The sequence below is a fragment of the Phragmites australis genome, chromosome 7 (genome assembly GCF_958298935.1).
Source record: "Phragmites australis chromosome 7, lpPhrAust1.1, whole genome shotgun sequence".
NCBI lineage: Eukaryota > Viridiplantae > Streptophyta > Magnoliopsida > Poales > Poaceae > Phragmites > Phragmites australis.
Window position 1 is genome coordinate 8,302,987 of NC_084927.1, and position 72,089 is coordinate 8,375,075.

At 41.2% G+C, this 72,089-nt stretch overlaps 2 protein-coding genes and 1 long non-coding RNA gene across 6 annotated transcripts; 1 reads left to right on the forward strand and 2 right to left on the reverse strand.

Annotated features, from left to right (window-relative positions):
• Positions 1–5,343: 5,343 nt before the first annotated feature.
• On the reverse strand, positions 5,344–5,896 carry LOC133923429 (uncharacterized). The gene is made up of 2 exons (XR_009910619.1): positions 5,721–5,896; positions 5,344–5,621 (listed from the first exon to the last, which is right to left on the reverse strand). It is a non-coding gene; the product is annotated as an uncharacterized LOC133923429 (long non-coding RNA).
• A 20,142-nt stretch (positions 5,897–26,038) lies between these two features.
• Positions 26,039–28,421, forward strand: LOC133923943 (electron transfer flavoprotein subunit beta, mitochondrial). Of its 2 annotated transcripts, XM_062369254.1 has the most exons (4): positions 26,041–26,582; positions 27,215–27,295; positions 27,828–27,922; positions 28,074–28,421. In XM_062369254.1, exons 1-4 carry the CDS (start codon positions 26,217–26,219, stop codon positions 28,297–28,299), a joined length of 768 nt encoding a protein of 255 aa, XP_062225238.1. In that variant the 5' UTR covers positions 26,041–26,216; the 3' UTR covers positions 28,300–28,421. The 2 variants fall into 2 exon arrangements, with proteins under 2 accessions (XP_062225239.1, XP_062225238.1); XM_062369255.1 differs by lacking the exon at positions 27,215–27,295 and having other exon boundaries at positions 26,039–26,582.
• A 1,614-nt stretch (positions 28,422–30,035) lies between these two features.
• LOC133923944 (uncharacterized) lies at positions 30,036–49,500 on the reverse strand. Of its 3 annotated transcripts, XM_062369258.1 has the most exons (23): positions 48,334–49,500; positions 45,461–45,576; positions 44,228–44,436; positions 43,467–43,586; positions 42,529–42,657; positions 42,327–42,452; positions 40,866–40,921; positions 40,685–40,784; positions 39,336–39,448; positions 39,020–39,252; positions 38,388–38,712; positions 37,770–37,863; positions 36,576–36,684; positions 36,202–36,470; positions 35,628–35,755; positions 34,390–34,449; positions 34,215–34,242; positions 33,520–33,708; positions 32,716–32,999; positions 32,421–32,628; positions 32,092–32,331; positions 31,751–31,836; positions 30,036–30,589 (listed from the first exon to the last, which is right to left on the reverse strand). In XM_062369258.1, exons 1-23 carry the CDS (start codon positions 49,176–49,178, stop codon positions 30,430–30,432), a joined length of 4,227 nt encoding a protein of 1,408 aa, XP_062225242.1. In that variant the 5' UTR covers positions 49,179–49,500; the 3' UTR covers positions 30,036–30,429. The 3 variants fall into 3 exon arrangements, with proteins under 3 accessions (XP_062225242.1, XP_062225240.1, XP_062225241.1); XM_062369256.1 differs by having other exon boundaries at positions 34,215–34,449; positions 48,334–49,499; XM_062369257.1 differs by having other exon boundaries at positions 34,215–34,449; positions 39,020–39,232; positions 39,331–39,448; positions 48,334–49,498.
• Positions 49,501–72,089: the final 22,589 nt, after the last annotated feature.

Here is a 72,089-nt window from a genome sequence, read left to right on the forward strand (position 1 = left end):
ATGTGGGAGATGGTTGAGGTGGTCTTTGTTACATGTATATTCATAATGGTTACAGTTATTTATGTTCAGTTGGTTATTGCAGGTAGAGTTATATTTTTGTTGGTTAAGTTAGTTTCTCACACATATGTGTTTGGGTTACTTACCGCTTATGTTTAACTTAACCATGTGGCTTTTCCTTGCTAATGGCTCGATGCATAATCCTTGGAGTCGAGCTATGTATATGTTCTCTATATGGTTTAAGTCTTGCGAGTACCTTCGTACTCATACCTGCGTTTTCAAGTGATGCTGGTGAGGAAGAGCCGGTGTTTGACTACTTCGTGCCTACCAATCAGGGTGGCGGGCAAGAGTAGTGCATCCTACTCTCGGAGGTCGTGCTTTTGGGGTGGAGCCTAAGGGCATGTGGCTCCACTCTCTTTTGTTTTATAGGTTTATGTTTCCGCTGCATAGATGTTGTTACCTTTTGATGTAAATTATTGGAACTAGTTGCATGCTAAAGACTTGTAATATAAATGTTAATTACTTGCTCTTTCTTAAGCTATGTTGTGATTCTAAATGTTGGAAGGCATGTGTTCTGATCTTGGGCAAAAAAACACGTACCGGGACTACCGGGATGATATTCTGTTTAATCATCGAGGTTGTGATTATGAATAATAATCCTCTTGGTGATTAATTAGAATATTATTTGGACGGTTCCTCACACATTGGTTATGGCATCAGTTGTGTAGAATGTGAAGAATTTTGTGTGGTACTTCGATCATGATGACAACATTACAGGCATAAACTGGGAAGACATAGTTGCATAGCCAGCTGCAGAGTTGCCAAAGGTTTTGAGTCTAAGGAAGGTGAACATTGTGGATAAGAAGTCAAATGAGAAGTTGCCATACTTCTATGCAAACCTCAAGATCCATGTGACCGAGGATGCAGAGCATTCTAGTGGTACTGCAACACAAGGTAGTGACAATGAAGGCAGTGATAGTGATGACCCAAAGTTTGTTGACAATGACTATGATTTGAAAGATGTAGATGATGATGTCTTTGTAAACTATGTGGATGCTGAAGTGGTTGATGAGGGAGTGGCTAAAGCACTACATAAGAAACCATCAAAGGAGACAAGTCATTAGTGACGGCTATGAAATCATTAGTGATGGATAGAGAGAGCACACTCATTAGTGATGGATGACCTCAAAGCTCATCACTAATGATGGAGTCATTAGTGACGAATAGAGAGAACACACTCATTAGTGACGGGTTACCTAAAGGTCCGTCACTAATGAGTCAGCCATTAGTGATCGGTAGAGAGGGCATGCTCATTAGTGATGGGTGATAAAGACACCTGTCACTAATGGCTGACTTATTAGTAACGGGCCTTTAGGTGACCCGTTACTAATGACTGGTCGGATCCCGAGTCATAGCTAGTCGAGTAAAAAAATCATAATTTTTTTATACTAACTCAGATGAGGAAAAACTTTATATGAAAATTGAAGCACTCGACGAGGTCTACAACTTTGTAGTTGATCACTTTTTATTTGAAGCCATATAGATGCACAAATAAATATATAAAGACTATCGAAGGAACCACACACAGGGCCATAAACTAAAGTGTTGAATCTAGTGTAAAACTAGTAGGAATCATTGAAAATTACAAATTCAAAGATTTTTATTATGAGTTTGGTAACTCAGATTGATGAAATGTCTATGTAGCACTAACTTTTAGATGTAGCACTATATCTCCAAAAATTTCCAAGCAAATTAGAGGATGTTAATTTTTGACAAAAAACTTCAGAGGTCCTGTCGAGGGTCTTTCAAGCCTTTTTTGAGGTCAAGGAAGGTACAGGTCTATAGTCCTCTATTTTTTTTATATGTACCTCCTCGTTAGCTTTGAAAGTAGAGGTCAAACGTTGAAATCGGACTCCATATGCAAAATTTATGGTTATTTTACTGAACACTACACGGGTTGGACACAAACTTTTTCATACAGAGTCAGATAGAGACAAACTTATTTGAACATTGTAGAACTCGGCGAGGTCTACAACTTTATAGTTGACAAAATTTTAATCTAAGATCATTTAGATGTTCAAAGAGTCATTCAAACGTTCAATCAGAAGATGTCAAAAGGATTGATTTTGCTATTATACTCAACAACGAATGAGAGGTGAGATGGTTAGAGGGATCACGCGCACGGAGCTCACTTCTGAGGTCGTGAGTTCGAGTCCTGGAATCGCGTGAATTGTGAATGGTCGGGTGCAGTCGGGTGAGTAGTTACTTGTCGGGTGCCTAGTCGGGTGTCAAATTTTTTCCAGACAAAAAATATTTCCCTTTTTTTGTTTTTAAAACACATATTAGTGACAGATCAGATCTAGACACATCACTAATATTTGTCATTAGTGACGGATCGGGTCTAGACCCGTTACTAACGTGTAGTTATTAGTGATGGATCTCGATCCGATCCGTCACTAATGTGTATCATTAGTGGCAGGAGCAGACCCGTCACTAATAACTCCACATTAGTGATGTGTTAAGAGTGATGGGTAAAATACCCGTCACTAATGAGGGTTATCACCCATCACTAATGTGGATTTCTCAGGTAGTGAAGGCAACAGGCAACAGGCTGAAGGGAAACTATGTAGAGCGGTGGGACAGGGATGGAGAGGAGTTGTCAACTGATGAGGAGGGATTGCAATTGTTAAGCTTTGATCAAGAGGGTAAAGTTAGCTTCCATTTCAAGTCATTCAGACCTGAGGACATCAACAATCCGGTCTTCAAAGTGGGCATGGTATTCCCTACTGTTGAGTTATTGAGGAAGGCAATCACTGAATACAGTTTGAAGCACAGGGCACAAATTAAGCTACCAAGGAATGATAAGAAAATGGTAGGTGCACACTGTGCAGATGGATGCCCCTGGAACTTATATGCTTCATATGATAAGAGAGCCAATGGGTTTCTAGTGAAGACATATTTAGGTGAACACAACTGTCAGAAGCAATGGGTTCTGAGGAGGTGCACATCAACATAGCTGGCTGAGAAGTACTTTGAGTCCTTCAGAACAGATGATAAGATGACTCTCACCAATTTTGCAAGGACTGTTCAGAAAGAGTGGAATCTCACACCTTCCAGGGGCAAGCTTGCTAGAGCTAGAAGGAAGACTATGAAAATAATCCATGGAGATGAAGTTTAGCAGTATAACATGCCATGGGATTATGGAAATGAGTTGAGAAGGTCCAATCTAGGCAGTTCTTTCTTCCTAAAACAAATAGGCAACAGGTTCACCACATTGTACATGTCTCTTGATGCTTGCAAAAGGGGTTTCCTATCTAGATGTAGACCCATCATCTACTTGGATGGTTGCCACATCAAAACTAAATTTGGTGTCCAAATTCTTACAGCAATTGGAATTGATCCCAATGACTGCATCTATCCCATTGCTCTAGTTGTTGTTGAGACTGAGTCCTTGAGCTCATGGAAACGGTTCTTGGAGACCTTGAAAAAAGATTTTGGGATTGACAATACTTATCAATGGACTGTCATGACAGACAAGCAAAAGGTTAGCTCATATCTATTTGCTTTTCTACATGCTTTTCTCTGTGGATTATATGTGTGTTTTTTGATATGTGGCAGGGTTTAATCCCATCTGTGCAGCAAACTTTCACTTAATCTGAACATAGATTCTGTGTGAGGCATCTATACTCAAATTTCCAGCAGCACTTCAAGTGTGAGAACCTCAAGAATCAACTATGGGCGTGTGTGAGGTCTAGTTCAGTGTTGGAGTGGAATAGGAACATGGACTTGATGAGAGTTATGAACTAGAAAGCATATGAGTGGCTGGAGAAGATGCCACCAAATACCTCGGTAAGAGCCTTCTTTAGTACTTTTCCCAAGTGTGACATCCTATTGAACAATATCGTGAATTGTTTAATAGATACATACTGGGGGCTAGAGAAATGCCAGTGCTTAGTATGTTGTAAAGGATAAAGTGCCAAATTATGACTAGGCATCAGAGTAAGGAGAAAGAGGTGGGAGACAAATGGATAGGGCATGTTTGTCCCAAGATCTAAAAGAAGTTGCACAAGAAAATAGAGATGGCAAACACATGTTATGCACTCCCTGCTGGAAAAGGTGTTTTTCAGGTGCATGAGAGAGAATTTTAGTACATAGTTGATATTACAGCCAAGACATTTGATTGCAGACGGTGGGATCTCACAGGAATTCCTTGCAACCAAGCCATATCATGTTTGAGACATGAAAGGATCCCTTCCGAGGTTGTCGTTCCTAGTTGCTACACCACTGATGCCTACATGAATGCATCGTGTCACAACATATGGCCATGCAGAGACCAAAGCACATGGGAGAAGGTTAATGGGCCAGAAATTCTTCCTCCTATGTTTGATAAGAAGGTTGGCCAGCCACCCAAGAACAGAAGGAAGTAGCCATATGAGATAGAAGGCCCAAATGGTCCAAAAATGACAAAGCATGAGACAATTATCACTTGCGGTTACTATAGGCACTGTGGCCACAACAGGAATAGTTGTAGGATCAGGAAGCAAGGCATACTGACTAAGTTACAACCCCATAGGAGGCATGCACCTACACCTGCACCTGTCCCTTTTCAAGTTGTACAATATGAGGAGGAAATGGTAGCCCTATAAGTTTATCATACTAATTTTGTGAATCACCTGATTCTTACTCTATATAATTCTAGGATGTGATGCAGTTTGATGCTGATAGTGCTCCAATGATGTCACAATTGCCTACCACCATGCTATCTCAGATGAAGTCAGAAGTAAGTGTCTGCCACCATGCAGTTTGTTACAAATTTTATCTAATTTGCCAAAGTTAACACATATGTCTTGCCAGTCATCTCAGAGGAGCTTCATGGAACAAGCATCTTAGCCTTGCCAGACTCGAGCTTCATCTTGTCCAACGGGACTGCACCAAGATCTGTGCCACCTACAACTGCAACAAAGGATGGAAGAGCAAGGGTGCCCAAGTTCAAGATCGGTGAGAGAGCAGATGCTAAGAAGAATACACCTGCCAAGAAGTCAAAAGCTGCAAAGAAGACTGCATGAATGCTTCTGTTATGTGACTTTTCTATTTTGTTAGCACCAGAACTGTAATTGATGCTTATTATGTAATGGTTGGAGTTAGCATGTTCAGGGCATATAGTTCAGGTCACCCGCTTTTGTGAAAAAAGATCTTTAGGTTTCTGTATGCAAAACCTCTAAAATTTCAGAGAATGCATGCTTGATGCTATGTCAGACTTAGTAAAGATGGAACAATTTGTCAAAATATGCTTCCATTCATTGAGATTCTAGTTTGCATCACACAGTGGTCACACAAGTTGATCAATTCCATTATAATTTCCCTGGAGATTTCACTTGCTGACCTGATATGACAGCAACATCCACAAAACACACAAGATACACACGCATACAACAAGGATAGCCTTTAACAATCTAGCTATTTCCTTTGAAACTATGATCAATTCTATCACTTTTGGCATTTGACCACATACTCCCTTCAATTCCTCACAGCTCCTCTTGGATTTAGTTCATCCTTTCTCAGAAATGTAGCCCTTCCTCATCAGATACTTGTCGTAGTCTTCCTCCCAGAACCAAAATCGATAGCTAGTTCCATCTCGTTGCAAAATGGACAATCACAGTTGCATCTCATCCGTATCGCATCATAGACAACAAAAATGCAAAAACATTAGAACCCTAGCTTACCTTGTGACTTCGGCATGTGTACAAGATGCAACCGGGGTTCGCTGGAGTGGATGATTCGTGCTCTACCACCTTCCTCCATCCTCAATTTGGGCAAAAAATGAGCGGAGACCCGCCACCCTCTGGCGCATTGATGTTGATGAGCTAGCCATGGGGTCGAATCGACCAGCGGCGAGCTCGGGCAGAAGAAGCAAGTGGGAACGATTGAATCTTGAAGATATCAAAGGAGTCCAAGGGCTAAAACGCGAAATAACATTAATTTGGGAAGCAGGTGCCGAAGTGTCCCACCACGCCAGTAGCCATTGTACCCAGTCAGCTAGATTTATTTTTAATTTGGGAAAATTAGCAATTTTACACTTAAGCCCCTAAACTTTTCTATATTTACCAAAAAGCCCCTATCTTTTTATATTTGGTCCCTAAACTTTTCTATATTTATAAAAAGGTTCCTCTATTTTTTAAAAAAGCCCTACCCTTTATATTTTATTCAAAATAGGTCATTTTCTTTTTTAGATTTAACTCTAAACTTGTTTTTAGCGTAACTTTCCCATTGTAGCTTCGATATAGATGATTTTTGCGCTCTCGTGTTCGTAGCTGCGTGTACTATCTTTGAGTACCTTTTTATAGATGTTAGCTATTGTTTGGTATACTATTCTTAGATAGTTTTGTTGTATATTTTTCGGTGTGTATTGAGAGCAGACGAGGAGCAATTCGTGAATCTCCAAGACCATATCTTTGAAGAGTCTAAGCAATATGTTGGAAGAGGCAAGTGTTCTTGAACATTTCGATCCTAATTTTCAAATGTGATCTTTATTTAAAATATGCATACTGTTAATTCTAAATCCCATTTACTTATAGTACCATATTCCATATATCCCTTGTCGCCCTAGTTGCTAGTGGTGGTTATGTTGGGTAGCTTATGCTTAGCCTTGCACAAGGATATGGTTGGGTTGTTGGTTAAACATGACTAATGATCTATGCAACTAAGAGTTGAGAATACTAGTAATTGTGTAGCAACTTGGAACATAGGGATGTTGAGCAGATGGTTAGATGATGATGCACAGGTGTGTGGAAGCACTATGGTTGGTAGTAGTATCTGCTTAGTATCCTAAGGACCGGTTTATGGAACGGGTAACCCCGATTAACAGTTCAACCATGATGCTTATATGGGTACGGCCTAACTAATTAATTAGCAGATCCTCAATGTAGTATAAGCCAAGGATAGTGTAGGAAGGAAAGAGTAATTCTTTCTGGATCTACAAGGCGCGAGAGAGAGTTTCTGGGTGGTGCGATGCCACTTTGATGGCAGTGGAACCTCAGCGGGCTTATTCTTGTTGGGAGGATGTTTTTTAATGACCTTTTAGTGAAATCTAGCCGCACACCTCAAAAGTGAGAAAGTGTTGTGATGGCACGGGCAACGGGAATCCTGACTTGTAGGTAAAGTTGGACAATCTCTGCAGAGTGTAAAACTAATATATCAGTCGTGCTCGCAGTTAAGAGCAGCATGGTCCTTTCACATGATTAGTTGGTTTGGTTGGTGGTTAGTCAACTGTGATGGGTAGCATTTGGATGGTTGGTTACCTATGATGGGTAATAGTGGATAATTCTTGGTTACCTGTGATGGGTATCAAGTTGGTTGGTTTGGGAGTCTAATGTGGATTTCAGGTGGTTAGGAAACATGCGTAGATGTTTCTAGAAGTGGAAGTTTAATGATGATTTACCAAATTAAATAAGATGCTTATATAACTCTTGATTTAGCATAATTGGCATTTGTGCAAATTATACCATGTTATAGCATATTCTTTTATTCAAGCTTGTATGTCATTTATTTCCCACACTTGCAGAATACGACATGTACTTACACTTGCTTTTTTCATATAAGTGTACTTCAAAACGCTGCTTAGACAATAGAGGAGAACCAGACTACTTCACAGAACAAGATGCAGACTACCAGGCTGGTGGACCCCAGTCGATTGCCTGTGGAAGATGGGAGCTTCGATGTGTTTTGCTAGTGTGCTTTTGTTAAGACTTTGAGGTCTTTTCTATTTATTTAAGTTAAATGTTGTTACAACGGTACTGTGTGATACACTGATGAAGTTGCTGCATGTATAAAACTTGATCCTGATATACATGTAGTTTACATCTAGTTTTTTTCCTTTATAAAACCAAGTGTGACATAAGAAGGGAGAAAAGATTTTGTCTCTAGAACTACGGTATTCGTTCTTAAAAATGACTTAATATAATCATAAGGATTTTAGGATCGAGGTCCTAGGTAGGATCATTTTTTGCCAAGCCGGATCGGATCATAGGATTGATTTTTAAAGTTTACTATATTGTTATATTAAAAATACATTTAACAAGCATGAAACATCGTTAAACAAAGGTTTTGAAGATACGAACTAATAAAACATATCAAATTAAACTAATAAAACTTAATTACGCATAGATCTTAGCGATTTCGTGGGATCCTATAGAACTCTCATCTAGGATCGAGGATTGGGATCCTATGTAGGATCTTAGCGATTCTGTGGGATAGTATAGAACTCTCATCTAGGATCATGATACTATGAATTTAGGATACATGGTGGGATCAGTATCGTTTTGACTTCGTAGTATCATAGGATCGTAAGATTGTAGGATCCATATCGGGATCCTGACAACCACATAGGAGATAGTATAAACATGCTAACTTAACAAGGATTATTACACTACCATAGAATGGATCTTTTGTGAGGGTGACAAATTTTCATGAGAGGAATTAAAAACCCCCCACAAAAAGAATTTATTTTCATGGCGGATAGCGTTAAAACCCCACAAAAATACTTTTTCACAGCGGGACATCAGTACACTCCTAGGAAAATTGGCTTCCCAAGCATAAGTTTCCGTTGGGTCCATGCATAGGCTTGAAAATGCTATTTTTTCAGCATCGCACGTCGAGCTCGTGCCACCCTAGTCATCTCTCTATTTTTTTACACCACACTGGTCCTCTATCTAAAAAAACCAGCCTTTGCCCCCCAAACGTGACCCACCATGAACCCTGTCGTCGCCTCTCCAGCCTTCGCCCGCAAAAGTGCGCTTCAACCCCACTCCGTCCACCTGCCGAATTCACGCTGCCCCTATCCAGTTCAAGCCTCTGGCGCCGCTGCCCATCTAGATCCATCCTCATGCCGCCCCTAATTCTGTTGAATCTCTTGAGTTGCGCCCCCAAATCCACCGCCTCCTCCTGATCTCCTTCAGCTCACCAGTGCATCAACAAATTCACACATCCCACCCACCTCGACCCCCCTGCCACCGCTTCTATCCTTCGTCCCCAAGCGCGCGCTTCAACTCGCCTCCTCCATCCACCTGCCGAATTCGCGTCACCCCTATTCAGTTCAAGCCCCTGGCGTCGCTGCCCTTCTAGATCCATCATCGTGGTGCCCCCATTTCCATCAAATCTGTTGAGCAACGCCCCTAAATCCATCGCCTCCTCTCAATCTCGTTCGTTCCATCACTGTACCAACCTTGGAGCCCAACATCGACCTTGGAGGAGGTAGCTGCATCGACCCAAGCTACTTCACCGGCGCCGGACAAGGACACATGAGGTGGCTGATGCACTGACGCTGGAGGAGGCCATGCGAGGAGCCCGCCGCACGAACGCCAGATGAGGCCACCGCAAGGAGCTCCCTGCACGAACGTCGGACGAGGCCAGGCAAGGAGGCCACTGCACCGCACCTCCAATCTGATTTAGGTAATGAATGAAAACAAGGTGTAGCTTTTTTATTGTAGCCACCCAAGATAGTTTGATAGAGTGCCAGGGCTATATCTTGGGGTGTGCGAGATGAGCCATGGCACAGGGCCCCAACTAGATCAGGGGCCCCTAATTTTGTGATTAGTGTGTGGATGAGTTGGTAAAAATTGAATTGAGAAGTATACAGTATTGAAGAAGAAAAAATTAGAAAGACTTCTGAGAGGAGAGAAACTCTTTGACACATCTCAAATTGTTTGCACTGATACATATATGTCCATATAAACAAGAGGACCAACTTAATATTTGTTTCCCATGCTATCTTTTATTAATATTTCCTAGCAGCAGCAAGCTTCTACAATAAATGCATTATTTTCTACTTTTTAAAACTTTTCTTTTGGTTTGATTATTAATGATACTAACCTAACAATTATCTATAGCAACATTATGCATGAATTTGCTTTTTTTGTTGTCAGGTTCTTGTATTACAAGTCATAACTTATTAATTGACGTAAGTAGTCTACACTCTAGCATTTTTGTTGCCATATTTTGCACATGATGGTCATTATGGCATTGCACACTGCACACGTAACAAAATGTTCATGGAAGAGAAAAAAAATGCAAGTGTATAAATTTTGTTTTAGAATAGGGCCCAAAAAACCACAGCACGGCTCTGTATAGTGCAACCCTTCGCTGACAAAATGTTAGAATAGCTAGAATCTCATATGAAAAATGGTAAAATTTAAAACTTCAAGTCTTGCTTAGATTTATTTCATTTGCTGATAAGTGATAATTAAAAGGTGGGCTATGTTCATGAGCATCTCGTGCACCCTTTACTCTGTCCCATGTTTCCCAGCCTTCAAATCCATGATGGCCTAGTGTTTACTGCTAATGCTATGGATTAGTTGTAGCATAGAATCCGTGCATTTTTTAATCCTCACATGTTTTGCTTGGAGGAGAAACCAAACAACAAGTACACTAAAGGTGTTGATTCTCGAGCATGTCCTATATGTGCAGTACAGAGCATATGCTTGTTCATATGAATTTTTTTCACACGTTTGTTCATATGTACAGAACACATACTTGTTCAATACTTGTGTTAGAGTAGCAATTTTTTCACAAGTTGATGCTTGTTCATATGAATTTTTTTCATACGTTTTCCATATGTACATAACATATACTTGTTCAGTACTTGTGTTAGATAGAAATTTTTTCACAAATTGATGCTTATTCATATGATTTTTTTCATGTGCCATGCCAATAGCTGTAATTATTTGAGCAATCAAACAACATGGGTGAATGATATTGCTCATCTTTTTTAAAAAACTGAATAAAGTAATGGCATACCGTGAGTGAATGTATGCTAGTTGGTCTTGTGGGTAGGCTCTGTCTAATGATTGGGTTGAAAACACCAACCGATTCTTAGATTGTGCATCTCTATGCCTAATCTGGTTGTAGGTGGAACCATTAAGTATCCATGCACTATGTGCCAGAACTTTATTATGCATAAAAGGTTTAAAATAGAGATGCACTCGTGTAAATTTGGGTTTAAGGATGACTATGCAACATGGACAGCACATGGTGAGAGACTTGTTGATAATCATTTTGAAGGTGGACATGATGAGAGATTTGGAGAAACTGATCGCATGGATGAAATGTTGGTTGAACTTGGCGGCAACCATTCACCGGCAATCGATGAGGAACCAACAGAGTCTGCTCGAGCCTTTTATAGGATGATTTCTAGTGCTGATCAATCGGTCCATGAGAACACAACACACTCATCTCTATCTACTGTAGCATGCTTGCTTGCATTTAAATCACAATACAAAATGTCAATTGCACACTTTGAAGCGAACTTGAATTTAATCCATGAACTTTTACCTCCGGAATCTAAGTTGCCCAAGGACTTCTACCAGTCAAAGAAACTCTTAGAGGTCTTGGTATGCCATATATCAAAATTGATGTCTGTTATAACAATTGCATGCTTTACTATAAAGATAACGAAAATAAAGACAAGTGTGATGTTTATGGTATCTCTCGTTATGAAGAAGGTCATAATCGAGTCCCACCTAAAGTGTTGCGGTACCTTCCCATCACAGATAGATGGCAATATGCTAACTTCCCATCAAAGTTGGTAGTATGCTAACTTACTTTGTTCCCTTAGAAACTTTGAGAAGGAACAATGGAAGAGCCGAATTAAAGCAAAACCTGAGCATCTCCGGAAGAAATACGGGCCTAATTTTTCCGATTGGTTCAAAGAACAAGTATGTTTCTGAAAATTTTCACATTAAAGTAAAGTAGCCATATGAATACTCCAAGAACTAACATATCATACTATTTTGAACTTGCGGTGCATGAAGTTGTGTAGTGTTGATAATGCCTTGCATGAAATATCTTATGATTTTCATAGAATAGTAACCAGCTATGGATGTTATGACGTGAATGGGTATATATTTCATTCAGAGGCATATGAGAGAACTAAATCAATGTTAACAATGGTTAATAGTGTTATTTGTGTATCTTGCCTTGATGATAACAACAATGATCTAGAGTATTATGGTGTTATTAAGGACATCATAAGAATAAAATGGGAAGGAGACTTGCAACTAGAGATGGTTTTATTTGATTGTTATTGGTTTGATCCAATACCAAATGGAACTAGGTGTACTGAAAAGTTATGGTTGGTGGAGATTAAGCATATTTCTCGGCTTTCATTGTTTGAACCATTTGTCATGGCAAGTCAAGTTAAACATGTTTATTATTTGCTTTACGCCTGTACAGACAAAACAGATCTAACAGAATGGTGGATTGCATATCATGTTTCTCCGCGCAGCTATATTCCTTCAAATGACATCATTGATGATTCAAATCCTCCTAATGGGCCAGCACATGCAATATCATTCTATTAAGAGGATGGGCTGCCATGAACGTTTTTCATTGACTTAGGGATGGATCTGGGTAATATAATTTCAATTGTCTTAGATGAGATAACGAATCCAGAGGATTTGAAATTTCTATCCAAACTAAATATTGAAGCTGCAAATGAACAAGATATGGATGATCAAGATACCGATGAAGATGATGAAGAGGATCAAGATGATCAGCCTGAACACCCACCTTATGACCCAAATGATTTTTTTACTTATATTGTGTTATATGGAAATAAAATTGTGTTGTGTGTATGTAATGCTCTAAATTTCCTCTAAACTTTATTTACATGTTCTAAATCTTTTCTTGTCATTTCTCTGGAACTAAATGTGTTGAATCTTTTCTTTGCAATGAACTTATAATTTTTTGGTAATGCAGGAGATGCAGGGCCTTCGACACAAAAAATTTGCGTGTAACCTGCTTGTGGCCATTGATGGGAGCTCCCAAAGGAGCGATGCTGACAATTTTGACTCCCAAAGAGTTGGTATTAATGATGTTAATTCCTAATTGAGCAGTGGTGCTAGTGGTGATGACTCAAATGATGGTGCTATTGGTACTACACGGGCCAGCGAGGATCCTCCAAAAAGTGGGAGAGGGAAGAGGTGTAGGACACAACTGAGATTACCTCCATGTGATAGGAAGGTTTAGCTAATTCCTAAGGGTTCTGGTTAAGTATATATATGTAGCTCAAAACTGTTGTTTCTTTAGTCATTTTTGTATACAAGGGTTACTTTATGTTATGTCTATTACAAAATTGATGTTTATTCAATCAGTTTTGTACACAGGTAGCAAGCTAAATTGCATAGATTATAAGTTACTCTGCACAGTATTACTTCTCTATCATTTTTGCATTGTACATCATTTTCTGGATAGCATTAACATCGCTGCCAAAATCTTGTGTTTTGCTATACCGGCGTTTTTCTATTGGTGCATTCCAAAGGCGCCCAGAGCTTTTATTTTATTTTATTTTAAGCCAAAAGGGTATAAGTGCTTGTGGACTTATGGGCTGAAATGGAAATTTGAAGCATCTTTGCTTAGCATCTTTCAAGCATGAATTTATCATGATGCCTTTATTTGAGCATCTGTATCTTTTATCAAGAACTTGCAAAAGACTTGTATGTCTTTCTATCAGAAGAAATAGACAGTAATTTCGCATAGAAGCAAACCAAGGGGCAACTTAAAAGATATTATGGGTTATGTAGAGATAAACTTAAGAGACAACTTACGAAGAGGTCATTAGGGTTGTTGCTAACTTAGATATAGGCTTATAGACAGCGCCGTTGTATATGCTCTAAGAAGCTAAGGAAACACCTAAAACTAAGCAAAATAGCCTATTCATGACAACCTTTTCTGCAATATAATTCCAGAGTGTATCTTATCAGAATTGATTTGGATGACTACTCCACTTTTCTTTATTGGCATGATGCTAAAATAACCCTACATGTTCATGTGTTGTGCTATCAATTTGGAGCTCTTTCCTTATGCTTCTATCAACTCTTTCTGCTACTAAAATTGCAAACTAACATTTCAAGTTTTTATGCTAACAGTTAGTTCACCTATGCCAATTACAACCCTAAAGACTACAAGTATGGCTTATAGCTTGGAGTAATCCTCAAACGGCTATACCTGGGTGTTATGTAGATCCATGATGAGGAAGGCAAAGTTGTTGATACACGTCTGGCATTTTCATGGAGCGCTTATTTTTTGGAAAAAGAATGAATGTGGGATATCACATGCCAGACTAGTTAAGCATGAATTCTGAGTAGGAAAACTAACTAGCTTGTACCTTTTGGGTTCTGAAATTTGAGTGGACATATCTGACCCAGGTGTTTTTCACATGTGCAGAGTTTGTTCTCGATTAGGCGACAAGATATGAGAAAAGTTAACCGTAATTTAGAGACCTATCTAGTTAAAAGAGTATCTGATATGATGTATCAAGCCCGTTTGGTTGCTGTCAAATTGTATTTCCAAAAAGAAAGAGACTATGATGGCCAATGAGCACAAACCATAGAACTTACAGAATAAAAATACTCAACTTGTAAGCTTGATTGGTGTAGTAAGGAAGTTTGGGCCAACTCTCCCACTAGTGGATCACTGATGAGTACACGGAAAAGAGAATGAAAGCCCAAGCATCAAGATTGAAATCTGAAGATGTTGCTCAAAACAGAGGAGGTTCAAGGCCATGGGGGGAGACACAATAATTGCTGGTATGAAATCCTTGTGCATTCCTTATCGGTGAATATATGTAGCTTTTGCTTCTCTGGTTGCCTCCAGCTCAACCTGACTTGGTCTTGTTTGTTGCATTAGTTTATTTCAAACATTTTTTTTATAGTCATAGACCACTTCATGTTGGCAAGTTCTATAAATTAGAGATGTACATGATCAAATAGATATTGTTCATATACTTTTGTAGCTAAAAAGTTGCCATGACTAAAATCCAAGCAGGTCATATGGTTGCTTATACATCATATTCCACTCCTTTGGTCATTTGCATGCTTTGAGCACCATTTCTTGTATATAACTGTATATGCTTCCATTGTTTTAGCTATTTTCATGCTTCAAAAACCATTGGTTTTAAATTCTAGAAGTCTCTTGTGTGTCACTTTGGTTACCTACATAACAAGCTAGGAGCAAACATTCCCTTCTTCTTATACTCACTGCCATGTGAATTTGCTAGAGTAAGTTTCAGAAGTATATGTTACTCGCATATGATCCTTGCTTCTTACATGTTATGGGTTCTGCCAAATTAAGTACCAAGAATACTTACATGCTAGCATCGTATGCTTGCTTCTTGCAAGGCATGGATCTCGCGTCTCTGTTTTTTAATATAAAATAGCTTAGTTAGTTTCAGGTTCTGCAACTTTGCTTTGTAATAGTGTTCATAAAAAAAATAACTTTACTTCGTAATATGATCCCCTCCTATTAAACTCTCCAAAGTAGCTTCATGCCATCTGGCATTGTGGAGAAAATTTTATATGGACTCCCTGAAGCCAGGAAGAGTATAACTCGATATAGGACATATTTATCTGTATTTATTTTGGATTCAAATTTTGCGGTCTCTAGCAGACTCTATGTACTATCTGTTATTAGCCAACTTTCTAGGACTCTAAAAATATATGATGAGTTTGTTCTCTCCTCTAAAAATATATGGTTGCCATGTCCAATATAATTTCTTTATTGTTTGATGGTCTTATAGGAACATAAATTTGGCTGTGAGAAGACTAGCACTAAACACATATGATGTAATGGAATCTGGGATGAAAAATGTGGACAATAGTGGAAAAAGTGCTCCAGTCTATAGCCAGATAGCACAAAAGCTATTGGTACATTCTTCATGCTTAGTATTCTTTTTAGATGAGTTTGTTCCATTCTTTGTAATTTCGATATTTTTTTTAGGATGAGTATAAAGTAGGGGCAAAAACATATGAGAATTCACAATAATTGGATGGAGGAGTGTTATACTCCATAGGACGTGGCATGCCTCATGGCCGTGTACCAATAGCCAATGGTGCTATAGAAAAGGCTGACATTCTAGCAGCTGTGAAATCCAATCATGTCTACCCAACCAAAATAGCTCATGGAAGTCTAGTCGAAGAAAATGACCAATTGAAGGAGACAAATGAGCAAATGAAGCAGACAAATGTGCTCCTCGTGGAGGAAAATAGTGTTAATCGTCAGCTGATCCTGGTAATATCTTTTCTTTGCTTGCAACGATCTTTTTAGTTCAATACAACTTTGGTTATTTGCCTACTTTTCAATTGCAAAGGTTTATGCGGACTTTGGAAAAGAATCACCTGCTGATCTGCTAAACCATCTAGTCAATATTGATGCTTGTCGTCATCAAGTCAGATCAAGAACCATCTTGTAGCTAGGCTTTTCAGTTGTTGTACTTATGTTTATTGGGTAAAATTGATCACCTAATAAATCAAGTTTAGGGGTACAAGACTTGCATGGGACTACTAATAATCATCAAATAGGGATCTTTCTCAAACAACATCATTTGTTTTTTGTTATGCTTCAATGCAATATGAACAACTGTTAGAATTTGCTTCAATGCAATATGAACAACTGTTAGAATTTGCAGTATGCTCCAAAAGGGGGGAAAGGTTGACATTGACCATTAGTACGTCATTTTTATTTATGGGATGTTAATCCATCTTTGCCCAGATCTGAATCTTGCTTTGTGTTCAATAGCAGAATCATCTATCTGCTAGTACAGATTTGCAAAAACTACAATTTGTCACATTCTGAATAATCCATCTTTGGCCAGATCTGAATCTTGCTTTGTGTTCAATAGCAGAATCGTGTATATCCTAGTAAAGATTTGCAATAACTCTAAACGAACAACCTCCCTTGAGGGTTGTGATGGCCTAGCAGGGGCATGTCCATGTGATAATTTTCTGCAAAAAGATGAATGCCTTAGGTACTTGTTTGTGTGTGTGTTTCTTTTGGTTATAGAAAGATTATCTAGTGTTGTGTCTCGGACTTGAAGCTAGCATGATAGTATCAAGTGGAGTTTCACATGAAGCTGTGCTTGATGCATCTTTATCATAAATTTGACATTGTGTTCCTTTTGTAGGGGACATGTTCATCACATGCAGCCTCTGACCCAAATGACTTGCGCAGCAATGGCAATGACCTGGACTCTGACTATGATGACGACGAGGGCAACAATAACATCTATGGTGATGATGGCTATGATGGCATGTACGGTTGCGATGAGATGGATGGTGGATGCAATGGTGATGAGGGTTGTGATGGCATATATAGTTGTTATGAGGAATGGTGACATCTTGAGAGATGATGAATTAGGACACTTAAAACCTAATTGGCTCCAAAAACTTCACAAGATAAATCTATCTCAATTTCTATCTAAATGTGCTCTAGGTTTATCTAGTGTGTCTACTCTGCCGCTCAAGAGTATTGTAACCTACTCTAGCAAGGTAAATTGTAAGAAAGTAAATGCGGAAACGTAAATAAGGTAGAGAGATAAATTCGACATAAGGGATTTTTGTCCCATGGTATCGATGGCATGAATGTCACCCCTAGTTCACATTGGAGCTCTACCAAGGATATGCTCCTAGTCGACACCTGGTCAAGACTCTTGAGCCACCAAGCCACCAAGGTAAGGCCTCAAGCCGGATGAGACACCAAGACAAGGTCTCACCAATAGGCTCTCTTCCTGTCACTTGCCGTCGCGATCACTTCGGAGCTTAAGCCACCAAAGCAAGGGTCTTCACGCCCTCGTACACATGTCTTGCCGCTGCTCCACACCAAGTCGGAATGTCAACAAGCTTGAGCCACCAAGACCCAAGATGCCGACGAGTCACCAAGACTCCAAGGCACCGGCGTACTACTTAGCACAAGCTAGGATCACTTATTGATCCCTTCTTCAAGCTGCGGCACCTAGCTACAACTCACTCTATACCTATAAGTACTAAACACTCTCTAATCTTTTGCTTAATCGCCTTGGATGATTACTTTAAATACTTTGGTGGCTTATATGTCTTCTCAAGTGTATATGAGTTTCTCTGGACTTCAGCAGCATGCCCCCCTTTAAATGACTGAGTGAAGGGGTATTTATAACCCGCGAACTAGCCATTTTCCTAATGGCTCAGGAAAGCAGTTAACACCGGATGATCTGATGAGAATGGTAGTACTAACACCGGATCATTCGGTGAGTACAACCTCAGAAACTAGCTATTGGAACTCCACTTAATGCCTCTATGAACACTGAAGACTCCATTGTACCTTCAAATCTATCACCAGATCTTCGGGTGAGTTATCTTGAGCCATCCGAGCCTTTGCAGCCTCTCTATGCAAAATGCTCCGGTGCATTCATCCGGTGTTCATTCCATTCACATTGGACCATCCGGTGAGTTGAACCTTCTCTTCTTTTCCCTGGAAATACTCTGGTGCAACTATCTCTATGATCACCGGATTATCCGATTAATTGATCTTTATTCTTCAACTAACTGCAACCTTCTCTGCAGGAAATACTCCGATGTTACCCAGTGCAGATCGCCAGATTATCTGGTGAGGTCCTCAGCCTTCTACCCTTTGTTAGAAATACTTCGGTGAGTTCAACATAGAGAGCACCAGACCATCCGGTGGGTTGATCTTTAGTCTTCTGCACTTGCATTCTTCTCTGCAGGAAATACTCCAGTATTATCCAGTGCAGATCACTGGACTATCCGGTGAGGTCCTCAACCTTCTCCTCCTTTGTCAGAAACACTCCGATGGTCTAATGCTTTGTTCACCAGACTATCCGGTGAGGCTATCAGCCTCTGGACATAATGCTCGGATGAGTGTAAACTCCTCTCCACCGGATCATCTAGTGAGGCAAATCTTCTTGAGACTTCTCTAATTCAATCAAACTTTATCTTGGCTATGGTGGCTTCTTGATATATTGCATCCATGAGACATACTAACATATATTCTTGACAAACATGTTATTCCTAATGACTATGTTGTCATTAATCACCAAAATCACAAACATGGCCTAATAGGACCATTTTTGCTATAATCTCCCCCTTTTTGGTGATTAATGACAACACAACCAAAGCAAGTGGCAAATAATAAATGATACCAATCGTAAAGAGTGCAAAGTCTTACCACATTGATTGGATGCATATTCTTACCATTTAGTTCCTCTTTGTTATGTTTCCCCCTTTCTCTATTGTCACTATCTCCCCTGATCGACCTATGCAAGAGCTTCTCCCCCTTTGTCAACCTAGGTGGCTCATGTTGCTTCTTTTATCTTCTTCTTCTCGCCCTTTGTCAACTTCGACATTCCTAGACATCTTGTATCTTGCTTCTTGCTTTGGTCATCAAACTTTTCCCCATTTGTCAACAATCTCAAAAAGGGCTACAAATATAGGTTGAACTCGAGGAAAAGCGTTAGAGCACATGGGAGAGAACTTTATAAATCATGATCCAAAGAAATGATACCAATTGAAAAGATATACCAATTGTAAGTATATGAGGCATTGATATCAATTGAAAAGGATAAACAAGGATCATAATTTATGAAACTCATATGAAATAATCTAAACTCTCAATTTATGTGTGCATACATATAATGAGACCCACTTATAAATATCACTTGTAGAGGTAGAAAGTTTAAGTCATATCATTCATGGAGGTAGCCTAATTGTAGAAACGAATTGATAATGGTACCAATTGAAGCTTTTAAGCATTGCATACTTTCGGGGACGTATTGATTTCTCCATAAGACTATAAAAGATACCTCTAGCAACACATGTTAGTCTCAAAATCACAACCCGATAGGATATAGTCCCCTTAAATGTGTATATACAAGTGTTGAATACTTGCGAGACATATGCACTTGTTATTAATAACAATGGGAAGGATACCCTATAGATTGGTTCATGGAATATAAAAGATACCGATTTGTGAAATTAGTGCCATGAAAGAAACTACAACTAATAAACCATATATGTTGCTCGTAAGAAAGAGAGAAACACAAGCAACTTTCTATATAAAAACCTATACTATGCATTGCAATAAATTGAAATATGCACATGCAATCTTAAACAAGGCAAATCTGTTACAACAATTGAAAGATTTTGCATCTAGTTCCATTATATTTTTTTACCTTTGGATAGGGATTTGGGTATATGATGATCTTGATCTTCATCAAAGTGTCCAACCTTATACACTTGGCTTCTTTGCTTCAACCTTGACTTAATTTTATGAGCCAAGTCTCCAAATCCTTATAGCCACATCGGGCTTCAAGTTTTCTTTAGAACTCAAACCGATTAGGGCCCCTTCATGTTGGTGATGACTTCCTTGGCACCCAAATAGGTTAGTTTCACCCCCAGTCTTTTCCCCCAACTATATGTGTAGCCACCTTGCCAATGTTCTTCTTCTTGAGCTTGTACTAGTTGATATTGGTCTTGATCTTATAGTTTGGCTTGATATAGATGTTGAAGGTCTTATTGGAGAGGTTCATGGTCTTCTTCTTATCCTTGATCTCCTTCTTGACTTGCTTGCATTGGAAGGATTTATGGCCATCTTGATGGCATTTGAAGCATATCACGATGGACCCCTCTGTAACTTCTTCACCATGGTAGCATGGTTATCTTGAGGAGGTTGGACATGGTTCTTGCCCTTTAACCTTGTCAAGTCCTTCTTGAGCTTCTCTAGTTCTTACTTGAGTTCATCATTTTCTTATGCAATGAGTTCATTAGATGGTTCTACAAGAATATTTTCAACATATATCTCATTACAAAGGGGTAAGCTAGATAGATCAATTAAATCATCACAAGAAGTGCAAACATCTATCTTAGAATTGAAATTAAATAGAGAGGTAGATTGCTCCAAAGGGGTCTTAGATTGAGATTCAATGCACTCAAATTTTACCTTAAGCTCTTCATGCTCCTTGTTTAGCAAGTTTAATTTACTTAATAATTATTCATAATTAGAAACAAAGGTAGCATGAATGTCATTGAAGACATTGAATTTCTTAAATTCTTTAGATTGTTTCTTAAGGGCTCTTTGTTGCTCATTGATCGGATGAAGAAATTCATCATAGGAGGGAGAATTCTCATCAAATTTATCATCACTTACATCGTTATCCGTACATTTGGCTATAAGATACTTGTGTGATGACTTGCGCGATGACGACTTATGTGATGATGGCATTGAGGAAGAGCTTCTCTTGGAAGAGTAGGTGTCGAAGCTATCGACACTTTGAGCTTGAATCTTCATCTTCACTAACTCATCTTCCCATGCTTGCAAATACTTTGGCTCTTCCCCTTATCTCTCTCTTGATCTTAGTCTTCTTCTCCTTCTTGATGTGATCAAGTCTTCCATGGAGATTCGATGATGAATCTTGGCATTGATCTTCTTGATATTTTTCTACTTGACAGATGAGCTTGGAGACTTTGGGGTCCATTTCTTCATAACTTGATGTGCTTTGCTCATCATCTTCATTACTCTCTTTATTTTTATCTTTATCTCTATCATCTTCGCTTGAGCTTGACTCTTGCTGTTGCCTCCTCATCTTAGCCTTCATATATGGGCATGATGCTTGCTTGCTTGTGAAAGCAAAGTTCTTGGCGTTGGATGAGGAACAAGCTTCCACCCCTATGTTCATGGTCATCTCATGGGCGGTAATCTTACCGAGCACTTGACTTAAGTCATCTTCTTGATATCGTTGTTGTCGTAGATGATGGAAACTATCAACTTGTACTTCGAAAGAAGAGCTTGAAGTATTCTTCTCATCACTTGATCATCATTAATTTGCATCAAACCTAACACATTGATCTCATTGACAAGAATATCCAAACGTGAGTATATATCATTAGCACTCTCATGGGCAAATTGTTTGATGCTATTGAGGTTAGTAACAAGCACATGATATATCTCATTACACACATCATTTGTGTCTTCATGTATTTTGGTAAGACTATTCTATATATCATGTGCATTGGTGAGAGAATAAACACGATTAAATGCATCAATATCTAAAGATGATAAAAGGATACTCTTCACCAATGCATCTAATTGCCTCTCCTTGTTGGTGATGCGAGGTCTCATCCCTTCCTTAGTGACCCTCCAAACATCTAAACTCTTAGCTTGCAAATAACAAGTTATTAAAATTTTCTAACAGGGGAAATTAGTGCTGTTGAAATACAGAGCGCTATGGGTATCCATCTCAACCTCGAACGTCACAACTCTAAGATGTTAGCCTATCAAGAGCACGAGGCTCTGATACCAATTGTGAGGAACGGTGACGTCCTAAGAGGGGGTGAATTAGAACACTTTAAAACTAATTGGCTCCAAAAACTTCACAAGATAAATATATCTCAATTTCTATCTAAATATGTTCTAGGTTTATCTAGTGTGTCTACTATATCGCTCAAGATAGTTACAACCTACTCTAGCAAGGTAAATTACAAGAAAGTAATGCGAAAACGTAAATAAGGTAGAGAGATAAACTTGGTACAACGAATTTTTATCCTGTGGTATCGATGGCATGAATGCCACCCGTAGTCCACATTGGAGCTCCACCAAGGGCATGCTCTCAGTCGGCACCCGGTCATGACTCTTGAGCCACCAAGCCACCAAGGTACGGTCTCAAGCCGGATGAGCCACCAAGCCACCAAGACAAGGCCTCACCACTAGCCTCTCTTCCCGTCACTTGCCACTGTGATCACTTCGGAGCTTGAGCCACCAAGGCAAGGGTCTTCATATCTCAGTACACATGTCTTGCCGCTACTCCACACTAAGTCAGAGGGTGAATAAGCTTGAGCCACCAAGGCCCAAGATGTCGGCGAATTACCAAGACTCCAAGACACGAGTGTACCACTTGGTACAAATTAGGATCACTCCTTGATCCCTTCTTCAAGCTACAACACCTAGCTACAACTCACTCTATGCCTATAAGCACTAAACACTCTCTAATCTTGTGCTTAATCGCCTTGGATGATCACTTTAAGTACTTTGGTGGCTTGGATATCTTCTCAAGTGTATATGGGTTTCTCTGGACTCTAGCAGCGTGCCCCCTTCAATTAACTGAGTGGAGGGGTATTTATAGCCTCAAACCAGCCAACTAGCTATTTTCCCAATAGCTCAGAAAAGCTGTTAATACTGGATCTGATCCGGTGAGAATAGTAGTACTAACACCGGATCATCCGATGAGTACAACCTCAGAAACTAGCCGTTGGAACTCCACTCAATGCCTTTGTGAACACCGGACACTCCGATGTACCTTCAAATCTATCACCGGACCTTCCGGTGAGTTGTCTTGAGCCATCTGAGCCTTTGCGGCCTCTCTGTGTAAAATGCTCCGGTGAATTCATCTATTGCTCATTCTATTCAAATTGGACCATCCGGTGAGTTGAACCTTCTCTTCTTTTCCCTAAATACTCTGGTGTAATTATCTCTGTGATCATCAGACTTTCCAATGAGTTGATCTTCATTCTTCACTGGCCGCGGCCTTCTCTGCATGAAATACTCTGGTGTTACCCAGTGCATATCACCAGACTATCCGGTGAGGTCCTCATTCTTCTCCTTCTTTATAAGAAATACTCTGGTGATTTCAACACACAGAGCACCAAACCATCCAGTAGGTTGATCTTTAGTCTTTTGCACTTGCATTTTTCTCTACAAAAAATACTCCTATATTACCAAGTGCAGATCACTGGACTATCCGGTGAGGTCCTCAGCCTTCTCCCCCTTTGTCAAAAACACTCCGGTTGTCTCATGTCCTATTCACCGAACTATCCAGTGAGGCTATCAGTCTTTGAACATAATACTCTGGTGAGTGCAAAATCCTTTGCACCAGATCATCCGAAGAGGCAAATCTTGCTAAAATTTTTCCAATTCAATCGAACTTTATCCCAGCTATGGTGGCTTCTTGATGTGCATCCATGAGACCTATTAACTTATATTCTTGACAAACATATTAGTTCCAATGACTATGTTGTCATTAATCACTAAAATTACAATCATGAGCTAATAGATCTATTTTTGCTATAGTTGTGATGAGATGGATGGTGGAGACAATGGTGCAGCTAGGAGATGCAAGACTAAACTGGATGAAGCACCTAATGCTTTTGGCCTCTTTTTTGTTCCAGCAGAACAGATGCACAAGGACTACATTTTGTAACTAGTGACTAGCTTCAGGTTAACTGAGTCGACGAACCTTTTGATATTTTGGTAGACTTAAACTATGGCTATTGTGCTTTTGTGGATGCATAGCCATCCATGGCTTTTGGTGCTGGAATGATATTGTGTTATTAATATATTTCACGGATGTCGCTAGAATGAGTGTGCTAGACATATTCATAGATTGATTGCATCTCTTCATGGTGAATTAATTGTGGTTGAGGTGTATTTGCAAATTGAATTGTGGTTGAGGTGTATTTGCAAATTGAATTGTGGTTGTTCATGTATCCCGGTTGGTTCATGAATGTTTTGTTGTTTTCCTATCGATTCAATAGTTCCTGGAAATAAGTTTCCATGTGGGTGAATAACATTTTTCTGGTGGTTCATGTATTCCTTGAAAACACATTTTTCTATGGGTGAGCAACATTTTCCAAGCGGTGCAGTTGGACAGGGAAAGTCTTTTTCTTGGAGGTTCATATCTTTTTCCTGGAGGTTTATATTGGGACATGGAAACATCCTTTTCCCTAGCGGTTTTGTACCGCTATGAATTATATTCCTGTCGAGTTTTTGTGTAGGTTGGTCGTCACAAATCCTACTATGAAAACCTGACGGCACATGACATCTCGTGACGGTGACCCTCACGAATTCTCATCACGAAAATCTTTCCTGGCGGCCAACCGCCTTAAAATCTGTATTTCTGTGGTGTCAGTTCCGTGAGTGGTTTTTCCTAACGGTTGGCCGACGTGAATCATTTTTGTGGCAGTTTTGGTCATTTTTGTGGCGGTTTCAAACCCACGGGAAAAGTCTATTCTGTGGTAGTGTTATTTTGATGAAACTCAATTATCTTCTATCACAACTCTAAGGATAGGATAATTCCAAATATGTGCCTTAACTATCTGGGTTAGTGTTAAAGCTAGTTAGTGATCCCTAGGTGTTCGTAAATAGTTAACTTTAAAATACCCTAAATGAAAAACTACAGATGATCCGTGTGCATGGAGTCAGCGAGTATTTGTATTGTTTGCCTAGCTAGTTTATGTTATACACTTTGGAATGTCGTACCTTTTGCATGGGTTGTCTGATTTCAATTCCGCTTACACCATACTATTGTGTACGACAAAACATGGGCGGATCCACGGGAGGGGTTGAGCCCTCAGCCCCAGATGCACTTGGGAGCCCCCTCCCCCTCCCCTTCTCAATTTTTGGGTATGGAATAGCAAGAAGAGAAAAGAAGAGAAAGAGGAGGAAGAAGGGGAAGAAAAGGAGAAAAAGAGGAGAGGGAGGAAGAAGAGAGAGGGAGAGCTTTTTTCTTCTCTGGATCCACCACCGCGACAAAATAAGGCATATATTATATATGTTTCATAAACATATATGTATACTATTAAATTTTGTATAAAATTACTATGTCTGAATGAATATGTTGCTAGCACATCTGGTTTTCAATGAGCTAGTGCATAATTTTTTCTCGACTATGCGGGTTACTATTGACTTTTAACTAAATACTGTAGTAAATTGGTACCTGGTTTTTCCATAACTTGCTACTTTTTTAGTTAGAAGAGTTAACAAATTGTAATGTGAACCAGCAATTTGCTGGATAAGGACTACAAAGTTGTTTAAATCATTTGTAGCAAGTTGTGAAAAGAGCTAACAAATTGTTAGAAGAGGATTATGGATTATCAAGATGTAAAAGGACTAGCAAGTTAACTAACAAAGCAGCGAGTAGCGCAAAAGTGGACTCACAAGTTGTTAGCAGATTTTGAAATACCTATGTGCACATACAGTTTATTAGGTGTTTATTTGCGTTAAGATTTGTACAGACAATATTAGTAGAAATAATTATAGGATAGATAAAGATAATTAAATAATAGATAAATATTATATAAGAAGAATAGACGGAGACGAGAAAGTGCCCCTCTCTCACATTGGTTAAATCCGTACCCGTTAGGTATACCTAATCTAATCTAATTCGGTATGTGTTATACATGACTACATGAGCAATGGGTGTGTCGTGTGGATGATCATTGGGTATTGGTGTGGTGACCTAAATGATGGACCCTCCCAAATCCCCAATGGCATCCGGTCCGACTCACTGACTAGTCAGAGAGAGTGAGAAACTCGAACTCGCAACTCTTCTTGCAGCTCATCACAGCTCATCCCCGGACCCTAGCGAGAAGCCGAGAAGGCACAGTGAGAGAGAGACGAGGACGCCCCGCATGAAGATCCTGGTGGCGGTGAAGCGGGTGGTGGACTACGCCGTCAAGGTGCGCGTGAAGCCCGACCGGACGGGCGTGGAGACGACCAACGTCAAGATGTCCATGAACCCCTTCTGCGAGATCGCCGTGGAGGAGGCGCTCCGGCTCCGCGAGGTGGGCGCCGCCGCTGAGGTCGTTGCCGCCACCGTCGGTCCCGCGCAGTCTGCCGACACGCTCCGCACCGCGCTCGCCATGGGTGCCGACCGCGCCGTCCACGTCCTCCACGACCCCGACCCCTCGCGCCCGCTCCTCCCCCTCGCCGTCGCCAAGATCCTCCGCGCCGTCGCGCTCCAAGAAAAGCCCGGGCTCGTCATCCTCGGAAAGCAGGTAATTGCTCGCGCTATCTTGATTTTTCGACATATTCCGCTAATTTTGATCAAAGATAGTTGGGTAGGTGTCCTCAATTTAGTGTGGCATAGCCTGGCTTTGTGTCTATCAACAGCTACTGGGATTATATAAGGATGATAGCAAGCTTGATTAGGCATGGTGGCTCTATTGACCAGGTACAGGGACTTGCATCCTGGTAGCTTCACCTAATTGTGGGAATTATTTCTGTGATCTTAATTGATTCTTTTTAGTACAATATGACATTGAGATGGCATTTGTGGGGTTGAAAGCCATCTTTAGAGTGTTTTGGATTGAGTTTGTGCAATTTGGGTTCAGCTTGGTTACTTGAGGTCAGGATCTGTGGATGTTTGCTGGGTGTCACGTTGTTGTGTTGTGCTACTAGTTTATTGCGGAAAACTCAGGGAGGTTATTTGTAGACGACATAACTCAAGTGATGAAAATGGAATAATGTGCTTATGTTTCTGGGGGTAACAATAGAGTTTGTGAGGCATGTTTTCAGCTTGTTAAGAAGTCTTTTAAGAGGTGTTCGAAAGTCTCCAGTGCCATATTTTTTTAAAAGAGTTAGCAAGTTAATCTTGGAGAATATGTGCTGATAAATGCTAGCTGGACAGGCAATTGATGATGATTGCAACCAAACAGGACAAATGCTAGCTGGATTACTTCAGTGGCCACAGGGAACCTTTGCCTCATCAGTATGTTGTTACTTCTTCTTTATTAGTTGTAATGTCACCTAAAATGAGATCACTGGAGGAATTCCTTTCATTGCATCTGCTCTTATACAGTAAATCTTATCAGGTTCTGTTCTCCAACTGTTTATCTTTTGCTATCACTCAAAATAAGGTGTGCAACTACCACAATTTGGAGAACTAACTGGTGTATTGTCAATTTTTTGTTAAAAATAGATTCTAGGAAGAACTTTTAAGTGGTTGCAATTTTCAAATCCTTAGTCAGCCTCACTTAACTTCCTAGACTATTGTTTTTTCCTTTTCTGCACCAGCATTCGGCTTCCGCTTTGTTGGTCAAACAACGTGGAGCTACATAGGAGGAAATTGTTCAATTAGTTGCCGCCTCTAGAGTAGCCAAAAAAATTCTCGATTGTCTCCTTGATCCCATTGTACTCAGTCGTCCTAAACTCCCTTTTGTTCATTATTGGATTTTTATAGCCCTGTTTTCAAGTTTTGTTCAACACATAATTGTATTAAATGTGTCGTTTTAATTTTGCAGGTTATATTGGACAAGGAGAAACAAAAAGCTACTGTGGAGAGAGAGGTCGATGGTGGAATCGAAACCATCTGCCTTAATTTACCAGCAGTGATCACGTAGGGTTCTATAACACATATACCTCTGCATAGTTTCACAGGCTACATTTAGCATACCTAAGGGTGACTTGGTGTTCACCTATCACATCTTTCAGTTAGTTGTGTTTCCATTTCCTATATTGTTTGAACCATGCTTCGGTCTTTGTTGCAGCACGGATTTGAGACTGAACCAGCCAAGATATGCTACACTACCAAACATAATGAAGGCTAAATCCAAAGTTATTAAGAAAGTCACCCCTGAAGAGCTCAATGTAGACATTAGATCAGACATGGAGGTCATTCTGGTTAATGAGCCACCAAAAAGGAAAGCAGGGGTAATTCTTTCATCTGTCAACGAACTACTTGACAAGTTGAAAAATGAAGCGCGCGTCTTGTAACAATTGTATATTATTCACCATTGAATATGGCCTGACGTTCATGTATGTAAGTTCAAATAAATGTCTTCTCAAATGCTCATACCATTTGCAAATAAAAAGGAGGAACTGTTTCCGAAAACCAATGAAGATGCTAGTTCGGAAATATTTACCTGCTGCATTAGATCCAACAGCAGTTGTCTTAAACGTTTGCCAGCTGAATTAGCTCCTACAGTAGTTGTACTCACATATTGTCTAATGGGAAAGTTTAAAATAATTGAGCTACGAAAATGTTGACAGGGCGATTTGTTTTACTTCAAATTCGAGGAGGGGAAAAAAACAAAAGTCGTGATGCCACACTGCCTCTTATAGGTTTTCATCTCTGTTAATTCTCAAATATGCCAATTCTCCGTCCATCCAGATGCACAAAGAAACTATTCTAGTTTTTCAACATGTCTTGTGGGGAGGGGCAAGTAGAGAATATCCCCAAGGATGGTACTCCAAATATGTATCCAACATTACATTTCGTATGCAACCCATGCGCCAGTCTATATTTGACTCGCACTGTTACTGCTAAGTCCCGAGATTTTTTTTTTTGTTTGGACGAAACAGGGAGATATATTAATTAAGAAACAGAGTTAATATTAATTAAGAAACAGAGTTATTACAAATCGACTCGACTATCTCCCTACTACATTCAGACTCAACTAAGACCCTAACACAATGAGGAGCTTGCAATCTCCAAACCGCACAATAATATGTTCTACGCGCCAATTGTGCCACTTCATGTGCTACTTTATTACAAGATCTTCTTGTTTTAGCAATCCTCACTTTGGGTAGCAAGGGCATCACCACCTTGATGTCCATCAAACTAGTCTTCCACCTAGACATCTTCCACCTTTGAATTTAACGCCTCCACCACCACTGAGCAGACGGATTCGATAATCTGACGGTTTCTGCACCCACTCAGCTGCCAGTCGGAAACCTTCAAAGGCACGCCAGAGTTTCTGCTTCCACCGCTATACGCCATGCAGTCAGTTCAGCTTGTCCCCGATGGTCTCCATGCATCACCAGAGTTCATTCTTACCCACCCCACAGGCGGTGGTTCCCATTTAGCTACGGTGGCTGCCTGGCCAGTGGCCAGTGCAACCACCAGCCACACCGAGAAATTTATCGTCCATTTGGTTGGGAGTCTCGTATGGTATCAACTTGCCTAGAGGTCAGTTTGCTGTTGCAATGCAATGTTGTGCTGTTCTTATTTTACAAACTGTTGTAGAAAGCTCTTGTGAAGATCTCACCTTGCTTCTTTTTGAGACACTAAATTTGTGTCCTCACTAATGATGTGCTAATTACACCCCCACAGAGGCTCACACCACGCCTGTTGTCATGACGTCCGCTGAACACTCTAGAGATGGATACAGCCTAAAAGTTGGTGCGTCTCTGCGCCAAATGGTGCTTATACACCAGATGTCTTCCAATTATCTTAGGTTTAAATAACAGGTTACTAAAGTGTAATCCTATACCATATTTCTTAGGCACATGTCACCAACCAGGAACCAAACACTGATGACATAGGCTCAACCGGCCTAGCGTAAAGAAACATTAGAATTCCAGACTACCTTTCAGGCAGTTTATCAGGCGCCTCGATTCAACCTCCAACCAAGCAGGCCCTAAATTACCAATTATCCCTATGGAGTTTTGTAACGTGCAATCCAGGCACTACATGGGAAAAATGAACAGCAAATAAGGGGAAATAGCACTACAGAAAAACATTAAACATTTATCCTAAGAACTGTTTACAGTTGTATCGATTGACTTACTGTTACTTACAAGAATGTACACTCACCGGTTTCTTGCTGCACTCGAATCACTGATTAATCTAAACTAAAAAAGGTGTAGAAATATACTTCCCTTGAGACACCAGGCCTATTCTAAACACACGACCAAATTACAAAACCGATATGAATCTAATTCAAACATATGTGCACTGCGCTGGAAAGCTCCCAGAAATAGGAGGAAGTTCCAGATCTAGCATGTCAGACCACTTCTCAGATTTTGACATTACATTAGGCTGACGATGCCAGGAGACAAAATGCAGCTTGTCAGCATCAACCAGTTGACACTTCAGCCATTCTTAGCTTGCAGCAGGCGAAACTACATTGCCCAGAATCTATCCGGGTCTGGGCTAAATAAGGAATAGTCCTGGATATCCAAATTTGCTACGTGCCAATTGACCAGTCCAGCTTGCAGTGACTTGACAAGAAAAAGGATAGTAGGTAGTATCCACCATTCATTGTCTTCCCTACCCTTGAAGCTGCACAGATGACGTAGAGCAAAGATATCAATGTGTAACACATCCTTCAAGAAAATCAAATGTTTATGTAGAACATACGCATCTTGTTAGTTCTTTCTATCTTTGGAAGAATAAATTGAAAACAAAAGCATTCAAAATCTGAATAGAGAATCCAGATAAAGGTGTCAACAGATCAGAACACAGCCACCCGGGATCCAAAGGAACTTGGACTGAGCCTGGGTATTGCTCGTGTCCAAATACAATTAAGTGATCACCACTGAATCACAGATATATTGATCTCATCCAAATACGGTTTTGATTATTACCACATAATGAATCACAGAAACAAATAAGATATGCCGCATTTCCATTGAATTTTTGTATTATTGCTTCTAATTTTTGAAGGATTTTTTGTACTCTTGCTTCTAATTTTTTAAGGATGTCATTAGTTAAACAACAAAACGAAATTCCTCATTTAATGTAACCATTTTTAGGTATTATGGTGTTCAATTACCTGCCATTTTCTAAACCATGTTGCAAGATTTTGGTGGTTTCCGGACAACAAAATATAATAGAGCGGAGAGAGTGAGGAACTAAGCTAGCTCAGTTGGTTGAGGGTGTCAATGTACGCGTAAACCACCTAGGTTGTCCTCTTCGACACAAATTTGGATGTCTATTTCTTAATAAAAAGCTGCCTTGTTCCTCCTAGGCAAATCTAGTTTTTTTAATAGAGCGGAGAGCGCTTATTAAAGAAAATATTCACATGGGAAAAAATAGTAAAATCAACTATTATATGACATAATTTGTTAAAATTGCATTCTAAGTTTCAAAAGTGATCTAGACCTTTTATAGCTGCTTTTCCACAACAACCCTCAACATAGTGCAGCAAAACCGTGAATTGGCCCTAAGTCTACTCATTTGAATTTCCAGAAAGACAAGGCTATAACTCACCATAAGCAGCACCACAGATTTTTCTAACCCCAACAAATATTGTCTAATCTCTTAGGCTCTGTTTATCATTTCAAAAGCACTGACTTTTGGGCACAACAGTTAGTCTTAGTCAGAAGCATTTCCCTTTTGGAACCATGACAACAAAAATAATACTAAAATTAGTAAAGATTTATTTCATTACTAGATTCCATAGTGTAGAACATGATCATGCAGGAATAGAAGGAATCTAACCTTTTTGTGTTGGATGCATGATGAACTGAGGACACCGTCAAAGAAGAGAACCCAAAATACAAAGCACCATAGATGATTGCTACAATCTGCATGGAACTAAAATAGTTAAGGCTCCCATGGCCTGTTATGTTCCATGCTAATGCATATTTAAAAAGAAATAGAGTTGAATAGTTGAACATCATTTGCTGACAAGATTAGAGTAACAGCATGCAGTAATATTTTTTTGTTATCAAACGCAACAGAATTCTGACTGATTGCAACAGTAAATAACAGAAATATGTTACATGTGACAACACAAGATATAAAGAGCTCATGGCTAAACAACATGTAGGAAGACTTACAATGTTTACAACAGAAGTAGAGTTCCAAAGTGCAAAAATACGGGTCACAGAAGATCGTTTTGGTCCTCGACTGAAAAGTGCATTGAGACCAGCAAGAAAAGGTGAAAGCAAAGCAAGAGGGGGAATAAGCAGTATGGCAAGAAAAGCTCCAACAGATATCCAGTAGTACTGTACAAGCATGAGCAGGGTGAAGGAAAAATCAACCAGAAGTAAAATACAAATGAGGAGTTGCGATGTTTCCTGCAATGTTGTAGCATGAATTCAGTCAAGGTGATTGTCAGACCCAGCATGAGCACATTATGCGCTAAAAAAAAGGGTCCAGTAGTTACCACATAGCCTATAGGCCTCGAATTTTGCAGTAACAATGAGAAAGGGAAGAGATAGTCTCTTTTATAATCTAGTGACTTGAGTGTTCCCTCATTTATGATACCACCATTCACTCCGCCTGTCAACCGCTTCCTAGAAACAGCATAGCTTGTGCAAGGCTGATCCTGATTCGCCAGATTGGAATCCTGAAGTAGAGCTGCAATGTTCTTCCTGAAGGATTAAAATATTCTAGTTATATACACAGCAGCTCATGCATTCAGTAAGGCATGCTACTGTAGATGGTATAGTTATTTAAACCTTGAGCATTCACTGAATTCTGGGGCATGCTCACGATGGTGGAGGCTCTTGTAGAAGTTCTCATTCACAGCTACAACAATACCTAGCTGGTAATATCCAGAAGCAGTGGACTGGAACCACCCTAGCTCCACTCGAACACCATGTCTCTCAAGTTGGGGATTCCCATGACTAGTGATCCAAGAAACAACAGAGCCCAAAGTTGAGCGAATGCTTCTTTTCCTTACTGTCCTCAATTGAGCATTCAAACCAGCAACTAATCTATTCCAGATCGCAGTCGATACATACTAGAAAAAGAAAACATTATCAAAGTCACCTAGAGTGATTGAACACAAAATATTGCACTTTTTAGCATGTTCGCCAAAACGCAAAAAAATATTTTGATATCAGGACCATACGGGCTCAAGAAATATGGAATTTGATATTCAAGCCAATTAAATTTTCTCACAAACACTGCAAGATTTGTTGGCCCTTGGTGACAAGACACTATGCAACAAATAAATCTCATCCTGATCAATTACAGTCACATTCTCCGCATAAGCATAGAGTATATCCATGGAAAACAAAAAAGAAAAGGTTAGGATTGTACAGGCGTGCATTAGGATATGGTTTGGTTTGGTCTGGTACTAGGTTATGCTTTGAGGAAAATATCAAATATTCAAATCATGAATAGCCATAGACCAGTGAGGTTTTATATACTATGTATGTACAAGAAATTGAATGGAAACAGGAATGGAATCTGGAACCAGATCCTGAGAAACAACAGGGACAGTATTAACATTACAGCAAAGTTGGTCTAATTTTCACCTGACCGAGAAGATTTGATAGCAACGTATCGCTATGTAGGTAGTATGGGGACATATAGCTTCCATCACCACCAAAAATTAAACACATGGGAAACCTCTTCTGAATGGTGGAAGCTACATCAAGTCGTTTCTCATCACCCCCAAGAAAGAAATCTATGTATGCAACCATCAAGTCTGGCGTTGAACCAACCTGCCAAGTTCAAACAATTACCCGTGTGCTACATATATCTTTTTTTATACACATACAATAACAATAAGTAGATAGTGCAGTTGCTTCCGCTCAATTCCCAATATAGTAGCGATCAGAGTTCAGGTTAAAGACCTAACAAAAAATATCATTCAAAACAGTAGTAGTGGTATTTTATCCCACCAAGTTCCAAAAGTATTTATAGAGGTTCACAGTTCAGATAGAAGTTAGAACGTTATCAATATTCATTAAAATGAAACTCGGCAGATATTGGCCTAGTTCCAAGCTGTTCCTTCAATAAGTTCCGGCAACAATGTCGCTTCATCCACTTTGGGGTTTAATCAAACTGATTACTTAAACAGTATAAAGCCAGCTACGAGTACTGGTTAATTTGTCAGCACCGGTTAGCAGATTGAACCGGTCTATTCTGATTTTCAAAAGATGGGGAGCATTGCTGCTGGTTCTAATACCAAATGACATTTCTGTATCATGAATTCATGATTACTGACCTTCAAGCCTTTATAGAGAGCCCGCGACCTGCAAGAGCGAAGACACGAATGGTCATATTCAGATTTAACGTACTCTTGAAGACGATGGATTTTCTTTCTTCTGCGCCATTGCTTCCAAGACCAGGCACAAGGATATGCAAGAACAGAAAGTATACTATGTATAGATCCTTCCCACCACTCATATGCAGCCACCAAATTGATATCATCAATAAATCGGTTGAAAGCGTCTTCATAACTGAAAGGAAATAAAACAAAATTAATAGCCAGAAAAAATGCATTTTGAAGCACAGATGTACACAAGAAATATTCTTATTATTCTTCCAAAATATGAACAGCAAATGAACTCCCAGATTTTAGCCAGATCAATTCAGTTAAAAGAATAAGGGATAGTCCGGATCTCAAGTTTTAGGACAATTTTGTTTATATTGAGTTTGGTTCCAAAATAATACATAACCTGCTTGGTTCATACGGAAAAAACGGTTTTTTAACCTTTTTTTAATATTTTAAAAATAAACCCTTGACAACTAAATTTCCAAATATAAACATTTTTGCCCACAGGCTGCCACACCAAGGATTGGGCCATGCCAAGGCCCATGGTGTGGCTAAATGGACTGCCGCGTCAAGGCCCCAGGTTTAGAAATTTAATGGCCACAGATTTATTTTTAAAATTTTAAATTAAAAAAATACAGATAAAGCCCACATAACAGAGTTTTCCCTATACACAACAAAATAGTTCTACAAAAAACGACAATTTTTCTTTTTCACAAACACAAAGAAGGGAAATGTATTTGACAAGATACTCAGATACTCATCAAATGTAGTCCAAGCAAAATATTTTATCTCAAAACTCCCATTAAAATTTGTAAAAAAAATATCGACTTAGAAAATCCACTATCCAAACAATTTCTAGTTCTCCATAGATCCAAAATATCTTATGATAGGAATCCCATCGACCAGTTCAGTAAGTTCACAAATGATCAAAAGCAAAATCTGACACATGGAACTTTTATTACAGCTTAGTTCTGATAGTGCTGGACTTGTGGGTAGCTGTTTCTGTCTTAGCCTCATTCTTTTGCTCAATTTGTGATTAATCTTGTTGAACAATGTAAGAATTGTGCTGGTATGATGCTAGGACCATACTCACCGAAGGTAGACAGCATCCTACAGGAAGGATGGTTCTAAAAGAACGTCCAAGCTACCAAAATGAGAATGAGTTCAATGGAGGATTCATGCAAACGGTTAGTAAAAAAGAAAAAAACAGCGCAATCTTTTTCTGAACATTAGCAGCATGTAAATGTATTCAGAACTGATGCAATGCTTTTACTGTGTATCAACTTTTCTGAATCACTTTCAGACGAATAAAAGTATTATAAATGGCGGTTTACTACATATTTCTAAGATGGCAAATCTTACACAATTCCAATTATCGCGTCGGGAGGTGAGTAGGGAAGATGCCAGGGCTCTCGAAAAGTATTAGGTCCCATGAAGTACATTCTGTGGACATGGCTCTGCGTTTCTTCTGCCCTGCTAGCCCCAGGTACCTACACAGGAAAAGGAGCACACTAATTATCAGTACAAACACAATATGCAAGAGTTCTTAAACAAAGTGGACTAGAAATGCCTGAGTGCGTTCAGTGTACACTGACAGCCAATTATGTTTTGTTTTTGGCAGTCATTCAGGTAAGTTTACTTTTTTTCAAAAGCACATTTAGCATATGACCTCTCTCCATAACTGAATATTGAGGTAGAAATCAATTTATATTTCTTTTCACGAATTTATTTTTCTTTCCAACAGGATCTATGTGGTTTCATGAATGACCATGAGAGCGATGGTCACAAGATCAAGTGGTTTGCAACAAATAACTATTTGCAAAAAAGAAGTTATATAAAATGTCTGGAGTAATTTGCATAATTTGCTCAGTCCCAGATTCAGTAATTCTACAATAGTTTTTAACTAAAAAAATGTTCAATGAAATGAAAAGTATACCTCAGCCAAAGAAAGTAAAAAAGGGAAAGACGAACAGCCATCATTGTGGATTGCATTTGTTGCCCGGTAGGTGATATCACTCTCACCAATCTTAATTCTTAGAGCACTTAAGATAAGTGCCAAAAGAATAATTGTAAAAGAAAGTATAATTGCAAAAGACCAAGGACCACCAAATGTATACATAAGTTCCTCAAGTGGCGTGTAACAGTTTGGCATCTTGTACTTATCAGATATACACTCGTATGGGCAAGGCGGCTTGGTAACACCACCTAGCAAAAGACAGATAATGCTGAGTTTCTAGTGTTCAACATCAAGGATATTGAAGTTAACAGTAATAATTTATTATAAATCAAAATGCAAGTCCAAGGACATACCTCTTACATATATGAACTCAGCACGGTTAGGAAGACTATCCACAGAACAAGGGCTGCACAGAGATGGGTTGGACCCAACAACGTTTTTATATGTACCAACTGGGCATTCCTGAAATGAATTATTATCAGCAATGTTTTCAAACGAATAAATAAAAAAGTCATATACTAGTTAGCAAAAACATCCATAGAAAGAACTGTGCTAAATTGCAGTCTTAACCAAGTCAAAATTATACACAAGGACATTGTATTAGCCATAGGTACATTATAAAAGTCACTTCAATCCTACAGAGGGCACTATATGCATGTGCAATTGACACTGCTCCACCCAGTGAGATAAACTGGGGATAGCCAGGCACACACTCATCTATTTCACTAGAATGCCACATAAAACTGTTGCTAAAGAATTCTGGAGAGCGAACAGTGGTCATTTACAAATGTGTTGCTAAAGTAATATGAATATAATAGCAGAAAGGCATTTGCAGTTTTGCACCTTTCTTAAGTTTGATAATAACTGGAACCCATCATCACAAAAACCATCAGCTCTTGAGAACAAAGAACAACTATTCCCTCCTGTCTTCCTGGACAAGGGAAGGAATCAGCACCAGAATAGGCACCTTAACCCAACCCTACTCCACATGAGTTCTCAATCTGTGTGCTAGACAGCTGGTGATGTCAAAGGGACTCAAAGATCTCATATGCCTTTTATATGTTTATAAGCCTGGTCTAACTAACCAAATTTCAGCCCATTTTCCACCATGGACCTGATAAATTCAGAAAATCCCAGACAAAAGCCAGCTGTTCCTAGGGGTGCAAATTGGTGAACCTAAGGGTACCCACCGACCATTTTTAGTTCAACCAATATCACTATTTTACTCAAATTAAGTTTTTTCAGAAAACTAGTGTAATTAATTAAACTAAAAAGGATCGGTGGGTACCCTAGGTTCACCAATTTGCACCCCTAGTTGTTCCCCCTTAATTTAAGATTATAAACCCCACAAGATTGAGCTTAACATACATATCACAATTGTTCTCCATGCCTTGCATTACAACTTACATGAAAAGAGCGGGTAACTGAATATCAGCAGTTAGAAGTATGCTTTGTCCTATGTTTTGTTACCGTAACAACAGCATACTTCACATGGTCTACATATATAAGCTGGATGAACAAAGAGAAGATGTGTTTAGTGCCCATACGGTGCAAAATGTTCCATAGAGTCCCATGGGGCATTTCTTTCCAGTTACTGTTCCACCTTCTCCAAAACGTCCATCATCACTACCAGATCCTCCACTACACAAAAGAAAAGCAATACAAAAGTCAGAAGAATGTATTCGCTCACTTAACTCAGGGTATGCACTTAATGAAGCTCCTTAAAAAGAAATGCTTGGATGGCCTTTGGAATACCGGTAATATTTTAAACATCAGATTCCTCTCATGTAGAACCCATAAAGACGCAGTGGTTGCATTGGTAAAGAAAACATGCATCTTGGAGCTTGTTACCGGAGGGCGTCTGTGGGATATATCTTGTAGCATGCATATGGAGAGAAGGGTTTTTTGTTTTTTTCCCCTTTCATAAAGGTGAAAGATCAAGCAAGCATAAAGAAACATCATTATTATAAAATCCCCCACATGTGGTTTCTGAGCTACAATTTTGATCATTATTTTTTATATTATAATGGCAGAATATTTACAAAATTACAGTTGTTGTAAAAATAGCTGATGGCACAGGTTTTGGAATAGCATGATCATGTAGAGTGAAATGACAAACAAACAACCTACTTTACCATACTTGCAGTTTTAAATGAATTGCATACCTTGATGCTACCGTACCATTGGCGGAAGCAATCTGAACATATTCATCTCCAGTTGCAATATTCGACCAATGGAAGTGTATTCTGCCACCCCCGCCACCTCCACCACCATGTACACCTCCATTGCCACCAGATGCAGACAATGACGAGTTTTTCTCTAGCAGAAGCCATTGAAGAAATAAGAGAATTGACCCTCCAGAACCGCCACCAACTCCACCTTTAAGAGTCCCATTGGAATTTCCAGTTGTGCCTCTATGACTTTCACCATCAGAGCTCAGCGAGCCATAAATTAGCAAACTTGAAAGTGGCCATTTCATGGATCCAATGACTGAATAGGGAAAATGATCAGCAATTAGAGAAGCGAACTTAGTCAAAAGTTTGAAACCAAATGTACTTACTTCCAGAAAGGAAAAGATAGTCAAAAATAGAATATTTGCTCACACTACAGTACATGATGCATGTCAAGCACCAACTAACGAAAGAGAAACTATGCTGAAAGCAAACTCAGCAGATGATAGCAAGCAGCATGAAGGGGTAAAAACATGAAAGAACAAAGAGAGGCAAAGAGAAAACAAAGATAATGTGATATTCAAGATTGTGGAACATAAGATTTCAAAGGTTAAGATAGTACCAACCAATTAATCCCCCACCAGCAGTGTTATCCGCTGACACAACAGAACCACCAGTACCACTTCCTAGCTCACACGGAAGATCAGCATTGCCATATTCTAGACCTCCATCACTTCTCATTCCGTTGTAAATCCCTGTGCCACCTCGGCCTCCATGCCCAGCACCACCACCAGCTCCGTACTTAAGAAATTTTCCTTTTCCAATGCCTTCCTTGCAACCTATCAAAGAATCCAAATTGCTGGGTTAACATAGTCATGACACTGACAAGACACATTCCAACTCCTTTACTGATCATAACACAAAAACACAGAATCACCTAACTCTGAGGCACTTATTGTGCCATCCTTTGCAATGGTCACAGTTCTTGCTCGATGAATATGAATTATACTTCCCCTGACTATGCCACTGACAGTTATGTCTTCAACACGACAAATCTGCAAAATTTGAAAATTTCTTACAAAGAATGATAGAATACGAGTGAACTACAATTTAGCTGCACACATTTTACAAACACAAATGATTATGACAAAAGGTAAACTAATCACGATTGTATCAGCAGGGGAACAAATATTATTTAAAAAATCAATTTAACCTACCGTGGAATGAACTAATATTTTCATTCAAAAGATATTTAGCTTAGCATGCATGCTCCTCTATTAAGACTATTATCAACTTGTTCACCGTACTGATCCCGTTAGGTAGCAAGAGGTGCTTCACAATTCTCTACTGATTTGTTATGTTAATTGTCTTGGTTAGGTTTAATAATTGATATAGCCAACCATTCAAGTTTTTTATAAATCTGCACATTTCATATCCAAGCAGTAGTGGTAGCGTTGCATGAAAAAGGCATCAGAAAATGATACAGAATAGAGAAGGCACGTTTATCTACTTTATGACAATGAATGTTGGAACGCACAAATCAAATTTAGTATAGCATACATTTCCACTGGCATAAGTGTGCAGCGCTGTTGGGAAGGAAGAGTTTCCTAAGGCTCTCCCCTCCCTTCAAAGTTCAACCACATAAGAGGGCTAAATGAGCCAATTTATCTCAGCCACCAGATTCTGCTGCTTTTCCATTTTTTTCTATTTCCTCATTACTTTACTAAATTTCCCCAATTTCCTTCATATTTATTAATTATACACTAAGGGAGTGAAGAAATTTGGAAGTTTGGCTAGCTGTAACTTACATGTTATCTCCAGGTTCTGACACAAGATTTTTTTTTCGGTCTATCTCTGTTGTGCTACATCTTGTGTCGAACTATTGTTTTCTTCTTTTCCTTTTCTGTTGTACTGGAAGTCTGGAACTGCTGTTTGAGGTTGATTTCTAAAGAAATCAGGTTAATAAAGCCCTAATTTCCAGAGAGATATACCAGAACTGTTGGGCTAGTGAATTGAACCACATTCAGGGTTCATGAAGCAAAGAGATATACCACCCCTAATGAACCTTGCTTTTGTGAGGTGGTGTACCACTAACTAATGAACATTAATCAGGTAATTATATTCGTTCTCAAGTCTCAAGAGATTGTATTTCATGAACCAACCAGTTCACCCAAAGTTTAAGTTGTTGAGGAAAGGTACAAGTGAGCTTGTTCTTTATATAAAAATGTCTACATGTGAATGAAATATAGTATCTTTCAGAAGAAAACAACATCAGAACAAATGATCCTTACTTGCAGAGTAAACGACAAGGATCTGTTGACATGGCAATCATCAGGTGGGGTAATAAGCTCACTAGGACATGTTTTACTTTCACAGCGTGAAAGTGCATCCCTGATTAACACAAATCTCAATCAAAAGCGTCATTTAGAAGGAACTAAAGATCATTAATTAAAGTGAGGTAACAGAACTTACAAGCTACTTTGAACATCCTCATCAAGTGGAGCCTGAACAAGTGAACCAGGACCAACCTGCTCATATACCCGGGGAAATGGTTGAAGTCACAAATAATAAATATTTTGGAACAGGACAAAGAAATGAAACCCAGTACCATAGAACAGGACTAAGAAATGGACATGGAATCGTTAAGTCTCTAAAGAAGTTGTCAGCCAATGTGCATTCAAATGCCCCCCATTTTTATAAGGCACAATCTGACTTGGCATGGTCCTTTAAATTGAACTTTGACCACAAATTTCTCTTGAAATATCTTGTTACTAATTAGAAAATTCATGACCGTAGGAATGTACATTAAAATATGATTCTAGCGATACCGCTAAACCCATATATAGTAGTCTAATTGTTGGTCAAAAGTTATAATGTTTGAATCGTGTCATACATGCACACCTTATAATTTTGGACAGAGGGAGTTGTAGAAATAGGGGGTTAACGCCAAATAAGGTCCAGTCAATGCCAATAGTGAAACAAGTAGGAAAATATTGTAGGAACAGTACTTCAATACATTTCATAATACTCTATGGCGACTGATTAGGCACACAAATAACAGAATACAAAGATCATTAGTATACCAAGGATCTTATATATCTGAGTCTGTGACGTGGTAGTATCACACACAGCACTAATTCATATTGCATGATATAAGAAGCATCTATGGGTGATGACTCTCTCGCCTGTTTGCCAGGTAAACTTCAGGCTCTGGCCCCAGCGAAACTCGCGTTGGGGTAAGGCACCTGCCAGATTTATCATACCCTACCATCTACCTGAGTCACCGGCTACAAAGAGATAAACAATGTCAACCACCAGGAAGCAGATGCTAGCCTACAATTGGTTACTAGACTATTTTTGTTACCACAAACACTGATCCTCAAAACCTCTTTTTCCATGAGTTATTGGGTTTCAGAGCTCTGATTCTTTAATTGCCAGGCACGCAAATCAGTATACAATGCCAGAAATGAACTTATAGGCCTATGAAGTAGATTCAGTAGTTAAGTTCTAAACTCTCCACCTCCTCAGGAGGCCCCCAGTTCTAAAGATTCTATGAGTGAGAAGCTCAACCTTGCATTACAATAAACAGCCTAAGTATATTATCAATAGAAAAACAAAAAAAGACCTAGGTTCCATTTAACTATAAACTACAAATACATATTATGAACAGTTTATTAGATGCTTCCTCTGTCGCTAACCTACGCAATCAATTTAGTACAAATAATTATACTCATCAGACCTTAAGGAAATCAAGACATGAATAAATTTAGGAATACAGATATAGCATATCAAGTTCCCTACCATAACCATGCATAAGTTATATCATATGTTTTTTGGAGAAGGAATATTAAAAATGGAAAAACTGTATAGTGTTCACCATAGTAACATGACACTACGCAAACAATGTAAGTAGTGGATTTACTACAATCTTACTTCAATGTTGTAAAATAGAGACAGAAAGAGTCGCCGAGCTTTGATTCCATCGCCAGGGCCGCTCAAATTAAGAAGTCCTTGTCCATAGACCATCAAATCAGCATTGGAAGATATCACTGACCCATGCTGTCGCATCCATAAAAAAGAATGAACACCAGTGCTAAGATGAATATTTTGGCAATAAGGGCTTTAAACAACATACCCTGAGGACTACAAGGTTTCTTGCCTCAAGCATAGATGCAAGAACAACATCCTTAGCCCCGCCATCTATCTGAATCTTTGAATCCCACATCAAGAGTACTTTGACATACATTCTGAAAGCGCCATAAACCTTCAATAAGAAGAGGCATTAGGAATACAAAAAAATAATGTTATGATGAAGTAACCATAGAATACATTAAGGATGCCCAATACAGAACAGATCGAAGCATCAATATTGCATATATTTAAGCGAATGATATAATAACATGAAGCAACTCATGTATGTAGCATGTCGCATAGCATGCAACATAAAGAGAACGGGACAGCTATGGATAAATAAAAACTATGCTCTTCTGATTTTAATATATTTGGTACAATATTTACTATTACTAGTACCTTTTTTTACTTTTTTTTAATCCTCTGTGTTGGCGGATCTTGTTGGGTTTCATCTCTAGCCTACCCCAACTTGCTTGGGACTAAAAGGCTTTGTTGTTGTCGTTGTTGTTGGTACGTTAAAGTGAAAGCAACATTATAAGCTAATATAGCATGTGATATATACTGCGTTGATGTCAAGAGGAAGAATATACATTTTTACGCTTATATTGCCGTGTTTCCAAGTCCATATATTCAGAAGAAGAAAAAAGAAGGGACATATCCCTAGGTCCAGTGTTACATCATGTCAGTAGTTGTGTATCCTAGCTCCACAATTGAATTCAAACAGGAATTCAGTTATTCATTTTAATCCAGCACCAGAATGTTGTCCACAAATAGACCACTCCCCCCAAAAAAAATTATACAATATTGTCCGCCTGTTTGCCAATATTTTGAGTTTTTTACTACAGAATACGACTGTAACTCACAACGATGTATGCAGATGAAAATTACTTATTTACTTAGGAGAATTATCAAAAGAAAAAAACTGAAGGCAATGAACTGTACCTTTATAACAGAGTCACTCATTAGAAGCTCTTCTGCAACCAGCTCAAATTCTGATATTGGATTTTCTGATAACCCAAAGCAGATGCTACCCTTGCTAAGTAGTCTAATTTGACCTGTCACCTGACAATAAGAAAATAGTGATGGAACAGCGAATATACTAATGGATATGCTGGTATAGAACAGTGAAATTGGTAATATAGGAATAAAAAAACAACAGTGATTAGGTAAAAAGGAATGGACAATAAATAAGATTTCGAAAATAGCATACTAAACAAATCTGAAAATGATTGATATGCATAGACTTATTTGCTGGATCAGGTCTAGAAACAATATTTCGAAATTATTATGTACATGTAAGTGCATAATTGCTCACTGAAACATGTAACGCATAAGTTATGATGAATGTGTCATGGTGCACAAGAAAGGAGGAGCAGACAACCACACCCATTAAGATTGTGGGACTTTAATCGGTATCCAAATAATTTCATATGTTGTTTCCAAGCCCAAAGATCTAGCACCACTTTACAAGCTCTGAAGCTCATTAGCTTGTTGCAAATAAGCTTATTTAAAATTTGATGTGTCAGGTTTTAGAATTAGACAGATACTGGACTTATTGCTAAAGCTCTTTAAAGGGGAAAAACTTTTAAGACAATTTGGGTATTAGTGTGTTGTAAATACAACAAAAAACCTGAGAGATCTACAGATATATAGGCATAATGAGCAATCATCAATATGATATTCATGGGGTTCTTGTAGCAAACCTGTACTCTGGACCACAACAAGGGAACCAGCACTTTCGCATTGGACTCCACAAGCACATTGGACCAGAGTCTAGTCATTGGGAAACCAAGCAATGGAGTTTCTGTATGTGTGGTGAAATTCCCATTGCTGACCTTTAGAGTCCGCAATGAACGATCATATATTGTACCAGCTGCACCAGCATTCTGAGCACACCCAAAACTCTGGCCACCTGATATGTTTCAAAAAGAATGTTTGCCATTGTAACACAAGGAAAGAGTAAGGAATTACATTAGAAAAACTGAAAGAGTTTGGAGGAAAACACACATGTTCATATAAAAACATCTATCAAATACTCAGAACAGATAAAGAAAGTCATAACAGTGACATCTTGGGGATTCTTTGGATTATTGGGATTATGTATAATCTCCTCAGATTGGGAGGGAAAATGAACTAATTTCACTCCCAACTCGAAGGAATTGGATGTAATCTCTTCCTATCCAAACAAGGCCGTAAAAGGGATGGTAACAGTTCTACAAAAATACCTAGTCATGATAAATTTTTACAGATGTAAGATAATGAAGACTTTGATTTGTTAGAACGTGTATTTAAAATTGACAATAAAAAACAACAGGGCAGTAACACTTTATCTTAACAAAAATTAGGGTTTTACATATATCCTAATTTCAAGCCAATGAAAATACATTAGAAATTGCATTATTCAAAACTTCCATCTTAATCATTTTTACTTGCAGAAGTATGTGAGTTTCCTACTTTCCTCTAAACTGATAACTATAAAGATATATTGTAACATCAATGTGTATGCCTCTGAGGCTCCGACACTCAATCCTACATTCATGTCTACCTCAAGAACTAGATTATGGATATTTAGTAGTTGCAGCATCAGAACGAGCCATTGAGTCGCAAGAATGGTGCTTGCACACAAGAGCAAGGAAGTCATGATCGTCACAATAAATAATCTGCAATTGTGCATACTATGACTACTATCTTAAATTAACATTACATTGCATCTAACTGTAAGCAATCAAACATTAACTTTTTTCTTTATTGCAACTAATTGAACAGAATGTGTTAGCAGAGCTATTTCTGCAAACGGCATACCAGCATGCCACATCCCTATTTCCTTTAGTAAAGTTAATAACTAAGCCAACCAGTCCTGGTAGGCATTAATTAATGACAGTTAATCTTCTGTACACAATAGTTTGCATTAAAACTAAGGGCAGAAAAATACTAACCATGAACTGTAATCTCCAGATCCTGTTGAATGCTGTAACAATCCAGGGATATCCTCCCACCACCGCCACCAGCCCATCCATTACCACCACCAGCACTTATTGTACCATTTCCATATCTAAGAATGGCATGCAATAAGGAAAGTTGGATCTCGTAAAGTTTATGAATATATTAAATCTATTGACAGGGAGTTGACCTCCTATAGCTCCCTCAAAACTCAAAAACTCAAAGCACAAGCTCATCTCTATGTAGTACACATTTTCCTTTCTGGTCAGAAGCTAGCAAACAAAATTTTCTTCATAGTTAATTCAAACAGTTTCTACATTGTAAACTCGAGCTGGAAAATCTTCCAAATAAGATAAAGGGCATGACGCACAGCACAAAACAAGCCAAGGCGATCGCCACTATCAAGATCTCATAACTCAAGAGGCCAGTGGGGACTGGGGAGAGGTCAAGAAAAAAACGAGGTCATTTTGGTCCAAAGATAGTTAGAGATGGAGGGGAGTGGCATTTTGGAGTCCCTAAAGTTTGCATTGTTATTTTTTAAAGGGACTTGCTAGCTAACTGTTGACAGTTTTTAATGCCCAAATCAATCGAATTCTTGACCCTTCGATCTAGATCGAACGTCCCAGATGAACTTCGGGTCATATAAAATAAACCCCAACCCTATCCCACTCATCAGCCAACGCCGCCGTTCTCTTCACCCCGCCGCCACCGGCGCCGCACCATGCCACCGCCCTCCACCTCGCCGACGCCTTCTCCGGCGCCTGTGCGGCCCACCAACCTTCCTCCTTCCTCCTTAAGCCGCCCCCTCCCGATGGGCCCCATGCCATGCTCTTTTTCCGAGCTCCCCCGCCTCCGTCGCCATCCTGCCCGGCTCTGGCGGCACGCCGCCCACTACCACAGGCCAACCGACCATCCCCCGCCACCATGGCGGGCGGTGCCCCCGCCGCCCGCCACCACCGCCGGGCCTCCCCAGGCCTCCCTCTATAACCAGCAGCCCTAAAATCCCAAACCCTAACCCCGAAAAATCCCCAACCCTAACCCGAAGGGAGCTCACCGGAGATGATGAAAAGCTCACCTGAGAAGAAGGGTATGCATGAATCTCCAATAGAATACCACGGTACGAAATTCGACAAATTTTGCCCTCAAGAATCTGTCGACAGACATTTAGCATTTTCGTTTTTTAAAAGCCTCACAACTGCAGTGACTTTTCTCACATTGGTGACGACTACAGTATCATTTACCCATGTATACAATTATTAAATCGGAAATGATAATGTTCGGGCGTTCGACGCATCGGACGGCCCGTTCAGCCCGCGGCCTATCATCGATAATTAGCCCAGCCCACCCTCGATCATTAACACCGGTCGTGTCGGCCCCCACGGCCCCACCCCGTCACTTTGCTCTGGTCGCCTTCGCCTTCGCCTCGCCTCCTCCGCCACTCCCCCCACTCAATCTGACCTCCTGCTGCGCCGCCCCTCAGCCACTGCTCCACCTCAAGATCCAACTCCCCACGGCTCAATCCAGCTCCCCTCCTTTCGTCTCATCCCTCTCCCTCTTCAGATTGGCTCGTATTTGACAGCAGCACTGCATCCATTGGCTAGCTCATTCAGCGGACCAGCTTGAGCTTTGTGGATCAAGCTCGTGGTAGTAGATCTAGTGGCCCAATGCGAGGTGAGCCATAGGGTCAGGGGTGACGAGGCGGGGAGCGAGGCTGGGAGCTCGGCTTCCCCGGCGTCATCCGCGCCATTCAACGAATGTGGCAACGGTGACTCCTCCAACGGCAGCTGTGACTCCTCTTGCTCTGAGCACCTCAGCGAGTGTTGCAGCAACGACCTCTCCTTTCTTTGGCAAAACACCTTTCCGTGGCAGTCGTCTTCTCCTACCCCTTTGTGATAAGAATGTTGCAGTCCTTCGATTTAATTTGTTGTGGCGATTCATTTTGTACATGATGTTGCAATCCTTAGTTTAGAATGTTGTATCGATTCATTTTTTATATTGCAGTGAATACTTTTCGATGTTGCAGCTATCTTTTTTAATGTTGCACGATGTTACTATCCTTCGTTTAGAATGTTGCATCGATTCCTTTTTGATGTTGCAATAAATACCTTTTGATGTTGCAATGATTCTTATTTTATGTTGCACTAATTATTATTCGATGTTGCATTGTTTCTTTTTTGATGTTGTATTAATTAAATTTCGATGTTGCATTGCCTAGCTCAGATTCGGCTAATGAGAGTGGCTTCTGACTCCAGGTTTTCTTCTGCATGTACGCGGCCAAATCTAAGAGGCGGACGAGAACATGGTGTTGCATCAAGATCCAGTGGCAGCGTCTTTAGAAGAAGCGTCGACTCCTGGTCGATGAAGAGGACGACGACAGATGGCAGCATCGAACTGGTTTGGCGCGACGATGTCCTCCATAACGGTGTGGTTCCAAAGGAGCACCAGCATCGCCGGATCTGGAGGCTACGCGGCTCAGGACCGTCGGATCTGGAGGCAACATGGCTCAGGACCGTCGGATCCGGAGGCAACGTGGCTCAAGACCGCCAGATCCGGCAGCGACAAGCGGCGGGGAGCACGAGGGAGGAGGGAGGGCACATGAAGAAATGGAGATGGGGAGGCATAGATCGGAAGCGCAGCCCACTAATTAGTCTTGCGGGCATCCAGGGGAATCATTTTGATCGGAGGGCAGCTGACTACCTTGCTCATTTGATCTAACGGCTAGAAACCGTCCGATATTGTGCCTAGATCGGACGTCCGGGCGCTAGCAGTGTCCATATTAAATAGCACTTGGGTTCTGATTCCCCAAATAATTAAGATTGCAAAAGTAACTCACACTAAAACAGGTAAAATTTTGAGTCAAAGATCTTACAGCTTAAAAGCATCTATTATAATGCTTCCACCAGATCCACCGCCTCCTTTGAGACTGCCAACACCACCTTCAGCAAGCACTTGTCCATCAACATTCAGAAACTCCTTCGCCCTTAGCATGGCGCGGCCTCCACCATACCCTCCGAACTGCTGATCAGCAGACATGCTGCCGCCCATGCTGCCGTAGCTCCATGGCCGCGCCAATGTCGACCACGCGTACACATCGCCTCCCCAGTTAGTTTCATTGGACACTTTACATGACGCGCCCCTCCCACCATGTCCTCCTCCAGCCCCTTCCAGGCTGTGCGGCGTCCCACTCGTCTGCGGAGGGGGAGAGCCTGCCAGGGCTGTAGTGTTGATGGTTGAGTGGTAATCCAACGACACATTGGCCGCGTACAGGCTCACCGACCCAGCAATCACCTCGACATGCTCCCCGATCCTGATGCTCCCAGAGACATTGACCGTTATGTAGCATCCCCTGACGGGGCAGATGATCTTGACGTGGGGCAGAATCTCCACGCTCCCGTCGCCGTACACACACAGATCGCCGTCCAACGAAGAGCTCGAGCTTATGACACAGGTGGTGTTGAACGACCCGGAGCCGTTCAACTCCTCGCAGGACCTCGAGCTCGCCGAGTAGGTCTGGCACGGGAACTCCCCGCGCAGCCGCGCGCCCCCACCGCCACCTCCATCGCCATCGCCAGCGCGGAACTCAGCAGGAACCGGCGCGGAACTCAGCAGGAACCAGTCACCGGGCCGCGGCACCGACGCTGAGAGGCGGTTGCCATGGCCGCCAATAAAGCCGGCAGCCGCGAGCAGGACCGCCCACCAGGCGACGCACCTCATCGTTGCCGCCGCCACCGCCGCCGGTCACTCCGGATCATATCTCGTTTCAGCGAGCGCAGAGGCGAGCAGAGCACCGGATCAAGTGGGCCCACCCGCTCGCTCGCAGCGCCTCCGATTCGCCGCGGGAGGAAGCGGATCGGGTGGCGGCGGGCGCCGAAGAAGGATGCGGGGGCGGATCTCGGGAGCGGAGGAGCGAGGCGAGAGATCTCTAAACCCTAGCGCGCGCACGGGAGAAGGATGAGCGAGAGACGGGGGGGGGGGGGGGGGGGAAGACGAAGCAGAGTGTGCTTGCTGCTAGTGCCGCTGCTCGGGAGGAGTTGGGGAGTGGGGGAGAAGAGAGAGAAAGAGAGAGGAGATGGCCAGCTGGGGCGATTTGTCCGGATGGGGCCCGCCGCTGTAGCAGCGCGAGATGGCCGCCGCGCCACGCTGTTTGCCTTTTGCTGCTTTCGCTTCTGCTCGACCGCCGTGAACGGAATAACCTTTTCTCTTCCGAAATTGCCCCGGCGTATGGCTTTTTGCCACCGCCGCTGCGTGGTCACCGGCCACGGCTTTTTAATTCGTTAGTGTGAGGACTTGTTTGACCGAGTCTTTTTAAGTATTTTTTTTAAGTTATAGAAGTTTTATTAAATAATAGTTTTCAATTTTTAATTTTTTGAGTGGAATTTGTGAGAATGATTCTCTGAAATGACTAAAAGTCAGGGAGTTGAAAGAAACCATTTCCTTTAATTCAATTCTTGAATAGAATCATTTTCCCCATATAATTTATTCTAGATAATCATTTTTAACCATAAAATCACTTTTCTAAAAATTATTTTTAAAAAAATTAAATTAAAAAAAGCTCTACTAACTAAATTAAAAATGACCTGTTTGATAGGGTCCCTACCTGTACTCCTCTTGCTACCAGGTAGGATCGAGAACTTCTTTTTAGTTTTGATAATTATCTTTTTAAGATCAGTCAAATTTTAGTCTTTCTATGCGCCTCCAGATTCTTTAGACTAGATTTAGCAACAAATTATACATCTAAAGTTTATCACTAGATCGCACACGACATATTTTTCCAGAGTATCTGAAGCCATTGTGTTGTATAGTATATTCATACATCCACAAGTAGACACAAAAGAAATGCAAGCGTCACAAATCGATTGGCGCTACATGAGTACCACATAGTGTTATTGTCATGCAAAATGGCAGAACACTTGAGACAATGTCCTCATCTAATATCCCTGTGTGTTCCAATATATTCTAATGTGTCATCTTCATCTGCTATCTTACTTATTGATATATATTAATTTTGTTCCCTTGTATGTTGTCATTTGAATCAGAGCTAAAATAAACATTTAGCAGGATACGATAGGAGAAGAAAATCTTTTCGTTGTTTTGTCTCACCTCTTATAGATCATCACTCTTCTTACTCTCATCTTTACCTTTCTACTACCACCTAATTTATTGTACATCTGAATTTATCTCCACTCCCCTCCTATGATCTTTTCTCCTGACTTGACTTAGAACACTAGAACTCAATATACTGTGAAGGTGGGAGGTTGGCTTGAGATGGAATTGGCACACATGCCACAGTTACTTGTTTTCACCTGCATACATAGGGATTAAAATTACGTTAAAATTTTGATGAAATTTTACAAATTAGAAATATCGGAGGAAATGAAATATCTAACTTTGGATTTTCTTTCATTGATATGTGAAACTCATGGAGCAGAGATAAAAATGACCGAAATTTCAATAAAATTTCGTGAATTTTAGCTCTTCGCCGATGAACAAAAAATTATAAAATAAAATTGAAATCTCAGTGCATGCACACCTCGATAATTTTAGTTCCTAATCGGTAATATTTGAAGTTATAGCTCAAGCTAGCTGAAGATAAATAAATAATCTAGATTTTCATGACGCGTGTACAACTAGATTTTCATGACGCGTGTACTTGTTACATCTTGTCTTCTGTAACATTTGGCAGGAAAGGGACGAAGATGAACACTTTCGGTGAAGGAGAGGACAAAGCGGTCAAGACAAAGGTGTCAGCTTCAGTGTGAGGTAAGGAAATTATACGTGATTTGGTTTTATTGAAAAAATTTATCTGATATATGTATATGTCTATCTTTTTTAAGTTATATGTACCAGCCGTTGGATCAGGAAAAAATTATATAGATCTAGATCTTGTAAGGGTATCTTTTTTTCTTAGTTGCACGTGACAGTCACTGTATCAGAAAAGAACGATATGGATTAAGATCTCGTAAAGGTATATCTTTTTTTAGTTACACGTGATAGCCGTTATATCAGAGAAGAACGATATAGATCAAAATCTCGTAGAGATATTTCAGTGAAGAGTCTTATAAAATTTTCTTTCTAAAATGAGGGAAGTCCTAATTTCAAAGAGGGCCAGGGCACTTCCTATCTGCGGCCACTACTGCTTTATTCTCTGCAATGCGACTCTTGTAGGGCTAGGACGATGGAAACATGCTTAGATGAATGAAACGTATTTAGTGTATTTTTCCATGCTTAGATGAATGAAACGTATTTAGTGTATTACATCCGGTCCAAAACTGATATTGTGTTTATTAAATTTATGTTACTCATTCTGGTTTAAAAACATAATATTTTGAATAAAATACTGTCTCCGCTTTAACTATGTTCTATTAGAATATATTTACAGAGTTCAATAAATTTGTGGTATTATGAAATTATTTTTCTATATTATGAAATTATTTTTCAAGATAAATCTACACATGTGATAATAACATTTTCTAATTAAATATTTTGAAAACTATTATTAATCAAAATTGTAAATGTTTGATAAAATATCTAAAAAGTCGTGTTTCTATGACCACTTACGTGAGCAACCCTGGGTAGTGGCGGGACCTTACCGCGCATCTTATTCTTACCGTCTGCATGCCATCGTAGCTTCCCTCCCCAATTCTGGCCATCCATGACGCGACATGCATCGTTCAAGCTAGATCCAGGAGTTTGTGTCTTGTTGGTCGACAACTAGCTGGGCGAAAGAGTCATAAATGGATGAAGGGAGCCAACAACGAGGTAGCAGAGTAGATTGGAGGCCACGACAAAAATATTGGACGCATGCGTACCTTAACAGCTTGGATGAAGGTGTAGGTAAGGTTTATAAAATCGGTTGGAGCACAAAAAGCGAGATCCAGTGGTAACCAAAAATCATGGCTATCAGGATAATCGTTCGAAATTCGGTAAAAATTTGTTCAAAATTCGCTCAGTCAAATTTGAAATTCGATAAAAATTCAGATCGAATCGATCAGGTTACCGAGCGATTTTGTCAGTTACAAGGAGTTTGCGCATCGTTCAAACTAGAGCTAGGAGTTTGTGTCTCGTTGGTCGACAACTAACTGGGCGAAAGAGTCATAAATGGATGAAGAGAGCCAACACCGAGGTAGCAGAGTAGATTGGAGGCCACGACAAAAATACTGGATGCATGCGTACCTTAACAGCTTGGATGAAGGTGTAGGAGCATGCCATGGGAGACAGGTGCCGTGAAGAGGCAAAACGATGGCTAGAGAAAATTTCCAATATGGTGCATCTCTGTCTCAATAATCTGGATCTGGATGGTTATTAGTTTATTTTGGCAAAATTTTACGAATTTTAGGAATTTTGGAGGGGAATTAAATATCTAATTCTTGATTTTCTTTTACTGACATGTTGCACTTTTTTTCCAAGAGACAGACCACTGATCTGGTGATGTTGTTAGCGAACTATTTTTTTGGAACAGACACAGATTATACTAAAGTAATGATGGAGGTTATAACCCTAATTTTACATAAAGGACTCTGGATATTAACAAAGTTACACAAATACAAGCATCAATTCTTATCTCCAAGTCTATTAACATGATCCTTGTCACCTTCATGGCCTCGCTAGACCACTGCAAGAATGTGTGGAGAACACTGAGAAAGAGACAGACAAACAATCTACCAAAACAAAATGAAGAGGCTCCAATTTCTGGTACGCTGTAAGAGATACGTGCAAAGGCCAATAAATGAGCATTGGTCATCATCTTTATTTTCCACCTACAACCCGGACTTGCCGATTGAAGCATTGACAACACGGAAACAGCACCAAAACAGGGTAACAAAATTCCATCTAACCCATTCGCAATCAGGCCGAGGAAAATGCAACTTCCCAAAATTTCGTGGGAGAACTCATGGAAGCTGCCATCACAGGAAGCACATGTCCTCAAGCGCACTCGTCCCCATGAGGAAGATGAATCCTAACCTTAATAGATCCAAACTAGTAAGGGACTTTGTTTGAGGATTCATCTACCTAATACTACTGATAAGGAAGAAGGACGTATCCCCTTCGTCCTCGCCACTGGCTTGGACACCGGAGGAAGAGCTAGATCGAATGTTGTTAGTGAACTCTCACGGCTGGAACAACTTAGTTGGTACTCAGCTCCAAATCTCTTTGAAGAAATTTCAATACTCACAGCTCTGAATCTGTTTGAAGAAATTTCAAAACTACAGGATTAGACAAAAAACAGTTAAGTGAAGCATGTCATCTCTCTTGGAGTAATCTATGACTTAATGTATGATCAAAGTTAGGCCTTTTCAAACAGCGATTTTGTGGTCGAGCCTAGTTCTAGGCTTCTAGCTGAACGATGAAGAGTTGGGTTACGGGCGGGTTGAACCAGGCAAGGCACAAGCCTCATCCAGTGCCGGTGAAATAGGGCGGTTTAAAAACAGCTAGCCACCCGCATGCTCTGCTCCAAGCTCCAAACGTACGTTCCTGGGTCATGGCCTTATGCACGCCACTAAAACCCAATATCACTGATATTCTACAGTGGTGGACTCTCCTTGCAAATCGTCCAGGCATTCTAAAAATTGGGCTTAAGATCATTGAATCATCTTAACCTGCTGAAAAAATTGGAAACGCAAAAATTTTCAACTCCACTTAGGGGTGTCCTCCTATGTTACGCAAAGGAACAAAGATTAAGCTGCCTTCTAAGCTATTTCTGAAGCGCGGCATTTAGGCCACCTGATATGACGAGAATAGGTTTTAGACCATTTCCAGCAGTTATCTTAAATTTTCATCCTAAAAACACTATTACAGCATCCCCTATCACTATTACAGCATCCTTTATTTTTTTATCTCCAGCAACTACCCTATTTTCTACCTTCTACTCCTCTTTTTCTCTCTCCGGTCCCGCTGTCAGCCTCCGTAGAACAGTGCAGGTACAGTGTTGCTACAGTACTGGTCCAGTAACAGACGTTTGTTTCCTTCCTCCGGGCCCACTGATAGTCTCTGTGGATTTGCAGGGCCATTTTCTCCCTTTGCAGTACTGTAGCGCTGGATAACGATTCTGCTGGAGATGCTACAGTACATGAACAGTGACCCCCGCAAAACACTATACACCGGATCTGCAAAATTGCTTCCTCTGCTGGAGATGGCGACTCCTCTTCTGGGATCTCTGTTTTTGTTTGTGAATTAATTTTGTTAACCTTCTGGTCGGCTTTCTTGTATTTAATATAACTCTCCTGCCAATTTAATTAAAAAAATGAAGAGGCTCCAATTTTTGGTAAGCTGTACGAGATGCGTGCAAAAGCAATAAATGAGCATTGGCCACCATCTTCATTTTTTTTACCTACAACCCGGAGTTGCCGATTGAAACATCGACAACTCAGAAGGAGCACCCAAATAGGATAGCAAAATTCCATGAAACCGATTCGCAATTGGGCTGAGGAAAACGTAACTTCCTAAATTTTCGTGGGAGAACTCATGGAAGCTGCCATCAGCACCGACGAAGAGATAGAGGAAGCATATGTTCCCGAGCGCACTCGTCGCCATGAAGAACACGAATCCTAACCTTAATAGATTCAAACTAGTAAGGGACTTTATTTGGGGATTCATCTATCATAATCTCTACTATATAAAATATTAGTTGATTATTGCGTCATCTCTTCCACTGCTTTCCTACCATCTAATAAAAATCCTTAAAATTTGAATAATTTATCCATTTTTGTCATCTATCCTCGTTCTCTGGCCTTCCCACCTCGTTACCGGTGACAAATATGAGACCCGCTTTACTAATAAAATAAATGAATAAATTAGAAGAAAAATTAACAGATAATCACCTCATCATTTTTCGGATCTCATCTGAAATCAAACTACGGCATGACTCCCGACATATTAGTTCGGTGACGCTCTCATTGCCCATTTACATCTCTATACCTTCAATTTGTGCTTGATGTTACCATGCCTAATATTTGTATTTCCGTTGCAATACACAGGCATTTAGCTATACTATTGAATGAACACCGGCCACCGGCCAGGACACCGAAGGACGAGCTAGGGCGTATGTTGTTAGCAAGCCGTAACTACTGGAACAACTTAAGTTGGTCCTCACAGCTCTGAATCTCTTTGAAGAAATTTATGTTGGTGTATAGAGTAGGGGTCTCCTGTTCGGAGGGCCCACACCAACCAATACCAGTTGGTACAAGATTTTTTTTTGGACCTGGGTCCTACCGCGTGACCAGTCTGTGCCTTCACGACCCTGATCCTTACCACATTAGGCAATCCCGCGACCAGCCTTCATTGATCGCGGGATAAGCACTCCTCCTCGGAGGACAGGTCATGACTAGCGCAAAGGTGTCGTGTCCCGTCCCATAGCATTAAACGCTATGAGATGGGTTCGCAGGCGTGTCAGGCTGCTTTACAGGCGCGCGTGTGAGACGAGTGATAGGACATGGCAGACCGACTAACTGGAGTGAGGTAAGCGTGGAGGAGTCCAACGGATAGGACATACTCGACAAGGTCATCAGAGCAAGAGGGTACATGCACCGTCCTTTATAATAGCCTATGGGTAGAAGGTTATCTCGAGGATAGGAAAAATGGTCTTCTGCTCTTTAAGTTTCTAATAGAAAAAACGACCACTTCCGGTAGATACCAGGAACGAAGGAAGCCTTCCAGGATCTCAACAGGTGACCTTTTTCTCCTCATGTATTGACCACTCCTCAATCAGACGAAGAGTCACTGCCCTATTTTGCAGCTACCCCCACAGGTCGCGAGAGCGGTATTGGTTGTCTAGCGGTGAGGGTTTCTGCGACCAAAGATGAACAGGCACAGTACCACACATGTCGATATGTCTTTCACCTCGAATGGATTGGGGGCTGGAGCGATCTTCAGGTACATATTGCAATTAAATTTTTAGGCTACCAAATAATACTGCAGAGTATGAAGGCCTCTTATCTAGAATACGAGCAGTATCAACACGAGGGGTAAAATGCCCATTAGTGATGAGGAACTCACTACTAGTCGTAAAACGAGTGCGAAGGGTTTCCTATGCTCGGGCCAGACGATGGCGACGTACCTCTCCGAAGTGAGAAAGCTAGAGCGACGTTTCATCGGTTTTGAAGTCAACCGTGTCCCTCGCAAGGAAAACTTCCTAGCTGATGAGCCGGCCCATCTAGCCTCTTCCTGTGCACCTGTCCAGGTTGGAGTCTTTGAAAAATAATTCACACGACCACCCACTGTAGTCTCGGACCAACATGGAAGGGATGCTCCGCTTGGAAACCCAGAGGCAACACATTTGGAGGCAATGCCTTCTTAGGTGTCGTCGTCCTCGGGTGACCATCATGTGGTTACCTGCTCGATTCAGGTACGGTCTGGATAGAACAGATCTTGGACTACCTTCAGAATCAAACATCCCCTAATGATGATGTGTCAATAGAAAGGGTCATGTGGTAAGACCATAAATACTCCTAGGTAGAGGGACGCCTCTACCGCCAAAGTAGCAATGACTTTTTACTGAAATATATCACTCAAAAAGGGCAGATGTAAGACACCTGTTCACAGGATGTCTTGTGCCTCTTGTATCAGTCCCTGAATTAAGTAGCTGATACACACAATATAATATTTATAGTATCACAGTTAAACTTCATACATAAATATTAAGGTTCTGAGTACAAAAGGTTACAAACTATACTATATATTAGAAACCTGGCCTAACGGCCAACAAAACACAGTGGAAAGCAAAAGCCCAAGCCACAACCGGCGAGGGTGCGAACGCGACTCTTTAGACTACTCTTCATCCCCAGCTTCACCTCCAGTGAAATCGGCATCGGCTTCTTCATCTGGATGACAGCAAGAGTGAGTACGGAAGGTACTTAGTAAGCCATATACTACTTCAAAGTATTAATAGATGCATAATGGGGGTAACTCAAGGGCATCGCTTTACAGTTTTGGTTTTAGCATAAAGCAGTTTTATGCAGGTATTCAATTGTGTCATCTACTAAAGACTTCAAAATAGTTTGAATAGTTCAAAACAAGGTAACAAGCTTTATATGGGGTTTTTTTGTCCTGAGAGGAGCTACACCTAGGGCTGGAAACGAGCCGAGCTGAGCTTGGCTCGGCTCGGCTCATAAAAGGTGAGGTGTAGGCTCGGCTCGGTTCGGCTCGATTTGCGAACCGAGCTAAAATGTCGGCTCGGCTCGGCTCAGTTGCTGGCTCGAGCCGGCTCGCGAGCCTTCCAGATCATCAGACATCAATGCATGACAGAAGCTCGAAAACACCTCACACGCAAATAGGGAACACACGATAACAATAACTATTAGATTTATTTATATACATTCATGCATGAGTCATAAAACACAGCTCAAGCTCACACCAGGTAGTCTCAGACTTGCTGCAGCTTTGCAGTCTTCATCACCACGCCCAGCTATATGCCTATATAGCTTTGCATTGCATCCATCATGAGGTCTAGCTATGAATAAGCAGGGTAGCAAATCAATGAAGCAAAAATATGCACACATGCACAGTCTACAACTAAACAGACTAATGCTAGAGTGCTGAACTACTGAACCAGGCATGCCAACGGTCCATGGCTTGGTTTGGCTCACGAGCGGCTTGCGAGCTAGCTCGGCTCGGCTCGGTTCACAAAACGAGCCAACAGTGTGGCTTGGGCTCGTCTCGTTTGGGTAACGAACCGAGCCGAGCCGAGCCGAGCCTCCACGAGCCCGAGCTAGCTCGTGAGCCACGAGCTTTTTGTCCAGCCTTAGCTACACCTCACTCCGTAATCCCTATTATTATATCTGATGTACCTCTAATACTACACAGCTTCTGGCGGATTGAAACAGGAACTTCACCACACTGACATCTAGTCCACACACTCTCATCAAGACACACGCACCCAGAGTTTAGTCAAATGGGGTCAGGTTTTGCATGTCCATAACTGTGGACACAACTATTCATTTACGGTCTGCAGAGGTTATACAGCTTTACCCAAGCGATATCCTCAGTCTCCAACCGTTGCAAGCGGAGGAGCGAATCATATCAAGTCCCTCCAAACACCTTTCCTATCGGGCTTTTCTACAAGACACCCCAAGCCTAGAGGCCATGTACTGAAGGCCAGATACCTTTTTAAGCCTGGGCCAGTTCTAGAAACCTTCAGACGGAGGGACATATGGGCACTTGACCTCTCGCTGCTCTCACCCTCCTAGTATTATGCCTAACTCAGTCCGGTAAAAGGGGAAGTCAAGTCCTACCCATTCAAGTAGATCTCGATTTTTAGATGAATTTTGGTGAAAGCATCACTGAAATCGAAGCCAGAATGGCGAAGTTATGGCTCCCGAAAGATTAAATCTAAATTTAAATCAAGAAATTATGAAATAACACTATTCATAGGTGGGGCCCACTGAACAGTAGCCTGAGCTCGCATGAACAGTACCAGGTGGGCCGAGATGGGCTCGGATTGGACTGGGCTTTGGGCTACACAGTACTGGGAGCATAACACTGGTCCATTCGTGTTTGGGCCGAGCGGCTTAGCGGGCTACGTGAGCTGGGTTGCCCATGGGGGCGCGACTGGTGGGCGGCTAGGCCAGCCTGGTAGGCCGGTCGCTACTGGGCCGAGCCAGGCCTACAGGCCAGGCTGAGTGGAGTGCGGGAGAGTCTGGCCACGCGCACGCTGGCGCGCGGCGGAGAAGGGGGAGAGAACAGCGGTGGCGAGGGATAGTGGCGGTGGTCACCAGAAGGCTCGACGGCAATGCGTTCCAGCCAGGGTTTTCAACAGGAATTCCATTCCAGGGATCTTCACAACACGACGTACTCAGTGGTGGGCTCAACGTCAGCAGCCAGTGGTGAGAGCAATACTAGATGGCGGCCAAAGAGGGGATAGTGGCACAGGAAAAATTGGGCATCACCTCCCTGCACTAGGAGGTGACAATCGGCAAAGAAAATGGGCCTGAGGCCCCTAGGTATCACGACATGATAGCCGGCCACACAAACAGAGCACCAGTATGCTGGCGATGAGCAAAAGCATGGCGGCGAAAGACAAACACACGGCGGCACGAGAGGGAAAGGAGAGAGCGGGAGAAGCGAAGGCTGGTCGGGTTATTTCCCAAAGAGGGAAAAATGGCGGCTGGCATCACGGTAAGGTGGACGAGGGAGGAGAAAGGAGAGGGCGCGCGAGCACATGTCGGATGGCTGGCACGCGGACAGCCGAGGTGCGCTGAGCCCGGGGCAGCGCACGTGGGCGTAGCTAGGGGTGGTGCACACGTGGGTGGGAAAGAGATGGCCGGTTAGGCCAGACAGCTCGGCTGCGCCAGGGAGGAGAGAGAGGAGAAGGATTTGGCCTGGGAAGAAAATGGAAAAAGGAAAAGAGAGGAAATTTTGGGATAAATTCAAATGGGATATTTGAATTTGGATTTAACTTTGGATTATGATCAACTCCATTTGGAATATTTGATCTTTGATTTAGAATTAGATCTAGAGCTTGCTAAGATGATTTGAATCAAAGTATTTGACCTTGAATTGGATTTGAGCTGAATAGAATCTAATAGTAGATTTGAATTTGAGAGGCATTCAATTTCAAATCTCCACACAAAGAGCCATAAGAACCTCAAACCAATGTGTATGAACCAATCCAATCAGGGACTATTTTGAAATTGTTACTAGTGCATTTTGGAACACCTATTCAACTTAGCACCTAAAATATATATGAATGTATACATATTGGAATATATATACCTTTATATATCTATTTCCTTAATCTTAGTTAGCCTAATTAATCATAAAAAGTTTTAATTTGGAGTGAAATTTGCAACTAAATAACATATTTAAACTCAAGATGTTACAATGGAGCACAACGTTCCCTGACATCCTCGGAGGTATATGTGGTAGTCGCGCTTTGTACCGCACTCTAGTCGGGAAAGCGTTCCGTTAAGGATTATATTAGCTCATGGCCCTCCAAGATGCTTGAGAGCTGGTGAAACGGTGCGGGTCGTGTTATAACTATGGCCGACATAAGAAAACTACTGACCCAAGCACAACAAACCATACCATTCTCTTGTCCTTTCACTGCATTGGGGCTCGTTATTATGGGATCATTCCCTAAAAGCCCTATGCAGTTTTGAATTCCTGTTCATGGCAGTCGGTAAATTCACTAAGAGGATCAAGACCAAGCTCGTCAAGAAATTCACCGCCACAGTAGCAATTAAGTTCACATGAGCGGTGGTAGTGCGATTTGGCCGTCCAAACCACATAATTGTGAACAAATGGGACTCAATTGGCTAGTCGGAGAACGCACGTCGGTCGCCTCAAATAATCAACTACTTGCGCGATGACTAGGAGGCATGACGAGAAGATAATACAAACCCGAGCGAAGAGTCCCTCAAACATGCTAAAAATTCGGGTAGCCCGATACCAACAAAGCCTTAGGCGCTACTGTGACCACAGGGTGTGGGAGCAGACACTGGTCGTAGGTGACCTTGACCTCAGACGAGTCTAGGAATAGGGCAGGTCATAATGAGCTCTTTCCCATGGGCAAGGGGTCCTACAAAGTTGTCTACATTTTCTGACGACTTAGCCATAGAGGTTGGCAATAAATTACACAAATTCACGGAACATGAGTTCTATGTAGTAGGCTGCTCGAAGATAAGACTGTTTTTCTATTTTGCAGGATCTTCCAGACGAGTGTGCTACATGGCTTGTAAGTCTTTTCAAATTCAAAAACCGAACTCTGTTTTGCAGGATAGCCCAAGTATTAACGGTCTCACCAAATTGACCGCCTGGTCTGCAGTTTTCCGGCTGACTAGACGGTTGAGGGCTAGAGCTTTTAGGATATGTAGTTTGTTTTTATGCAACGGATAGGTTTCGTTCTACCCGATCGATCATATCGATTGAGTGACAATCAAAATTGCTGCTCGCGCAGTATCGAAGGTATGGGTGTCCAAGGGATGACGACCATGAGGCCACAAGTCCTAGATCGGGTCGAGCACTATTCGCCCTAGAAGGGTTTGTCGTGCTAAGAGCCATCCTAAGCACCAAGAACCTTACTAGCGAGCACCTAGAATCTACTCACCACTCGAACACAGGAGATTTTTACATGAAGATTGGTCCCTACATTACAAAGTGACCACTCAGGTAGCTCCCGAGGGTTGTTTCTAAACAGTCTATTCAATACACATTGGACCCAAAAACATGAGGCAGTGGTATGAACCGAACAAACAAAAGAAGGGAGTGGGCTGCGGGTAGATATGAATCGGCGAGGTCGTGGAGCTCCCCCGTGGTCTTCATGGATCCGCCAAAACTCTGAGAGACCGTTGGGATAAGGTCAATATCCAGGAAGTGCTCGTGGACGCCGGTTAGGGCAAGACAGGCGTTGGTGATTCTGACATCCAGCAAGTGGTCGCCCACCGTCATGCGTAGTCTATCGTCAAGGCCACTAGCCTCTTCGGAGGCCACCAAAAACCAGTCGGTGTGACCGGTCACGATGTCTTCGGGAGTGGGGCAAACATGAACGCCGATGGTCCACAGCAGCGAGTCAAAGGGTGCAAAAGCACGGTTGAGGCGATCATAGAAATATACCCGTCGTTGGTCGCTGTCTCGGGTTATCCGCTCCAGGTCTCTCCATGCCGCGAATAGCTCCTCCCAACAATGTCACACCCGGTTTTAATGGCCAAAACCAGATGCGGCTTATGTGTGCCCAGGATGTTCAACACACATAAATACGTCACAGGTGAAGTAACAAAAGCAATACTTTTATTAAATAACGTTAAACTCTTGCAACAATTGACATATATTGTCTTCTATGAAGATATCTGCAGCGGAACAGAAGTACTGGTGCCCAACAACACCGCAGGCAACTGACCGGGAGACACGCGCCTAGAACGTTACAACATCGTCTTGATAGTCTTCAACATCTTTACTCATTGAGCAGCAGCATACATGTCGTATGGTATAGGGAAAATAGCAAGTGTGAGCATATAGACTACTCAGCAAGTGGGGGAAAGTAATGATATGCAGGCTTATATCAAGAATAGGCTAACAAATGGTATTTTTGCGTAAATGCGAGTAATAAAAACATATTTGGACTCAAAAGTATTAAGCAATTATTAAGTGAATGTAACCCATACGGTTCGATACGTAGCATACAAGGCTCCCCACCTTGCACACTATAATCGTCTAGTACTCCCTGTACTATAACCAAAACCATAACCATCTAGTACTCCATGTACTAAAATCATAACCACAACCAAACTCATAACCACAACCAAATCCATAACCACAACCACAACCAAATCCATAACCACAACCATCTAGTACTCCCTGTACCAGAACCATAACCACAACCAAACCCATAACCACAACCCACTAATCATGTGAGGATCCAAGTCTCTCATATTCGTGAGCACGGCTGTTATAACAGTTTTATACTTTGCAGAGGTTGTCCAGTATTCCCCACGAGTCAGTGAATTTCATGTTGCCGTGTTCGCGAAACACTTAACACACGCCAGTGGTGTGCTGCCAAGAATCACTGTATGACACTTTCCACTAACCAGAGACTAATTTAGTATGTGTCTGCCCACTAGGTTTCACCGCCAGGCTTTACGCAAGCAAAGCTCCTACCCAGAAGCCCCCTTTTGTGCTGACCCAACATACACTGGATAGACTCTAATCAGTATGTCATGCCTTACCCATATCAGCCTCGTGGTTGGTACGTTACTTCTTGGGTTGTCGCTCTACGAACCGGTCCTTACTTAGGCTACTTGAGCAAACACTAAACCAACATCATAACCATGACCACTATCACCAACATCCCTATGCTCAAGGCCTAAGGCTCCATGTTGCTAGACCATTAACACATTAACCACCATTGTTGTATATGTTCATTAGTCAAGATTATGACACTTCCCAGCATCCCAAAAGCATGGCTAAGCAATCTACCCATAAAAGACACCTAACCATAAACCATCTAGGTTCCAAGGGATGTTAAGGGAAAATCTAGGGAAAACCCTAACATAGGTGACTACCCATCATATTGACAAACATTGCATGCAATTTTGTAAAACAAAGCATTTAAAAATATAGGTTCAATATGATCAAGGACACTGGCCTTTTACCAAATGCTGCTCAGTGTTGTCAAAATCTTGGTCTTGAAGTCTCTCGAACTGCTCCGGAACGTTATCAACTAATCGTGAGAACTACCGATAAACAACACAAAGGAAACACTAAGAACAACATACCAAACATCATCAAAATACTTTAAAAACACTATGGTTGGATAGGGATGATTTTTGAAATGTTTAGACACAAGAATCGCCTAAATCGAAGTTAAGATGAAAAGAGAACAACTTTCGAGAGATAGATTAGACTGAAAAGAAAATGCTGATTTTTTGGAACTATCTTCCTATGGGAAAGGCTTTATTGCATAATCACTATTTCAGGCTTGTCAACATTATTGTGTAAGATTCAAGAAGTTTAGGGCAGACTAGACTTCGCTGACTAGGCTAAGGAGAATGATGTGGCATTGACTTGGCATGCTATGCAAGTACCATCTTGGATTGAAGAAGGGATACACTAAGGTCTAGTCTCAACCACCTATGATAGATCAAAAAGGCTGAAGGTTGCGCTTCTAGGTTAAGGATACTACTAGTCACTTTATGTAGCAGTGGTGGTTCGGGTTTCGTCGAAGATAGCGATCGGGCATGTGGCCACAGACATCGATGTCGGCTTCAGTGGTGTTTCAATGAAACGAGAGAAGCATGACGTAGAACGCGGAAATACTAATTCAGTGGTATGGTTGGTTTTGAAAGGGGTCATTCGAGGTAACGGAAAAACAGCGATAACTGCTTCTAGGCTTGGTGGTGACCGCGAACAAATGCAGGAACGAAGACGCTCGCGTTCCAGGAGATCGGCTATGAATTTTGAGGAACCGTTTGTATAGAGATGTTCATATAACCCAGGAATACAATGCTATGACATGGTTTTAGGTAGATCATCCACTGAGAGGAAGAATGATCAGCATAGATGAGATGGGTGATGGCTGCGACATACTGTGGTTGGCAATGACGTCCTGGTCGTGTCGCTGCACAAACGGGGATGGGCTCCTAGGGTATCGTATAAGACTCGATGGGACACGTCGTGATGTGGTTGGTGCATCCATACGGCTTTCGGATTGACGGGGAACGTGAAAGCAAATCCGGTGCGCGCAGAACGCGTACAGAAACCGGACAGCAGGTATGTCGACCTTGATTTCGATAGTTTGGTTAATCTACTGGCCAAACCTGTTGGTGAGGGCGTGGGGAACATCATGGGATATGCACCGGTGAAAGGGCTTGGTGCTTTGACCTCTGGTCGGTCGGGAACATCGATGCCAATCGGCTACAGCGCGGCTGCCCCGCGGTTGTCCGCGATGGTGACGACTGTGGCGGCGTAGATCGGGCTTTGGCCGGGTCTAGGACTTGGATAGGGATTTAATATGATGCTAAAACAGTAGTAAGGGAGGAGAAGAAGGGGTCCTCACGTTGCTTTGATGGTTGAGGAAGGAGGATTCGCGGAGAAGACGACGTAGCGCATCACGGGCGGCGGCGGCACTCCGGCAATGCACGAACAGGGCAGCAGCAACTTCTAGGGCTTGGGGGCATGGAATAGAGGTAGGAGAGGGCGTGCAAGTCATATATATAGGGCTAGGGGCGGCTGGATGAGGTGGAGTCCAAACTGAACACGAATTGGATTCGAATTCGAGTCGGTTACGATTTCCTTTTTCGTAGCTCTATATTCCGAGGATGATATCTCCATTGTACGGACTCCAAATTGGACGTTTCTTGATTCTAAATTGTAGTAATCGAAAAGATCTACAACTTTGGTAGTCGTTGGAACTTCTGAAAATGTCATCTTGATTTCCAAAAATGCATCACAAGATAAACTATTTGAACTCGGACTTCTCTGCGCAGCACTGATTTCGGGGGCCATAACTCCTAGTTCCATTATCCAAAAGAGGACTTCTATAGGTTCAAATCGAGCTCTCAACGAGACCTAAAACTTTGGTATTGTCAAGATTTGCATTTGAGGCCGTTTTGAACTCCGAAACATCATGCGAAGATGAGGCTGTCCAGGACTCCGCGAAAATTTGAAGATTTCGTGGATCCTTTGTTAGGCCATCTAGAAGACTTGGCTAAGGGTTTGGACTTGAGAAAGATTGAGCCCAAAGATACTTTAGGTTTATATAGGGTCTATAAAAGAAACTTTTGCAGAGAAATTTGAATAGGATTTGAATTTGAATTGAGTTTGGAGTAAATTTAAGAGAAACGTAAAATTGAGGTTGAACAAGAATAGGACTAGATAGGGAATTTGAATTTGGATTTGGGTAGAATTTGAGAAAGGGGAGAGATTGACTTTAAACAAGAATTTGGATAAGATTTGAATTGAACTAGAGAAGGATTAGGTATGATCAAAGATTGAATAGATGATGAATTCAAGGACTTTGAATTCCAACCATTAAGATCCTTAACTTATTCACTACTGAGTTTTGTAAAAACCTTTTCAAAATATTTTTCACCCAAAACACCAAAGAGAAAGAAAAAGAAAAAAAGAACTCTAATGCATTTACCTAGCTCCTAACAAAACTCAGCATGTAATGCACAAGAAATAATAACCTATATTGATTGATTGATTAAGAAAATAGGTTTTAAACCTATACTACTGTTGAAGCTATTCAATAATCTTGGAAAATTTTAGAAATTTGAGAAATCTGAAAATCAGGGTGTTACAAACAAGCTGGTGAAGGAAACAAGCAAGCCATTCAGTAGTCAGTTGATCGAGCCTCACTTGGCCAACTGAGGACTACACATGACTAAAGAGTGGTAGGACCGGCGCACCTCTGAGATCACTCTACAAGATCTCTCGCTCGATCGCAAACCCAAGCTCATACTCGACCACCGCTTCTAGACTACGCTGGTCAACAAGGTCATTGGTCGACATGGTTGGGGGCTCCGTGCGAGTAGGTGGGCTACTCATCCTAACCGCACTCCATCTACAGGTGTAGTCGGGGGCTCAGAGTGTGGAGGAGGCTTTGTCAACTGGTGGGAACACACTAGGGGTGCCCCGATTTTCACGGCAGTAGGTGGATGAACCATGGATAACTAGCTACGAACAGCAAGGGTAAATAGCTTTAACGTGCCAAGGTTGGATGCGACCAAGTGATGAGGACAAACGTTCTGAAGCCTCTTGGACTCCAACTCGATCTCCGAATGATCACAGAACCACAATCTGGGACTAATCCACACAAAATGGAGCACGAATTAGGGGATCCCAGAGGGATCTCTCGTAAGCCCAAGAGAACTCACAAGAACAACGGTGTAAGACACTCAGCAACTCGGTTGCAATACCATATATCGGTTTACCAATCATCCCCCTTTTTTGGTAAAACATAGGAGGTATTTATACTAGGAACAACCCTCCCAGCAAGGTATGAACACAATTCATCATGTTTGGGAGGTGAAAAGGAGCAGATTGTTGGTCATTGAATATGTCTTCTTGAGTTCTCGAGCGTCTATTTGGCTCATGTGCAGTCTTCAGTTAAATGGTCATTACTCCCTCCTCGGAAGTCCAAATGACAAGCCATTTTTGATAAGCTTTCCAACCATGTGTATTATGCATACTAATTCACAACAGGCTAGGTGGTGTGACTCGTGAGAGTGGAGGCATGTGTCAGCTGGCAGAACCGGTCTCCCGCATAACCTATCTCCATCTTCTCGTAATCCTTTTGTTCGAGAGTAGCCTCACGCATATATCTGAGTAAGAGCAATGTACAGGACTTAGGCAATATATAATTCTCATCAATATTAAAATGTATTTCAAAGAGGAGCACGTTCACCTGTTGTTGTAGCTTCTTTGCCCGGTTGTGCGTAATCGGTCCTTCCAATACTTGTGTAACCAGTTTTGGTGTGGTGTTGGTTGGGATGTCCTCCTCATCCTCCCCCTCTTGGAAAGTAGTTCTCCTCGACTCTATTGATCCAGAGAATAGAGAGAGGTCAGAAACATTGAAGGTCTTACTTACGCCATACTCGCTTGGAAGATCAATCTCATATGCATTGTCATTGATCTTTTGAAGCACTTTGAAAGGTCCATCTGCTCGTGGTTGTAGCTTGCACTTGCATTGTTCAGGAAAATGATCCTTGCGTAGATGCACCTAGACTAAATCCCCAGGTGCAAGCAACATCTTCTTTCGTCCCTTGTTGGCGTGCATCTCGTACAGCTTGGTCATCTTCTCAATGTTGTCTCGTGCCTGTTCATGAATCTTCTTGACAATTTTAGCACGCTTGCTTGCATCAAAGTTAACACGCTCCTGCATAGGCAAAGGCAAAAGATCTATGGGAGCAGTGGGTTTGAGACCATATACTATCTCAAATGGACAAAACTTAGTGGTCGAATGTATTGCCCTGTTATATGTAAATTCCACATGAGGTAGACTCTCTTCCCACATTTTCAGATTCTTCTTCAAGACAGCTCGCAGCAACATTGATAATGTGTGGTTCACTACTTCAATTTGTCCATCGGTTTGGGGATGACATGTTGTAGAAAATAGTAGTTTAGTTCCAAGCTTCCCCCATAAGGTCTTCCAAAAGTAGCTCAGAAATTTGGTGTCGCGATCTGAAACAATGGTGTGTGGTACACCATATAGCCGCACGATGTCCCTGAAAAACAATTCAGCAATGTATGAAGCATCATTGCTTTTATGACAAGGAATAAAGTGAGCCATCTTGCTAAATCTATCAAGAACGACAAAAATTGAGTCCTTTCCCCTTTTAGTACGAGGTAAACCAAGAACAAAACCCATTGAAATATCTTCCCACAGTGCATTAGGAACAGGTACAAGAGTATACAAGCCATGAGGGTTCGAACAAGACTTAGCTTTATGGCATGTCTCACATCGCTGCATGTATCTATCAACATCACGCCTCATCTTTGGCCAAAAGAAATGGTCAACCAACACATTCTCAGTATTCTTGGCACCAAAATGACCCATAAGTCCACCTGCACGAGCTTCCTGCAAAAGCAATAGACGTACCGAGCAATCTGGAGTGCACAGTTTGTTACCTCGAAACAAAAATCCATCATGCAAGTGATACTTTTCCCAGCCCTTTCCATTACCACACTTGGAATATGGTTCAGTAAAATATGAATCATTAGCATATAAGTCCTTGATACTTTCTAGTCCAAGAATTTTAGCATCAAGCTGAGAAAGTAAGGCATGGCGTCTAGATAAAGCATCAGCTACAACATCCTTCCCTTTTTTGTACTTGACAATGTAAGGGAACAATTCTATAAATTCACTCCATTTTGCACGCCTTCGATTCAGCTTCAGTGGACCCTTAAGATGTTTCAAAGATTCATGGTCTGAATGCATCACAAATTCCTTAGGCCATAAATAGTGTTGCCAAGTTTCCAAAACTCTCACAAGTGCATACAATTCTTTATCATAAGCAGAGTAATTGAGAGTTGGTCCACTAAGTTTTTCACTAAAATAAGCAATAGGCCTACTTTCCTGCATAAGCGTGCCTCCAATCCCTACACCACTTGCATCACATTCAATTTCAAAAGTCTTACCGAAATCTGGTAGTGCAAGGAGTGGTGCTGCTGTCAACTTAGCTTTCAGCTCCTCAAATGCCTTCTCTTGTGTGTCACCCCATTGAAAAGGCACCTCTTTTTTTTTAGTAACTCATTGATTGGGGAATCAATGGTGCTAAAGTCCTTTACAAACCGATGGTACAAACCTGCAAGGCCAAGAAAGCTCCGCAGTTGGCTCACATTTTGCGGAGGTAGCCACTCACAAACATCTTTGATCTTTTCCTTATCCACCTCCACACCTTGACCTGACACAAAAAAGCCAAGAAAAACTACCTGGTCGGTGCAAAACGTGCACTTGGCAAGGTTAGCATACAATTTTTCGGCCCTCAGGTTAACAAGCACACATTTGATATGTTCAATATGTTCTTTAAAGGACTTGCTGTAAATTAAGATATCATCAAAGTAAACCACAACAAACTTGCCAATAAAAGCTCTAAGCACATGATTCATCAACCTCATGAAAATACTAGGTGCATTGGTCAATCCAAAAGGCATGACCAACCATTCATACAAGCCAAATTTTGTTTTGAAAGCAGTTTTCCACTCATCACCCTCTCTCATTTGAATTTGGTGGTAACCACTTTGCAAATCAATTTTAGATGATAGAGCCACTGAGCTCATCAAGCATGTCATCAAGTCTAGGTATTAGATGCCTATACCTCACCGTTATGTTATTAATGGCCCGACAATCAACACACATTCTCCACAAGCCATCTTTCTTTGGAACTAAAAGAACTGGTACAGAACAAGGTGCGAGACTTTCCTTCACATACCCTTTGTTGAGTAAGTCTTGAACTTGGCGCTGAATTTCTTTGGTTTCCTCCGGGTTTGTGTGGTATGGTGGTCGGTTGGGGAGTGGAGCACCTGGAACAAGATCGATCCAATGCTTAATGCCTCTTTTGGGTGCTAGCCCAGGTGGTACTTCATCGGGAAACACATCTTCATAGCCCTGCAAGAGATCAAAAACAGCACTAGGCAAAGTAGAGGGTAAGTCATTAGTTAATAAAAGGGTTTCCTTGTACAGGAATACAAAGAACTTGGCATTGGGTTCTCTCAATTCTTTCATCTCCCCTTTCTTAGTTATCATTACTAATCCCTCTTTTCCCAGTGTCTTAACAATTTGTGGTTGTGGAGTTTTGTTTGGCTTTGTAATCACTCGCTCCCTATGTTTGTGGTTCTCACTCAAGTGTTTCTCGCTCTGTCACTGTTTCTTTTTCAGATCATCCATCATTATTTCCTCCAGAGTTAAAGGAAGCAAAGAGATACGCTCCCCTTTATACATGAAAGCAAGCTTGTTCTCTCGGCCACTAATCTGAACATCACAATCATATAACCAAGGCCGTCCCAAAAGCAGTTGACATGCTTGCATTGGAACCACATCACACACCACCTGATCTTGATACTTTCCAATAGAGAATTGGACTGTCACAATGTTGTTAACCCGCATCACTCCACAATCATTAATCCATTGCATCTTGTATGGAGCTGGGTGTCGTCGTTGCATTAATCCCATTCTTTCCACCAATTCCAAACTTGCAATATTATTACAGCTGCTATTATCAACAATAATTATGCATATAATGTTTTTGATTGTGCCACGAATGTGAAAAATGTTATGGAGTTGGTTATTCTCTTCTTTCCCAACATTGACACTGAGGACATGACAAGAGACAAAGCAATTGTTGTCTCCATCATCAGCTTGAATATCAGCATATTCAGTTTTGTCATGAGCTAATACTTCCTCATGTAATCCATCGTCCTCAGATTCACTTCCAGATTCCCATTCACCTTGTTCATTGACAAACATTGTCGTCCTACTAGGACACTCAGAAGAAATGTGACCACGCCCCCTGCACTTGTGACACACTATTGCACTGGTTTGAGAGGTGGATGCCGCTGCCGATGTAGCAGAGGACACCCCTGTGTTTGCAGCAGGACGACTATTATCATTGTGAGGTGCAGGCGAAGAAGCCAAAGATGGTGGTGCCTTTGCAACAGGATTAGAATGAGAAGTCCTAGCTATAGCACCCTGAGAACGGCCACCGGCAAAAGATGCACTTGGTTGTTGTCGACACCATGGTGTTGTAATCGAACGGCTCCCAAATGTCTGTCCATGTCCTTCTTGCTGAATTTTTCTTTCGGTGCGCATAGCTTGATCAACAAGATCTTGCATATTATTATAAGGAAACATCTCAAAAAATCCAAAGATGTCATCATTAAGACCATGCAAAAATCTGGCCATCTTGGATTCAGGGTCTTCTCTAATCCCAGAACGGATCAAGAGCAACTCCATTTCCTTATAGTACTCATCTACTGATCTAGATCCTTGTCTCAAAGCTTGCAACCTATTGTGGAGGTCACACTGATAGCTGGAAGGAACAAAACGCCTTCTCATCACTTGCTTCATCGCAGCCCAAGTATTGATATAATCATACCCCAATACAAGTTGATTCTCCTGTATTTGATTCCACCAAGAGAGAGCATAACCTGAGAACTCAACGGAAGCAAGATTTACCCGTTTCTCATTTGAAAGATTATGAACACGAAATTTCTGATCACACTGCTCTTCCCAATCAAGATAGGCATCATTGTCTTCTCTTCCGGTAAACTTTGGAACACTCAACTTGATTCGAGCAATATTGTCCGAATTATCCCTATCATGACAACCAAGATGGTGGACTCCATCACCATGGACAACACCACGGCGATGAGGTCGTTGCTGTCTGTGACCAGCTACCCGGCCATCGTCAAACTCATCTTCAGCGCCATCCATAGAGTGCTCATCATGGACCTCAATATTGCTAGTAGCAGGGTCATGTTGCTGTAGAACCCTACCTCCGGCAGCGGGGAGGTGCTCATTGAGTAGCCTCTCCATAGCTTGAATCATCGTCTGTAGTTGTCGCACCTCAGCGCGTGTGACTAGAACCTCTTCCTTTCCATGATTTTCGCCATGAACACTAGTGTGAGATCCTACCATGTTAGCGAAAGCCAAGAAAGTGGAATAGGTAACTTCTGTGGAATCACACAACCTCACCT

Bases quoted from the DNA above. Each gene is read 5' to 3' on its own strand.
- LOC133923943 (XM_062369254.1), top strand. From the start codon at position 26,217: ATGAAGATCCTGGTGGCGGTGAAGCGGGTGGTGGACTACGCCGTCAAG. The intron at 26,583-27,214 runs GTAATTGCTCGC...CTAGCTGGACAG, and splicing joins TCGTCATCCTCGGAAAGCAG to GCAATTGATGATGATTGCAA. The intron at 27,296-27,827 runs GTATGTTGTTAC...TTAATTTTGCAG, and splicing joins AGGGAACCTTTGCCTCATCA to GTTATATTGGACAAGGAGAA.
- LOC133923944 (XM_062369256.1), bottom strand. From the start codon at position 49,178: ATGAGGTGCGTCGCCTGGTGGGCGGTCCTGCTCGCGGCTGCCGGCTTT. The intron at 40,922-42,326 runs GTAAGATTGTAG...GTATATGAGCAG, and splicing joins CTCTATTTTACAACATTGAA to GTTGGTCCTGGTTCACTTGT. The intron at 32,332-32,420 runs GTAACTACTGGA...ACAACATTGCAG, and splicing joins CGAGGCCTATAGGCTATGTG to GAAACATCGCAACTCCTCAT.